Below are 72,089 nucleotides of genomic sequence, written 5' to 3'. Positions count from 1 at the left end.
GTGAACTCAAGGTTCGTGTAGAGAAATATTCGACAAAGGTTGAAGAAGTGGTGGGTTAGCCGCTGGTACACCCTATATATAAACCTCTTCGGCACGAGTTGAATATGTCTGAAGCGAAACCTGGAATTAGGGACTTATAGTTAGCGTGGCAGCTGTGAGACATTGAATTCAAGAATTACCGAGGGTAATATTCGCGGAAGATTGAAGGAGTGGTGGGTTAGCCGCTGGTACACCCTATATATAAACCCCTTCAATCCGAAATGAATATGTCTGATGTAAAGCTTGAGGATGATGCCTTGTAGTGGAAAATAGTGTGTCGTCCTGTGTGTCATTGATCTAATAGGAGTCGAAGGAAACACCCAAGTAAGGTTGAAGGAGTGGTGGGTTAGCCGCTGGTACACCCTATATATAAGCCCCTTCGGCTTGATTTGGGTGGTGCCTGAGACGAATATTAGAAGTGGTGGCGCATAGTGGTCATCATGGGATCATGTAATCTTAATCATCGATGCATCAAGTATACTAAAAAGCTAAATTTCGGGACGAAATTCCCCTAAGTTGGGGAGGATGTAACGCCCTGGAATTTGACTGGTAGACAAAAATCAAGGAATCATCGGAAACTATACACTTTGGGGTTCTGGACGATAAGTTCGGAACCCATATCATTGGAGAAATCTGCTTTTATCATTTGAAATGTTTATTTTATAAAACGACATTTACGCCTGGAAAATATTAATTTTTATGCTTTTGAAAAATAAAATGTTCTTATTTAAAAAAAAAAAAAAAAAAAAAAGATTTTAAATAATTATTCGGAAAATGGTTTATAAAAGTTTTGCTGAAAAAGTTTTAGTTTGTTTAAAAACTTATGAACTCGACTAGTCTTGACCCGTCGGTAGCCTAAACCCGAACCCGAGTCACCCGAGTATTTAAGCGGAAAATCAAGTATTCTTACACCATCTCTTTCATTTCCACCAACACTTCCCACCCAAACACTCCCACTTCTAGAGAGAGAGTAGTGAGAGAAAGTCATCCAATCTAAGATTCGAGTCCACCAATCTGTTTATCGTTGTTGTCGGTAAGATCTTCTTGAAAATCATACGTTTTTACAACCAAAACCCGCCCCGAATCGAGCAAAAACTCCGACTTTTGTGTCAAGTGTGTTCTTGGTCAAAAACCGTCATTTTTGGTGTCAAAATGCAAGCTTTTGTGTTTAAAAGTACTAGGAATCGATACCCCTTTCAATCCCGAGCATTTCCATGTCAAAAACTTCGATTTTGGGTCAAAAATCTGGAAAATCTGGAAAACCCGTGGGTATCTCCGTCGCCCAGCTTGAAGGAGTCGAATCAGACTCATTCGATCGAACCAGTCGATCGAATCAGTCCAGTCGATCGAACCAGTCGATCGAATCAGTTCATTCGATCGAATGTGTCGATCGAACCAGTCCAGTCGACCGAATAGGAAAGCAACCGAATGGTCTCCAACTCATTCGACCGAATGAGCTTCGTATTCGATCGAACGTCTGTCTATTCGATCGAATGAGTGTCTATTCGATCGAATGTGTTTCTATTCGATCGAATGTGTGTCTATTCGATCGAATGTGTTTCGATTCGATCGAATGTGTTCCTATTCGATCGAATCAGGTCAGAACCAAGCTGTTTCGTCTTTAAAACCTAGTTTTTGCTCGAGATCGTGTAAGGCTTACACTCTTAGACTTAAACTGCGTTGTTAACTTATTATGTCCTTGTCTAGACTTAGAGGATCGACGTTTGACAGCACCCGACCGCCCTAGCAACCACACCTAGTCAACAAGGTGAGTTCATAGCCCCCATTTTTCTTTTAAAGCCTTTCAAATCATTGGGGGTGAAAACATGGTAAATGTACACGTTTTGACAAAACACATTTATTCAAACATTACTTATCATAAACACTTGACAAATCTTTTGCAAACAATGAACATTGGGAAAACAAGTAATCATGGCAGGTTACGCGTACCTTAACTTTCTCGGAAGTTGTGTATGCATAATCAAATATTCAGGAGTAAATATGGGAATCACTCAGCGTTTAGGGAACATTGGACGTTTGGAAATCAAAGTCATGTACCCGTTATACTTTATCATGAAAACACATTATTCATTGGTCAGTCTTGTGATCGTGTGAACAGTGGCAATATAGGTCACAATAGTGCATAGGTTTGATCTCCAAGTGGTCGATTGGTAGACAGGCCGTCACTAGATGTGGGATTCTAAAGTGATCGATTTAGAATACACGTGACCTATGGGGTTCTTAAGTGTTCGATTAAGAATCCGAAGGATCTCTTAAGTGTTCGATTAAGGATCCGAAGGATCTCCTAAGTGATCGATTAGGAATCCAAGAGATACTAAAGTACGCTTTAGATTTCTCTCATGGTACCCAAAGTGATCGATTTGGGTTACCATCAAGGAAATCAAGTAGCATAGTGTGGTCTTGTGTGGGGTCGATGTCAGGTCTTGTGTGATCATTATGCATCATTATCATTTTTCATCATGGCATGGTTACATATGATTCTTGGGTATCTTATACATATATCCTTGATACCGTTCCTCCTGCATGCATGGAAACAATAATTGGAATCTTTATACGAAACTCTTGCAGATTCAGTTGAGATGATAAGCATACCAAGCATAGTAGGATAAGTTGTAGGAGTGGTGGGTTAGCCGATGGTACACCCTATATATAAACCCCTACAACTTAGCCTAGTATGCTTGTGTAGGGCTTATCACTACAGTATTAGTTAACCTATGAATTCACTCATCTACTTTTTGTAGTTGACGTTTTATTACATGTTTTCAGGAAATGAAGCAGGAAGTAGCTAATAGCTGATAGAGGCCTTAGAGAGATGAAGGCTAGGCTAGGAGTTGTTTGGAAACTTGATATTTTGTATTAAAACAATTTGTTTCATGTTACCTGGATGATGTAATATTTGACAGTTTGGTTATGTTTATGCATTTAGACTTTTATACTATTGTGCTCAATCAATCACGACCTAGTCGCCACGCCTCGGTTTTCCGCCATTACGACCGGGGTGTGACACTCGCGCAGGGCGCACATAACAAATGCACGCGCTGACTAACATAGCGCGCTCGCGCAGGGCGCACATAACAAATGCACGCGCTGACTAACATGGCGCGCATCATATTTACAATCACCTAATTATTAGGTTGATTACTTAGTTTAAGGGATTGGGAATTTACCGGGTGTCACATTCTCCCCTCGTTAAACGAATTTCGTCCCGAAATTTAGGAGACGTTGCTGGCAGAAGCCATGTTCTGAAAGAGGTGTGGGTATTTCTTGCGCATTTGGTCTTCTCTTTCCCAAGTGAATTCAGGCCCACGCCTCGAGTTCCATTGAACCTTTACTAACTTGATTTTGCTCCTGCGTAACTTCTGTTCTTTCCAATCGGTTACTGCTATAGGTTCTTCTATGAAGTGCAGCTGTTTGTCGATGTGAATCTCTTCCATCGGCAAAATCAACGTTTCGTCAGATAAGCACTTTTTGAGGTTGGACACATGAAACGTATCATGAACTCCACTGAGTTCGGCGGGTAAACGGAGTTTATAAGCAACCGGACCGATCCTTTCCAGGATCTCGAATGGTCCAATGAAGCGCGGATTCAACTTTCCTCGCTTGCCGAAACGGGGGACTCCTTTCCATGGAGAGACTTTCAACAGTACTCTATCCCCTTCTTGAAACTCCAATGGTTTCCTTCGCACATCTGCGTAGCTCTTCTGTCTGTCGCGCGCTGTCTTAAGGCGATCCCTTATCTGAAAAATCTTGTCTGTTGTTTCTTGGATCAATTCTGGACCAGTCATTTGCTTGTCACCCACTTCAGCCCAGCACAGTGGGGATCTACACTTGCGCCCATACAAAGCTTCGAACGGCGCAGCCTTAATGCTTGTGTGATAGCTGTTGTTGTAAGAAAATTCAACCAATGGGAGATGAGCATCCCAGCTACCTTCGAAATCGATTGCGCACGCGCGTAGCATATCTTCCAATGTCTGGATTGTTCGCTCGCTTTGCCCATCCGTTTGAGGATGATATGCCGTACTCATGTCAAGACGAGTACCTAAAGCCCCTTGTAACGATCTCCAAAACCTTGATGTGAACCGACTATCTCTATCAGAAATGATGGACACTGGGACTCCATGTTTTGAAACTACTTCTCGAATATACAGTCGGGCTAACTTTTCCATCTTATCGGTTTCCTTGATTGGCAGGAAGTGCGCTGACTTAGTTAGCCGATCCACAATAACCCATATTGTGTCATAACCCCCAGGTGTCCTTGGCAGTTTGGTGATGAAGTCCATAGAGATTTGTTCCCACTTCCACATGGGAATTTCTGGCTGTTGAAGCAACCCTGATGGTTTCTGGTATTCAGCCTTTACCTTCGAACACGTCAGGCACTTACTGACATACGTCGCGATGGCGCCTTTAAGATTGGGCCACCAATACAGCGTTTTAACATCTTGGTACATCTTGTCTGCGCCAGGATGTACGGAATACCGCGTCTTGTGAGCTTCGTTCAATACCTGCTCGCGCAATCCTCCCTTGAGAGGGACCCATATGCGGTTAGCGAAATATAGATTGCCGTTCTCTTTAAGTTCCAAATTCTTAACCATACCCCCAAGGCATTCGTTTTTAACAAACTCTGGTTTCAAGGCTTCTTGCTGAGCGTCTCGGATGCGGGTAGAGAGATCTGCGTGAATGGTCAACCTTAGAGCCTTGACTCGTAGCGTTTTTATTCGCTCCTTCCTACTTAGCGCGTCTGCTACCACATTCGCCTTTCCAGGGTGGTACTTAATTTCACAATCATAATCGTTCAACAACTCCACCCATCTTCGTTGCCTCATGTTTAAATCCTTTTGATCAAATATATGTTGAAGGCTCTTGTGATCCGTAAAGATTATACACTTTGTACCATAGAGGTAATGGCGCCAAATCTTTAGCGCGAAGACAACCGCTCCAAGTTCTAAATCATGCGTTGTGTAGTTCTTTTCATTGGTCTTGAGTTGGCGTGAGGCATACGCTATGACTTTGTCTCGTTGCATAAGGACACATCCAAGTCCCTGATGTGAAGCGTCGCAGTAAACAACAATGTCATCCATCCCCTCGGGCAAAGATAAAATTGGCGCACTACATAACTTTTGTTTCAACATTTGAAATGCTGTTTCCTGATTTTCGCCCCAAACAAACTTCTTGTCTTTCTGAGTTAGCGCGGTCAGAGGTAGAGCTATTTTGGTGAAGTTCTCAATGAAGCGTCGATAGTAGCCAGCTAGTCCTAGGAATTGCCTCACCTCAGTTGGGGTTTTTGGCGCTTCCCAGTTTTCGATGGCCTTGACTTTGGAAGGATCAACGTGAATTCCTTTCTCGTTTACAACGTGACCGAGAAAGTGAACTTCTCTAAGCCAAAACTCGCACTTGGAGAACTTCGCATACAACTTTTCTTTCCTCAACAATTCCAAAATCAATCTCAGGTGTTGCTCATGCTCGGCCTTGGTCCGTGAGTAAATCAGAATATCATCTATAAACACAATCACAAATTTGTCCAAGTATGGTTTGCACACACGGTTCATCAGATCCATGAACACAGCCGGCGCATTAGTTAGCCCGAAAGGCATCACTAAGAACTCATAATGGCCGTATCTAGTTCGGAAGGCTGTTTTCGGCACATCTTCCTCATGGACCCTAAGTTGGTGGTATCCTGACCGTAGATCTATCTTCGAATAATAACTGGATCCCTGCAACTGGTCAAATAAGTCGTCAATCCTCGGTAAGGGGTACCGATTCTTGACTGTCAGCTTGTTCAGTTCCCTGTAGTCAATACACATTCTGAACGAACCATCCTTCTTCTTAACAAACAGTACTGGAGCTCCCCAAGGTGAAAAGCTTGGGCGTATGAAACCCTTATCCAATAGTTCCTGTAACTGATTGGATAGCTCTTGCATCTCAGATGGAGCTAGTCGATAAGGCGCTCGAGCTACTGGCGCAGCTCCTGGGACTAAATCAATACGAAACTCGACTTGTCGCGGCGGCGGTAATCCGGGCAAATCTTCAGGAAAAACTTCTGGAAATTCGCGCACTACTGGTAAGTCTTCAATTCTTCGCTCATCTCCTTTCTTCTCTACGACATGCGCCAGGAAGGCGTAGCACCCTTTCCTTAGGCACTTTCGCGCCTTTAGGCACGAAATCAGTTTCGTCGCAACTCCCCTTCTTTCCCCTTGAATTACCAAGGTTTCTCCGTTCAACAGTGGGATCCGAACCTGCTTCTCATGGCAAATAACTTCCGCGCGGTTCTCAACTAACCAATCCATACCTACCACAATGTCAAAACTTCCCAAATCTATTGGCAACAAGTTAATATTGAACCCGTGACCTCCCATGACTATAACACATTGTTCAGTTCTTTCGTTCGCGCATAACTGCCTACCATTGGCTAGTTCTATAGTATAAGGCGTGTCTAGTCTACTGGTTGCTAGGCCTAGGGAGTCTTTAAACTCAGCGGATATAAAACTTAGGTCAGCGCCAGTATCAAATAAGACAGATGCAAACTGTCCGTTAAGCAAAAACGTACCGGTTACCACATTCGGCTCTTCTTTAGCTTCGCCTGCGCCGATCACAAAAGCTCTCCCGCGAGCTTGGTTCCCCTTTTGCGGGCAATCCCGACTAAAATGCCCTGGCTTCCCGCATGCGTAGCAGTTGTCGCTTGCTCCAGCGTCTCTGACACGGCAATTCATCGTCTTGTGCCCTGGTCTGCCACATTTGGCACATTCGATTCTTGCGCATTCACCCTCGTGATGATACTTGCATTTGTTGCACCATGGGCGAGGCCCGCTGTATCCTTTTCGTGGTGGCTCCGCGGCCTGAATCGCGTAAACCCTTGCGCTTTCCTGCTTCTTGAACGGTGGCTGCTTGGAGTCGGACCCTCGGTGGTGAGAGTTCCATTTCCTCTTGGGATCAGAGGTTCGCTGCTCGATTCCGCGCGTAGTTAACATACCCGCACGGATCGTATCCCTTGTAAGGGTAATGGCCCGCGCTACCGCCTCATCAAAGGTTGGAGGCGCTGCGGCGTTGAGCGGAACCCTAACAACAGGAGGTAACCCAAAAATATACCTCTCGATCTTCTTTTCCTCCGTGTTTGCCATGTCTGGCACCAACTGGCAAAGTTCGTTGAACCGGTTGTTGTAGGCGTCGATATCCGTTCCTACCATGGTGTGGTTCCAGAATTCCTGTTGTAGACTCTGGATTTCTGCGCGAGAGCAGAACTTCCTCATCATCATCTCCTTCAGTTCCTCCCAGGTCTTGTGGAGAGCAACTTCTCGCCCCAATGTTTTCGTTTGAAGCTTCCACCAAGACGAAGCTGCCTCTTGGAACATGCAGGTCGCGTAAAGGACCTTCTGGTTCTCACTACATCCGCTAATGGAGAGAACTGTCTCCATCTTGTCAATCCAGTTGTAGAGCCCAATGGCCCCTTCGGTTCCCTTGAACGGCCAAGGCTTACAGGCCATGAATGTCTTATAGGAGCATCCTTTGTCCAAGGCTCCTGATTCGGGTTCTGGGGTCTCATTCTGACGACCCTGACTTGATTCGGCCTTGCTGGCCTCATGTGTCGCAATCGCTTGCGCGATTATTTCCGCGAGTTCCTCGGGTGTCATGGTAATTCCCTTGGCTTTAGTTGGAGGCATTCTCGCTTTAAAAGAGTGAAAATATTAGACTTAGCGCATGTACTCAGAGCACATAATGTTATCATTATTTACTAGACAGTGTGACCCGTGTTCCTAAGTGTGTATAGTTTCTTTTGAAAATATTTTCTTTGAAAAATATTTCATGCGATTCCCCAACGGTTATAGTCTAGGTTAAAACTTCTTTTCCTAGTTCGCTATAACCAGTGCTCTGATACCAATCTGTCACACCCGGCCCTGAGCGGCGGAAACAGCCGGGCGCGCGCGAGTGGGAATTGATACTTAAGCACGGGCCATTGCAAACATTCAAAGTAAGATTTTCATTGCGCATGAAAAGTTTAATACAAATACATTACATTGTTTAAAAATTACATAAAAACATCCAAGTATAAAAATTGTTGAAGATTTCCACGCCATATCCCCATGCGCGGCGGGAACAACCACGCGCATCGAAGGGATAGAACTAAAATCTTCCAAAAAGCTAGTTTAGATGTTTAGCGTGAGGTGCTCTAAGTGTGACTCCATGCGCTACCTAGTTATCTCCTGAAAGACACGTAAAAACATTTGAATCAGTATAAACTGAGTGAGTTCACAAGTCTTAGTAACTTGATAAATCGTATTGCATCAATAATCTTGATACAAATCATTCTGAAACATAATTCTGATAGCATCATTAAAACACATGCTTGGTAAAACATAGTTATATCAACATATTCTGATAAAATCGTTCCGCGGGTTACGCACGAACATTTCTGGGAACTGTGCTCGTCTATGCAAAGTGGCGCTGCCACTACGAGCTAAAATAAGTAATACCGTCCCGCGGGTTACGCGCGAACGTTTCAGGAACATGTGCTCGTCCATGCAAAGTGGCGCTGCCACTACGAGCTAAAATAATAATTCCGTCCCGCGGGTTACGCGCGGACGTTGTGCCGGAAAACAAGGCGCTCGTCCATGCAAAGAGGCGCGACCCCTACGAGCGGGCTCAAACCCATAGTACTGCCCCATGACCATACTAGGCACTCGTCCATGCAAAGAGGTGCGACCCCTACGAGTGGGTGGATCAAACCAGCAGTCCCTACCCTTAGAGTTCCAATGGTAAAGTGATCACTTACTCGAGTTCTAGCGCACATACATCGAAAACCTTAGATAACCGTTTGCATTACTCATCATGAAACATAACTTAAACACATAATCGCTTGCATAGCTTGTAAGTATACCATGATAAAACATTATTTAAGTACGTGTCCCTCGCCCCGAAAACAGTTTAAAAATAGTGAAAACAGTGAAAATAGGGGCTGTGAGACTCACCTGTGGTTCTTGTTAAGGGATTAATCGAGATTCGGGTTTTCTTGGTGTTGGCCTCGGAATCGAAGGTCTAGAATACGATTAAATAACAAGTATATATATTAAGATCAAGAAATAGGAGAATATAAGGGTTGGATAGTAGGTCTCAAGGTTATATTCTCGGCTTACCTAGTAACAGGATCGGAGCTGGAAACAACGGATGCTTGGGAGAGGATTAGTGCAAGTTTGTAGTTCTTTGAAGTGTGTTTTGGGTGATAATTTAGGTTACAAATTTATAGGCAAACTCAAGGGAACACAATCCCTTGCTTTAGGGGATTGAAATCTTTTCATATCTAGGTGTAATGATGATAAAGTATGGAAATTATTATTGTTTATTGTTTACTTAAAAGTGGAGGAGTGGACAAAAGATCTTGATTTGATTTGGACAGGACATGCAGGTCTGGGGTTGGTGAGAATAGGGTGGCTGACAGTTGACTTTTCATGTTACAGTGTGCTTTTTTTTCAGGTACTTTTATCAGTGTACAGTAAAAAGTGGAAAATCTCTGAAACACGCTACTGTTTCCTTTTGGGCGGGAGTAATCTCCTTATGTCTGGAGAATAGACTAAGTGTTCTGTGCGCATCACTTTGTGCGCATAGCTTTCTGCGTGAAGGACATTTCTTTGCTGCGGGTAGGTGCGTAACCTTCTCGCAGTTGGGGATATTGAGTTTCATTTGTAGATTCTCCAGGTGGTCTTGGTATTTCAACATAGTGATCAGTCATGTTGAAGTCAATTCCATCTTGGAGCTTCAGACAAACTAGCTCTCAATGTTCCCGCCATGCGGGGAGGTTAGTTCCCTTCCGCACGCGCATAAACGATGTAGGATGCACCCGCCTTAGCATCATGCGGGATGGTCAACCCATAGACAACATAACATAAAGCCAAAACATTCACGCATGGCGCATATAACATATGCTCACGCTGGTTCTTAACATGGTGCGCTCGCGCAGGGCGCACATAACAAATGCACGCGCTGACTAACATGGCGCGCTCGCGCAGGGCGCACATAACAAATGCACGCGCTGACTAACATGGCGCGCTCGCGCAGGGCGCACATAACAAATGCACGCGCTGACTAACATGGCGCGCATCATATTTACAATCACCTAATTATTAGGTTGATTACTTAGTTTAAGGGATTGGGAATTTACCGGGTGTCACACCAGCAATAGAAGAGCAAGAAGTTGGGGAGATAACAAGTGACAAACAAATTGTACTTTGGGATCCATTATCCTCAAAAAGCCAAGGAACCTGGATCCTCCCAATCAAGAAGTACATTCAAACTGGAGAGATCCCAGCTACGGAGAATACGAAATCCTTCAAACTCAAGGTATCATAATATATTTTATTAGATGATATGCTATACAAAAAATCTCTTGCATGTCCATACTTAAGGTGCATAGAGGATCCTGAAATCCAAGAAGTACTTAAAGACTTTCACGAAGGAGATTGCGGCAGCCACACAGGGGGAAGAGCATTATTCTCCAGGATACTTAGGACTGGGTACTTCTGGCCGATGATGAAGAAGGATGCAATGGAATATTCGAAAAAGTGTGATGCTTGCCAAAGGCATGCAAATATCCTTCACCAGCCAGCAGAACCAATGTAACCTATATCCTCTTCATGGCCTTTCATGAAGTGGGGAATGGACATTGTTGGTAAGCTACCAAAGGCACTAGGTGGAAAGGTCTTTATGCTTGCCATGACGGACTACTTCTATAAATGGATTGAGGCAGAAGCATTCGTACAAGTCCGAGAAAGGGAAGTTACATCTTTTATTAAAAGGAATATTAAAACTAGATTTGGTATTCCTTCTGAAATTATTTGTGATAATGGTTCCCAATTCATTGGGAAAAGAACAACTAACTTTTGTGACAGCTGGGGCATAAAGATGATTACCTCAACTCCAGTGCATCCTCAAGCTAATGGTCAAGTGGAGTCTAGCAACAAAATCATCATCAACAATTTAAAGAAGAAGTTAGGAACCAAGAAGGGTAAATGGGCTGAAGAACTGCCATATGTTCTTTGGGCCGATAGGACAACACCCAAGAATGCAACGGGCCAGACACCCTTCTCACTGGTGTTTGGATTAGAAGCAGTTATTCTACATAAATGGTGGCTCCCACAGCTAGGACAACAATCCGTGATCCTGAGGCCAATTTAGAAACCTGCTTGAAGACTTGGATACTGTTGAAGAACTCAGAGACCTGGCAAAGATCAGAATGGCAGCTTATCAACAAAGGGTAGATGGGACATACAACAAGAACATCAGGATTAGAAGATTTCAAAAGGGAGATTTAGTTTTGAGGAAGGCCTTTCAAAACACCACCAATCCGGCTGATGGGAAGTTATAACCCAAATGGGAAGGTCCTTATCTGATCGAGTCGGAGGCAGGAAATGGGGCATATCATTTGCTCACTATGGAAGGCAACAGGTTACCAAGAGCATGGAATGCTATCCACCTCAAAAAATACTTTTTCTGATCAGGATCAAGTATCCTCTAAGGATCAAGTATTCTTAAAGGATCAAGGATCCCCAAACTTGGTAATATCTATCTAATCACTTATCCTTTTAAATTTCTTATTACTTATGTAAGAATAACGTATTCTTAACATTTTTGTTTTTTCCAAGTTTAAGTATCAATGCAGGATATTAATAAGATGTGTAATAGTCAAGAGGTTGGCCACCTCTCCTTTACATTAAAGGTACTAAGCTATTTCCCTTGGCCTAGCCCACGATTGGGTATGACCCCCGATGGTCATATCCCCTAAGGTTTAAAGGTTTTCACCTTTCTTATAAATTAGAGTTTCTACACTCTCGCCTGGAGCGCACGCTATCCAACGTATAGTCCGGGGAAGCGGGACCAGTACACGCTTAGTGGCTGACAATTTCGTTGCTTTCGGCTATATGGAGGATCCTACGATTTATGGTAGATGTACCATACCACCTGTTTATAACGTTTTCACGTTATCTTACGTTTGGGCTAAATCCCGGTTTGGGTAAGTCCCCAGTTAACATCCGTATTTGGGCTTGTCCCCAGTTTCACGGGCTCGTCCCCAGTTCACGGGCTTGTCCACAGATTACACGGGCTTGTCCCCAGTTGCACGGGCTTGTCCCCAGTTAAACGGGTTTAACCCCAAGTAATATTATAAGTTCTTTGCAACAGATGTTCTAAGTAAAATAACAAGAGTCAAGACTTATGGATTCAAAATCCTTAGCTTATTCCAACAAGGATCACTGAAGGTTCAATACTCACGGTAACATAGGTCTACTTAGACCTTGTGGTATGTCTTCTACTTTTAAATTTATATTGATTTAACTAGGGTCCTTATATATCCTTTAATTTAAGGATTTAACATCTTTGAATTATCTCTTAAGGATATTCTATCCTGAAATTTTTAATTATTTTTCTAAGTATATTATATCCAAAAATTTCTACAATCGCTTTTCCTGGGGATATCTTATCCTAAATTTTTTTTAGAATTATTTCTTAAAATCCTCAATCAAACTAAGATTATACCCAATAAGCTTTCAAAATAATAATTAACAAGCAAATAGTCAAAAGATTTATATTATTAAACATAAGCCACTTGGACTTATCCAAAATCCTTAACCCGGATTTCACCATTCAAAAGATGGACCATCCACCCGGGTTAAGTAAAGGTTACTAATTGTTCATGAGTGCAGGAAAATAAAGAACATGGGCAACAAAGGTTTCATCCCCACAAACAGAGGATCCATCCACCTTTGCTACCCCCGCAAATTGTCTTATGGATCAAGGATCCTTTACCCTAGTTACTACTGTTTATTACAAACCATAGTCATTGTTTATAAAAACATCATAAAACAAAATAAAGAAAACGGGATTGGGCCTAGTCTTCTGTATCCTTTATCGCCCGTTTACACTGCTGCTTCACCCTTCGCGGTCGCTTCTTTTCCTTCTTCAGCCTCCTCTACTTCCTTCATCCCACTCACACCTGCTCCGCTCGCATCACCCATCTCGCCTTTTTCTTCATCTTCGCCTCCACCCAAGTCAGACAAAGCTTGCTTCCATTGCTTAACGTCCCACGAGGATTTGTCAAGGATGGGTCATTTGCCTCAGTCACCAGCTTGATCCTAGCTTGGAGGACCGATTTGGCTGCCAAAATCTTTGCTTCGTTAGTAGCCCGATTGATCTCATCTTGCATTTGGACCGCGAGTGTGGATGCATGATCCTCCGCCTGTTTCTTCTCCTTGGTCAATTTGGAAAGAGCCTTATCTTTAGCAGCAGCCATAGACCTCATCCCAGCAAGGGTCTCCTCATATTCTCCAACTATCCTCTCATGGTGGCCTCGAGTAGAATTCACGGCCTGTATAAGAAAATAAGACTAGATCAGAAGAATCCTTAAACTATCGACGAAGGTTAAAAGAATAAAGGATCCTTACGGCGGTCAGCATCTCGAGTAACTGTTTCTCAGTGTCAAAGGGGTTCTCTGGATCAGAGCTCTTCTTCCTCTTAGCTCCTGACTTGGCTCGTGTTGTGACTGGTCGAGGCTCAGATATCGGAGTGGACTTGGGGGTCTCTTTCTTTGTGAACATGCAGTCGATATCTTCGAGTGAGAACTTGGATGCAGATTTCCCTGACTTCTGAGCACCTGTAAACCAGGATCCACATATAAGTTTGCAATTATATTTTTATAATTATTGAAATTAGTTGTAAAAATACTTAATTGACATGTTGAGTCTGAATATGACTCCTGAAAAGCTTCAACAAACCTAGCTTGAAATGTTATTACTATAGGATCTAGTGATAAGAATCTCTTAATCCTCTCTTCGACTCCAGGCAGATCGGATAGCAAATCAAAGTTTTCAACTACACAAGCAATGACAAATATTAATGAAATAATCGAGTATACTACCTTGGTTACCTAAGGATCCTAGATCCTACCCTTTTGGATCCACTTTTTGGGAAGGTCGGGTCCACCCGGAATGGAATCCCTTTTTACAAAGAAAAATTGATTCTTCCAGAGTGTGTCGTTCTGAGTAACCTTGGAGATGGGAATCACTTGATGAGGTTCCGATTTGAAAACAAAACGTTTGGAACCATGGGTAACTAGGTTGTACAGGTATGCTAACTCCGCTAAGCCGAACTCGACACCCTCCTCTTCGATTATCCTCTCTATGGTATGAAGAACTCTCCATAACATCGGCATGGTCTGGACGTAACTGATTCCCGTCAAGGTGAAGAATCTTTGGGTGAAATCAGGGAAGGGATACTTGAAACCTATTAGAAATGGTTGGGCCGGAAAACAAACCCAGTTGGTGGATGTGCAATCGCTGCGGGTTATGGAGTTGAAGGGTCGAAAAACAGTGTTGGCCAGGAAAAGTGAACGGATGTTATCAATCTCCGGGTCCGTAAACTTACAGATATCGGAGGACGGGGCTACGAGGATACCTTGCGAGTAGAGTTCGTTGGGGTCGGAATGCTCAGAAGAGGAAGAAGATACAGAAATAGAAGACATGATTGAAAGAAAAGAGAGAGAAGGATACCTGAATTACGGCTGAATATGTGGTTATAATAGGGGTTATGATCATCGCATATATAGGCGACGTATAATTATGGTTTATTGATAATAACTCCCTGACACACGTCTAATCATCTTCTTTTTTGCAGGGATTTGAAATTCAAAATGACAGCTGTGTTACACAATCACCCGCCATTTTGGGGGCAATTGTTAGGGCATGAATTTTATGCTGAGGATCCATTATCCTTGACTATCTTGTGGATAGATTATCCTTAAGATATGTTTCAAGTTATGAAGGATCAAGGATCCTCGGTATTACTTATTTACTAATGATTGCGCTTGAATGGTGATGTGTTAGCCAGGTATAACGACTTTATGACTCAGTCTACCGAATGTTTCGCTACAAGGCACCCGCGGCACGTGATCAAGACTGAAGACTAAGCTAGTAGGAGAAGTGGCAGATTAATAGGACTTCTTGTTGAGTCACCAATGGCGGAGTACTAAGAATAGAATATGTTATTCTTGAAGACGTGCTCGGATCAATTATCACTCTGAAGAATTCTCTAGCTAGGTCTGGATCCAAGATCCTTAGTCAACATTGCTATTAATGAATGATTATCATATGAAGACTGATGTTTAATAACAGCAACGGCTCCAAGACTTAGTCTACCACTTATTTCATCACTGAGATTCTATAAGCACGTGGTCAAAGAGCACGATGGAGAAGAGTAGAAGACTAGCGGGTTTATAGGACGTATTTGTTAATTAGTTATTATTTCTTTTCTTTATATACTGAGTTGTGATCAACATTAGACACACGTACGCACTCACTAGTTGACAACTACAAAGTTTAGCTCACAAGTTCTCTGTAATCTCACACACACTTAGTTTTATTGTAATCGTTGATCAACAACTCCACCCATTGTAACCCTTTTGTGATTAATAAATTGGTGATCGATGAGTTGTCATCACCCGGGGTTTTTTCCTTTAATCTGAACAAGACTAAGGGGTTTTTCCTCGCAACAAATCGCCGTGTTCATCTCTATTTCGTTCATATATTCATTGTATTCAATTTAGCACTAAACCTCACATAACAGATTTGGATACATTATCCTTAGCTGATCTTTATCCAAAACAGTTATGAGACAAAGAGTAAGGCTAACTGATACCCATATAATAAAAATGATTTGTCATATTTTATAAATGAACTAAAAATTAAGCATTATTAATGTACACATTTTTTTAACAATCGTGAAGTTATGATTAATTACTGCTTTCAACCTGATAATATTCCAAGTGATTATACTATGTAACTTGATTAGTATCCGTGTTACACATGGTAGAACTTATTTTAAATCATAATATATATGTAACATCATTTAACTTTAATTAAATACAAATGTTGTACTTGTAAACAAATAATAATTTTACATGAATTATAAAATATTATAACTTATTGAATCATATATAAAAACATACAAAGAATAACAAAGATAATAAAAGTTAAATTATTTTATAACTTTTATCATTAGTACAATAATAAGCAAACAAAGGAAATTAGTCTCCAAATCAATAAAACAATTTTACAATGTCGATTCAACAAAACTATCATCTCAATGTTGATTCAAAAGATGAACTCTCTGTAAGACATTTATTACACGTCAATGTTAAAATGTGTTAAAAGATAAACAATATTTAAGACATTTCTTTTTATAAGTATAATATAATATTATGTTTATATAAACAACCATAATATATCATGTTACACACAGGTTGAAATTTGATATGTAACAAAGTGTATATAAACAACCATAATATATCATAAAATTTACAAACAAAAAGATATCATATATCTCTATACCGGAGATATAGAAAATAACATTGTCTACATATAAAGTTACTAATTAAACAAACTTAAGTTTATAACAAAAGTCATGAAAATATTGGATATTAACAGTCTTATACCAACATGATCTTCATAATTTCCGTCCTCCAACAAACCAATATAGAAAAAAGAATAGTATCCGTGTTACACACGGGTTGACATTAGATAAGTAAGAAAGTATATATAAACAACCATAAGATATCATAAAATTTACAACCAAAAAAGATATCATATATCTATATATTGGAGATATAGAGAATAACATTGTTTACATAAGCAGTTACTAATTTCACAAACCTAATTTTATAACAAAAGTCATGAAAATATTAGATATTAACAGTTTTATACCAACATGATTATAGTTATTGATATTAACAATTTTATACCATCAAGATCTTCTACAATGTCGATTCAACAAAACTTTTATCCCAATGTTGATTCAAAAGATGAACTATATCTAAGACATTAATTGCACATCAATAACTATAATGTTTATTACTATAAGATAGTACCCATGTTTATTTGCACATCAATTTAAAACATTTATTACAAACCATGTTTGAATTAAATATTATCATTTTGAAAAACATTTAGCACTAACTTCATTTTCTAAATCCAAATGTGCCCTTTCTTTTATAACATTTGCAAGCTTCAAGTGATCCAAATCTCTTAAAAGAAACAGATCTTTGGATTCCAATATTGATTTAGGATAGTACCCGTTTTACACGCGGTGGAACATATTTAAAAACATAATATATATGTAACATCATATAAATTTAATGAAACGCAAATGTTGTATTTATAAATAAATTATACTTTTACATGAATTATAAGAGATCATAACCTATTTGAATCAAATACAAAAACATTCAAAGACTAACAAAGATAAATGAAAAGTTAAAATATTTTATAACTTATATCATTAGTACAATAATAAGCAAACAAACGAAATTAGTCTCCAAATCAATAAAACAATTCTACAATGTCGATTCAAAAAAACTTTTATCTCAATGTTGAGTCAAAAGATGAACTTTATCTAAGACATCTATTAAACATCAATAACTGTAATATTTATTACTCTAAGATAGTACCCGTGTTTATTTGCATATCAATTTAAATATTTATTACAAAACATGTTTGAATTAAATATTACCATCTTGAAAAACATTTATCACTAACTTCATTTTTCAAATCCAAATGTGTCCTTTCTTTTATAACATTAGCAAGCTTCAAGTGATCCAAATCTCTTAAAAGAAACATATAATTGGATTTCAATATTGATTTAGGATAGTACCCGTGTTATACACGGTGGAACATACTTAAAAACATAATATATATTCAACATAATAAATTTAATGAAATGCAAATGTTGTCCTAATAAATAAATGATATTTTTACATGAATTATAAAACATTATAACTTATTTGAATCAAATACAAAACATACAAAAACTATCAAAGACTATCTAAGACATTTATTACACATCAATAACAGTAATATTTATTATTCTAAGATAGCACCCGTGTTTATTTGTACATCAATCTAAAACATTTATTACAAACCATGTTTGAATTAAATATTACCATCTTGAAAAATTTATAGTTAGTAACCTACCATCTTGAAAAAGAAAATTAACAAACCATGTTTGAATTAAAAGGTCTAAATTTTAATTTTAAAATGTCATATTTTGACTTCAAAATGTCAACTAATATATATGCATTTTTTTAAAAATCCAAAATGTGTCCACTATCTTTTATTTTCCTTGAAGCAAAGTTAATACAACTAATACGGTCTAATATTTGATTTCGATCAAAACATAATTAAATTCCAATTTGTTTTTATTGATAAATACACAATTATATGTATAAACATGCATAAATTATGCTTCACTTAAAGACCATTAATAATTTACGGTTACTATTTTCAGCATTATTAGTAACTCTTAATAATATAATAATGGATTGTAAGAGAATATTAACTTGTACCAAAAATATACAAGATTAACTTATTTACTTGATGGTCAAAAATATTCAAATCAACTTTAATATTAACTTAAATATTTTTGAATACCAAATTAACTTAAATATTTTTGAATTGCTTATCATAATATAAGTAGAAACATTTAGAACTATATTTGAATTTGTTACGTTTGTTGTATTTAAAAAATTATACTTGCCTGATATTATTTTTATAACAAAAAGAATATGGTCAAAATAGTAAATGAGGAAAGTTTTGGGACCCGTTTAAAAATTTAGAAACAAAATTGAAATTGTAAAGTAAATTTTTAATAATTTCTAAATTTAACATAATATGTGAAAATAAATTAAATATTGATAAATAAAAGGAAAAGTCAAAATAAGCATAAACATTATTTATAAATTCAAATTTAAATTAGTCAAATAATTAGTATAGACATTAATTTGGAAGTCAAATTCATTGATATGGTCAAAATAGTTCTATTTATGTGTAAATGTTATTGTATAATTAACATTGATATGGTCAAAATAGTAAATGAGGAAACAAATGAACTTAATTTGTAAAATTGGTCTATTAATTTAATAATTAAGGAAAAAATTGTGTATGAAATTTAAAGGGAAAGTCAAAATAAGCATAAATATTATTTATAAATTCAAATTTAAATTAGTCAAACAATTAGTATAGACATTAATTTGGAAGTCAAATTCATTGATATGGTCAAAATAGTTCTATTTATGTGTAAATGTTATTGTATAATTAACATTGGTATGGTTAAAATAGTAAATGAGGAAACAAATGAACTTAATTTGTAAAATCGGTCTATTAATTTAATAATTAAGGAAACAAATTGTGTATGAAATTTGAATGGAATAAGTTGTATTAAGCAACAAAATTAATAAATAGTTACTTGAGAAAGTCAATGTATATAAAATGGGAATTCCGTTATGACAATAAAGTGTATTTTAATTTGTTACGTTTGTTGTATTTAAAAAAATGATATTTGCCTTAACTATTGCTATTATTTTTTTTAACAAAAATAATATGGTCAAACAGTTGATAAATAAAAGGGAAAGTCAAAATAAGCTTAAACATTAATTATAAATTCAAATTTAAATTAATTAAACAATTAGTATGGACATTAATTAGGAAGACAAATTGAAATTTAAATTATAAAATAGGAAAGTCAATGTGTATAATCATGGGAATTCTGTTATGACCATAAAGTAGGAAAATCAAAGAAATAATTGGAATTAATGGAATAGTTAATTGTGTAATTTATTAAGGAGCCGGAAAACAAAATATGCTCCCAGGTTATAAAGTCTTGATCAATCGGGAAAGAATAATCTATACATGATTATTGACATAGGACATATAATGTACATATTATATTGAAATATTGAAATACACGATTATTCTAAAAAAAATCTATACATGATAAAATAATAATAAAAAATGTTATGAAGTCTTGATCAATCGTGAAAGCCTGCATCTATGAGTCGGACAATAACCTGAAATAATAAAATCGAAAATTAATATTTGATATTATATTTTTTGAATTATAGTTTATAACCGGAAAAACGATATTGTGACAATGACAATCAGATGTAGGATTTTTGTGTAAAATTGAAGAACTGAAGATCTGTTACTCTTGGCATTGACCTGAAATCAGAAGTATAATATTATTTTTTATTTTATTAAATATTTGATTTTTAATTTGTAACCGGAAAAATTGTTTGTCTTACCGGAAAAAAAAAACAAATATGGTTTTTAACCATGCAATCTCAGATTTTGATACCGTCGATGGATGAATATAATTTTGATATAGAACATAACAACATGTCAAACAAAAAAACAAGAAAAATTAAAAAATACAAAAAAATTTAAAACAATCATTGTTATAAGTATAACATATAACCGGAAAAATCTACCGTCAATACTCACCAGAAAAAACGTAAACACGCCGAAAAATTGTAGACATCGCCTTTCTTTAGTTAAAACCTAAATATACTTCAACACTAAAATTAAAATCTATACATATTATAAACTCATGATCAATCCGGGAATTAGATTATATGAGTCGGACATTTACCTGAAATAATAAAAACGAATATTAATATTGATATTATGGATTATTTTAATAATAACTAATAACCGGGAAAAAATTAATGGTGTTACCGGAAACAGGAAAATTAAAGGAGTCACCGGAAAATAGATTGTATAAGCTGTGACACTCACCTAAAGTTATAAAGTAGAATATTAATGTTGATATTATGCAACCATTGTTATAGGTTAAACAAATATCAGGAAAACCTAATCGAAAAAACTTACCGGAAAAACGAAAAAATGGAATATAAGATTTTGATTAACAAACTAAAAAGAAAACTTGAGCAAATAAATCGGGTAGATAACCTGAAATAATCAAAAGCAACGATTGTTAAAGGTGTAACACATAGCCGGAAAAACTCAACGGAAAATCTTACCGGAAATACTTACCGGAAAAATTAAAACGTCCACATATAACCTTCATCGCCGTTTATGATTTACAACCTAAACTGATTTTAATAAAATCAGTTAACAATGAGAATAAAGATAAAAAGGTTAGAGGAAACAATAACCGGAAAAAAAATTAATGTTGCCGGAAATAGATAGATCAAGATCGGAAGTTTATTATAACATATATACTTACTGGAAAATTAATACAAATTCACATCCATATTCGTCGGAATATATGAATAGGAGAAAGGAGATCCGACTAAAATATAAAAAGAGAGAAAAAGTTTATTAGGGGTAAAAATATTAAGAAATGTTATGGTTTAAATATAGGTTAGTGGATGAGTTGGAATGCTTAAGAAATGTAATGGGTGACATGGCAATGATGTGGCATCCTATGTGGTCACCCTAGAATGGTCATATAGAGCTAAGGTACCAAAAAGACCCAAATACCCTTAAGTATCACCCGCGGGTCATAAAGGAGCCTCTCACATATCACCCGCGGGATATATGGATCACCCGCATATCACGGAAGAGGAAGAACGTCCTCATACCACGCGCGGAAGCATCCTGGCACCCTCAGAAGTTATCCGCAGGACTAGACATCTGTCCGCCAGAATGATCAGAAGGCAATGCCAACAGGACAGCTGTCAATAACTAACTATACTCCGGAAGAACGTCCACGATTGTTACATGAGGAGTACGTGACTTGCTCACCAATGAAAGAAGGACACCTAGCCAGTTTGTTATAACCGTGCACATGGCCAGGGTGCAATTCATCCTATCATTAGGGGATGCGTGTCCAGGTTGTTATACCCATGCACATGGGACCTATAACTCAACCAACCATAAGAGGACACGCGTCCAGGCAGTTATCAAGATCTTCTAGAAGAGGACAGCTGGCCCAATCACCTTCTTACCTCCTTCGGCTATAAATACCTTGTCAACCTGCATGAGGTATTCATTCACATTCACTCACTAGTATTCTTACTCACTTGTACTCTAACTTCAGTACTTTCTCCTTTACGAACGTTACTGATTCTCACGCGGGAGGGTGGTTACAGGAAGACCCCCCACCTTGTCCTTCCTGTAACGAGACTCACGGTGCCTGTTTTGCAGGTTCCAGTCATTGGACTTTGGGAAGTTGTGCTCATACTGTGTTAGTAGTTATTGTATTTTACCCTGTGGACTCATTGGATTCGTGTTTCTTCATTGGCGCCATCCGTTTTGGTGTTAGAACTGCACAATTTTTTCTTCGTTGGTTTTTCAGTTCGTTTAAGGTATGAGTAAACTTCCTGAGGGGCCGACGGGAACTCATGTACAAACACCACGTGTCGATAATATTGAAGCACCTGAAGGTATTGCTTCTAGTATTTTTGCACGTGGCTTAGCTTCGGGTTCACGTGCCACCGGTACAACGCCGGAAGGACGTACCCTTGAGCGTGTTGTTGCACCAACCGAACCAACTCCCACCGATTTGGGACGTGTTACGGCTCCGTAGGGTTCCAATTTGGCAGGTCAGGGACGAATTACGAGAGAGACTCGCCGTACTAGATCAGTTCTGGATCTAGAAGATGATTCCGGAGATTCTGAACTAGCGAGATCTCATCGTCATGAGTCCAGATCTAGAGGACTGTTGTCTCCGGATGAATGGCTCCGCGTGCAACAAGAAAGTTTGGTGGCTGAATACGAACGCAGGGTACGTAATGAACGTTATCATGCCCGTACTTTGACTTATGAAGAGTCTCCTAGGAGATCTCTCTCTCCTCCCCCAACGGTGAGAGGAAGTCAAATTCGCTACAGCCAACAGACTAATCAAGAATACATTGAACCACGAAGGCTACGCCCTCATCCTCGCATAGATATGCAGATGCCTTCCTATTTGGACGAATATGATAGTTATGACTCAACCTATCGCCCGGAAGATAGATTCTATACGAGTAACAGCAGGATGAGTTCAAGGGCAAGAATCATTCGTCCGCCATACTGAATACCACAGCGATGCTGAGGAAGATTTCACTAAGCCATACCGTCCGGCAGCCTTTGCCGAGAAGTCAAAATTTATAGCTAGCATTGCGACAGCAACCTTTCATGTCAATGCTAAGATACCTACAACGGTAGGTAGATACAATGGCATGACTGATCCAAGTGATCATTTGCAGAACTTCATGGCGGTAGGTGGAGTAAGCGGATGGATGCTCCCTTATTGGTGTCATATGTTCGCATTGACACTAACAGGGGCAGCGAGGGAATGGTTCAAAAAACTCACTGATGGTCAAATCTCCAGTTGGGATGATCTGGTGAAGAAGTTCTCACAACAGTTCAGCTAACAGAAGAAGCATACGCGTGACCAATCGGAAATTCTGGATGTTATCCGCCGGGATAATGAGTCCATAAAAGATTTCATCACCAGGTTCAATGACGAAAGCCTGAACATTGGCGGGATAAGCAAAGACATGCTCCGCGGTGCTTTTTGCAAAAACGTCAAGTGTGAAGAATTGATCCGCACACTCACTAGCCGGGATGGAATGCTGAAGGAATGGGATGATCTTATGACTACAGCCAAGTTTTTTGCCAATACTGAAAAAACATTGGGGAACAACAGTTCAAGACAAAAATTCAAAGTTGAATTTCAAACTCCACGACCCAATAAACAGGCAAAGGGGCCAATATGGTTCAGACTTTAGCCAAATACAGGGGCATCAAAACCATTTGATGCAAGATCTCTAATCGGTAACAAGAACAATGCAGGACCAGCAAGTTGAGGTCCTAACAGATGGACTCCTCTTTCAAAAACTCCGGCCGAGATTCTCACCACTAAGAATGTAAATTTTCGAAAGCCACAACCGCTCACAAGGAGATCGTTCCTTGACAATAAAAAGCATTGTTCGTTCCATAATGACATCGGCCATAATACGAACGAATGCAATGCTTTAAAAAGCGAAATTGAAGGGGCTGTGAAGTCCGGAAAACTTGTACACCTGGTGAAAGATGGAAAGTTTGGGACTGGTAAAGCTCCCGCGCGGGACAATCAGGGCCCATCTAAAAAACAAGTCAAGGACTTGAACGTCCATATGATCCAGGGCGGAAATAAGGCGGGAGGAAAGAGAAGAGAATATGATGAAGAGGAGTGGAAAAATGAATCAGTAATTTTTCCACGAGTGAAGGGCGGGCCCAATAACAAGAACCCCCTGATCATCACTGCCCTCTTTGGTCATTATCGTTCTCAATATGTGTTCTTTGACACTAGGAGTACATCGGATATCATGTATGAACAGTGCTTTGAACAACATGATGACGAGGACAACGAAAGATTGAAACCCATCCATGCTCCCATTTCGGTGTTTGGAGGAGAAGTAATGCATCCGCGAGGGGTGATTTCTTTCCCAGTCACCCTAAGCGATGGAACTTATTCAAGGACCGAGGAAGTCGAATTCCTAGTTCTACCTGCAACATCGAAACATGACATTATCTTTGGACGAGAAGCTACTGGTGACTTCAATGCTCATCCGTCAACTACTCACGGTGCGGTAGGAGTTCCAACACCCACCAGTGTGGCAATAATTCATATCAATCTACATTGCTTTGCTACTGAGAGTTCAAAACCCAGCAAGATTCCAAAACAAGCTCAACGAACTGAGCCTGAAAAGTAGGTTTTGAACAAGAAGTTTCCTGATCAAACTGTTACGATTGGACCCGCTATCTCCGAGATAGTAAGGACTTTTCTGAAACAGTTGTTGTCGAAAAATATAGATGTCTTCGCATGGCAACCCACGGACATGTCTGGTGTCCCGCGGAGCATTGTGGAACACAAACTGAGACCGATTGTTCAAAAACAGTGTAAGATGGGTCCAGAACAAACAAAAGCAATGAATGAGCAAGTTCAGGACCTCTTACAGGTCGGAATTATCCGTCCAATTCAGTATCAAACCTGGGTTGCCAATCTGGTTATCGTTCCCAAAAGCAACGGACATGGCGGATGTGCATAGATTTCAAGGATCTTAACAAGGCGTGTCCCAAGGATTGCTATCCTTTGCCCGAAATAGACCTCAAAGTGGATGTTGTGGCACCATTCAAATTCAAATGCTTCTTAGATGCCTACAAAGGCTATCATCAGATCCGCATGGCTGCGGGCGATGAAGATAAAACAGCATTTCGCACCGATCAAGGCACTTTTTGCTACAAAATGATGCCTTTCGGATTAAAAAATGCGGGTGCCACATATCAACGGTTGATGGACATAGCATTTAAAGGAAAAATTGGTCGAAATTTAGAAGTTTATATGGACGACCTGGTGATCAAAAGTGTTGAGGAAGACCAGATGTTGAGGGATATCGAAGAAACATTCGAAACCTTAAGGAGCATCAACATGAAGCTGAATCCAGCTAAATGTTCGTTCGGGATGGAGGAAGGAAAATTCCTCGGAGTAATTGTCACGGGTGCGGGCTTCAAAGCTAATCTGGATAAAGTCCAACTTGTAGCCCGCATGCCTTCTCCTTCCTCCCTCAAGGAAGTTCAGACACTCAATGGTGGATTGGTTGCTTTGAATCATTTTTTGGCGAATCATGCAGCCAAGTCTTATCCTTTTGTAACAACACTAAGAAATTGCCTCAAGAAAGCACAATTCAGATGGACCGCCGAAGCTGAACAAGATTTCTTGGAGGTCAAAAAATGTTTGATGGAATTGCCTACGTTGACAGCAACTTATGCGGGAGAACCTTTAACGATGTACTTGTCAGCATCAGACATTGCTATCGGGGCTGTCCTTCTGACTGATAGAAAAAATGTTCAAACACCGGTCTATTATGTCAACTGAACACTGTCAGACCCGGAGACGAGATATTCCATGCTGGAAAAACTTGTCCTAGCATTGGTCTATGCACCACGACGCCTCCACAGATACTTTCAAGGGCATCCCATTAACGTTTTAACTGGATATAAGCTCAAAAATGTCCTCAGCAAACCAGAATTGTCTGGGCAATTAGCCAAATGGGCCATCGAACTAGGTGAACACGCGATAGAGTATAAACCTGGACCAGCAATCAAAGGACAAGTGTTGGCGGACTTCGTCACAGAAGTCCCACACCATAAAGAAAAAGAATGTTTGATTGTGCAGCAACCCCAAGCACCTCCGGAACACGGAAAAGTTTGGTCTCTGTTCATGGACGGAGCTTCAAGCAGTGAGGGATCTGGTGCAGGCCTCAGGCTAGTCAATCCCGAAGGCCATGAGTTTACATACGCCATAAAGTTAGATTTCAAGAGTACTAACAACGAGGCGGAGTATGAAGCTTTCTTGGCAGGCTTACGGATAGCCAACAAGCTTGGGGTTAGATATTTGGAAGCCCGCGTGGATTCCATGTTAATTACGGGACAGATCAACGGAACATATGAAGCAAAGAATGACATCATGGCTTCATATGTATCACAGGCGAAAGACTTAATGCTTCAGTTCTCCTCGTGCAAGGTAATTCACATAAACAGAAGCGAGAATAAGTCAGCAGATGCTCTTAGTAAATTGGCTTCAACGAATTTCGAACATTTTGCCAAAGAAATCCGCATCGAAATATTGGACCGCCCATCTGTTCCGCAACACCAAGTATTAGTGATCCAAACGGGAGTGGAATCCTGGATGACACCCATTATAGCATACTTGTCATCCGGAGCCCTCCCAAAGGGAAAACCAACGGCTCGGAAGATAAAACATAAAGCCTTGAACTACCAGTTACATGACGGTATTCTATACCGACGTTGCTTCCTCGGACCTCTACTCCGATGTGTGGACGCTGAGGACGCGAACTATCTAATTAGAGAAGTTCATGAAGGCATATGTGGTCTTCATGCTGGCCCGCGTATGGTCGTAGCAAAGTTAATAAATGCTGGATATTATTGGCCAGGAATGCATGTGGATGCTGTGCACGAAATCAGAAAGTGTGATTCATGCCAGCGTCATGCTCCGAACACGCTACGACCAAAGAATGAGTTAGTTACAGTCACTTCGGCTTGGCCGTTCCAGAAATGGGCTATCGACATAATGGGACCTTTCCCCGAAGCCCCTGGACGTGTTAAATTTTTGATAGTAGCCATTGACTTTCACAAAGTGGGTGGAAGCTAAACCGGTTGCTTCCATAACAGCAGCAAGTATTAAGAAATTCTTGTGGGAATTCATAATATGCCGGTTTGGTCTTCCTCTGGAACTCGTTAGAGATAACGGAACTCAGTTCGCGGATAATGGGCTACAAGAATGGTTAAAAGAGTTACACATTTCTCAAATCTTCACCTCTGTAGCTCACCCGCAAGCGAATGGTCAGGTTGAAAGAACCAACCGGACGATCAAAAAAGGAATTAAAGCAAGATTAGGGACTAAGCAAACGGGCTGGGTCGATGAATTGCCCCATGTACTATGGGCCTTTCGCACCCAAAAGAATCCCAGTAATTCTGAAACCCCCTTTAGTCTAACCTATGGCACAGAGGCCATGATTCCAGCCGAGATTGGAATTCCATCCGCCCGAGTTTTACTGATTGAAGATAACGATCATGAACTCCGGATGAACCTTGACCTCCTCGAGGAGAGGAGAGAACTAGCATCGATCCGCGAGCACAATTACAAACGCCAGTTGCAAAAGTATTATGACTCGCGGGTCAAAATATGCGAGTTTGACGCGGGAGACTTCGTCTTCAGCAATAATGAAGCCTCCGGGAAAGTTGGCCCCGACTTGGGAAGGACCCTATAAAATTCAGAAAGTTTTATCTAAAGGTGCGTACAAGTTAGAAAAGCTGGACGGGACGGAGATCCCTAGAACTTGGAATGGGGCCCAACTAAAGAAATGTTATATATAGTTTGTTTTTCTTTTGGCCTGCGTGCCCAATTAGACATTCACAACTTATGTAATTTCACTTCTTGTAATTTGGCTTATGCCTCATTTATAGAAATTTTCATTTCAGTCGTTAAAAGACTCGTATTGTTATGTAATCCTTTATTGGCCTACAAAGAAGATCATCCAAACACTTATATTATGAAAAATAAACAAAGTGTACCGGATATAAAAATAAAACTTCTTTATTCATACAAAAGGGACTACAAAGACACGAAGAGTTTAGTTACAAAGAAAAAGAAAAATCTATCTATGGTGCGGCATCAGTATGTCCCGCACCTTCGCCTCGCGCATCTTCTTCATCGTCTTCGTCAAGTTCAAGAAGAGATTTTAGCTGCTAGATGCTGTCTTCCTTATCCGCAAGCTCGGATATCTGCTCCGTCAAGGAAAATTTAAAAGAATCAAAAACCTTTGACTTCTGTTTAAGGACGACAATAGTATCCTGACCAGCCAAAATATACTCCTCAGGGAGTCTGGAAGTTGAACCAAATTGGTAACCTTCCTCAAAACCCAGTTGGCGGCCGGCCTGTCGTCCTTAAACAGCAACACAGTTCCCAAGCTCATCACTTGCCCGAACATCGGCAATGACCTGTTGGAACAATTATGCATAAGTGACTCTACACACTTAGATTATTTATAACAAAAACAAGGTACATACCTTGGGGATCGCTTCTGCCAATAGCCATTTTTAGTCCGCCTTGGCCCGGACAAGCTCCATCTTATAACCGGCGCACTCCAAGGCTTGTTCTCGGTTCTTGGCATTAAGGTCAGCCAAACGCCTGTCCTTGGCTGCTGATTCAGCTCGCAGAGCCTCCACCAGTTTGGCCTGCTCATCCATTGATTTGGCTTGCTCATCCAATTGTTTCTGGAGAGCAATCCTGGCATCCTCGGCAGCAGATCGAGCAACCTTCTCGTCCTCTAGAGCCTGGCGGGCTTCTCGGCCTCGTTTATAGCTTTGAGACCTTCCTCCTTAGCCTCGGCTACAGAGGTCGCCAGCTCGTCCCATTGCTCATTCATCGCCAACCAGTCCCTGGTTATTTCCTGGTTAGTAGAAATAATATTCGCCAGATAATAAGAATTGGAGTTCAATAATTCTTGGCGAATACTATGGAGATGTCGCTCCCTCTCACCAGGAGGAAGATTCTCCCGCAAGTATTCAAAACATAGGTCCACGTCACGGAATGTTGAATCCCGACGTAAGGACCAACGCGGTTGGTGTGGGGTAGGATCTTCCTCCTGAGGAGCTGGAGAGGTCTGAGGAGCATGAGGGAACATGCTCACACCTCCTTGATCTCTAAAATGATGGACATTATAAGAAGGTGACATACTGACATTATCAGTATGGTCAACCTCCTTGTCCTTCAAAGAAGAATCATCCGCTACCTCAATGGGCTCCTTAGCACTATTAAGTGGTAGTGGCGGAAGAAAAGTTGAACCCTTCAAACCTGTAACACCTTCATAAAGGTTATCCAGGTTCACTGAAAAATATTAACAATGAGTTAGAAATATTCTAATTCATAGCAGTTAGCAAATAAAAAGATTTTGCTTACCTAATGAAGGATCGTCCGCGTCGAGTTGGTCCAAACGCGTTTCCAAAGAAGAGGGCTTAGCCTTCTTAGACTTCCTCTTAGGGGCGGCTTTGGCAGGATTAACCTTGCGCTTGCCAGCCACCTTCGAAACATCCGCATCAGCAATCGAACGTTCACCTTCAGTAGTGACATCGTCGGGTTGGGGATAGTCTCCTCCCGCAGCAGTGTCAACATCATCTTGACCCGCTGCTTGGCTAGTAGTGGTTCTCTGGCGGGTAAGACCTGTAGTTGAGTCCACAACTTTGTTAGCATCGGTCGGAAAACTTCCTTCATAGAGTGATGACTCTTCGCTGGAGGAAAAGAGTACAACCACTCCGCTGGAAGTAATATCACTCACAGGTCGGGGTTTTAGAATGCCCTCACCTTTCTGGATGCAATCTTTAACGTATGTCTCACCTTTGGCGTACATCGCCTCGGAAACTATGGGTTCCGGGCGAAACACGGTGGGAAACACAAAGTTAGAACGGGTGCGCTAAAGAAAAGGCACATCCCTTTCATCGATGGGGCGGCGTACATCATTCCTCCCTCATGGTTTAACAAAGTGCTGAAGGCGGAACCCTCACCTACACAAGTAATTATAATAGTTAGAAATCTGAGGTATATTAAAACAAGAAAAAAAGTATTCCCAAACTTACTCTTGTCAATCTGCTCGTAGTAGGTTCCAAGGAAGGAAATGGCCATAGATGGCTCATCTTCGCACTCACCATGGCCCCCTCACGGATCGGGCACATGGGAGTTGGAGTGGTAGTTAGGGCTGTAAACCAGGAAAGCCCCTCATGGGCTGAAGCCGGAACCGAGGGCATGGCCTCTTCCGCCTTCCGACGGTTCATCGGGAACGGAATAACTTCTTCCCGGATCCAGAAAAACATAGGCTTCCAGCCATGAAGGCTGCGGATCCATTCCGTGCCTATAACGTTCTTCCCGGTAGAAGCAAAACTGTACCATCCATCGTGGAAGGTCATTTTGTAGAATACGGCAAACATGCCGACAGACGGTTCGAAATTTCGAACTTGGCAACAGAATTCGAAGTGTTGAATTCGTAACATCCCGAAAGGATGGACTTGGGAGATATGAATCCCATAAGTTGTCAAGACCGACTAGACGAAGTTTGTTACCGGAATTCGGAAGTTTCCTGTCGTAAAATGGTCTATATACACAGCCATCTTCTTAGGTAGTGTACTGGTGGCAACAGAACCTTTTGCCGGATGTTCTGGCTCCTATTCAGGGGCCAGACCATAGACATTTACAACGTCATCAAAGTCCTTCTGTTTAAGGCCTACAATAACTTCACTAATGGTGGGAGTACCCTTCTTTTTCTCCGGCCATTCAATAAGAAGAAAAAGAAAAACTCAGAAAGTTTTATGCTTTGAATGTTTGAAAGAAGAAGAGTTTGAAAGCAATAAGAGTTGTATGGAGTCTCAGGCGGTATATTTATACTCATCGCAATTAATGCGATTGATGGCGTGCCAGAGGAGAGAGAAACCGCGGACCGCCAGATGTTTGACACGTCAGGCGGGAGACCCAAGAAACTGTAGACATGTTGTCAAAGGCGTCATACACGTCTTGTCAGTTATCCCCAAAAATTTCTCTCTCCGCCACGTCATATAAGTTATCTGACTTTCAAAATTCAAAAATATCTCCCAAATATATTTTCTTTAAAACAGTTGGATATTTACAAAAGACAAAAATCTCTTTCTCATTAACATTCAAAAGGAAATATTACAAACATGGAAAGAAAAATTACAAGTCAGGAAATACCTAAACCTATCCTAAGGGTTTGAGGTCGTTTCGCCTTTCGAAGCCTTCGGCGATGTATCTTCTGAAGAATCATCTTCAGAGTCATCGCCTAAGTAACTCCTTAGTTGCTGCACGCCATCTTCGGCGATCGCAAACTCCGGAAGCATATCCTGAAGCGGGAAGCGTAGACCATGGTGCTCCTCAACCCGTATCCTCTGCTCCTGTTTAACGTCAAGACAGTGAAGAGGATGATCTTTGAATGAACGATTACTTTGAGCATAATTCATCCCTTCATGAAAGCCTATCACACGACCAAGTGAAGAGGAGGCAGTCATTACATTGGCAAAGCTGTCAGTAAGCTCCTTACTTCCCTTGACGTGGCGGACGACCTGTCAGGGTAAAAATATAAGTCTTTCACGACAAAATTGAGAAGAGAGTAATAAGCATTAAAGTAGGAAAAACTTACAGCATCAACACCCGGGTAAGGAACCATTGACGGTCTTGCTCCGCGCGTTCAGCTCGTGCCCGAAGCGCTTGAGATCCCGCGGCTGTTTTTTCATGAGCTTGCAGGAGGGAATCTAAGCAGCTTGCACCTCAATGGCACTTTTGTCTTTAAGCTCAGTTTGCTCCCTCTGCAGCTTCAGCTCCGCCTCAAGCTCTTGGATTCGAGTACCTTGAAGGGACACTTGATTTTCCAAGGCCGAGTTTACTTCTTGCGCCCGGGCCAAATCATCCTTCTTCTTTTGAGTCTTTGCCCGAGCAGCCTCAAGAAGGGAATTTTGCTTTTCACAAGCTTCCTTCCATCGGCGAGCAGCTGTAGCATTGCGATCCTGCTCACTTTTGAGGGCATTCTCCGCGTCGGCCTACTTCCATTTAGCAGTATGGGCCGCAACGCGATGCTCCTCAGCCTCCTTCTTTGCAGCCTCAGCGGCTCGACGAGCTTCTCCCACCTTCCTGCCTAGAGTAAGCCACTCACATAAAACCTCTTGGCTACCAGCTAAGGCATTAGCCAGATGATAGGCTACATTCGTATGAAGATCGTGGTGGGAGAGGTCACGTTGATATGCCATCTCAGCAGGTGGCGCACAATGCTGCATAAAACTCATACAAACCCCGGGGTCAGTGAACCGGGATCCGTTAGTAATGTCCCATGGAGGGACAAACAAATCATGCCTATCACCCAAGTTCGCGTCCCCATAATAGCGGGAACCTGAAGGTTCTAGGCGAACTGGGAAAGACGATGATTTTTGTGGAGGAGGACGAGGATGAGTCTCATTACTCCTAAAACCTCCCGCATCCACAGGCGGGTCATCCCTCTGAAAACCTGTACCACCCCCAGCCTGGAAAAGATAGTCAAAACGATTATCATTCCCAGACTGGTTGTTGGGGTCTTCCGCTGAAGTGTCAACTGGAGGAGTCGGCACCCTCTCTTCTATAATAGTCTCAATTGGAGGAGTGGTCGGTTGATCTTCCACATTAATATTACTTGGCGGAGTAGAAGGTTGATCTTCTACTTCCCTTTCCGAAAGAGGAGAAGGTTACCTTTCCATTTGAGGAGTTGGAGTAGGCAACCTCTCAGACACGTTTTCTGGTAAGATCAGTGGATATGCACAAAAGCTACACTTAGCTAACAACCCAAAACAATAAAAACCCCAAAGGTAATACATACCTTCTACCGTGTCAATGCGATCGGCAAGACTGTACTGTGGCTTCTTAGGACGATGGGTTTTTCGTTTCTTCTTTGAAGGTCCCGCCTCAGCATCTGCAGTCTTGGTGCTCGCTTGACCTGCTTGAAAAGCCAAAAAAGCCCTCTTTTTTCTAATTCTGCCAATAAATGGGAGACAGAAGAAGATTCAGGTGTATCGGCATCAGACCCCCTCTACTCTTGAGAGGTGGAAAAATCAGAACCGTCGCCATCATCATCAATCGATAATAAAGTGGTGATCGTCCCATCAGAAATAATAGCAATAAGCGGATGTGGGTTTAGAACATACGCACCTGTCTCAAAGGTGGCGTCCGAGACAGGCTCAGCTCGCACCTTCTTTGGAAAAAGGAAATGAGACTTGGTTTTCTCAAGAATAGGTTGGTCCCCGGCATCCCGAATGCTATGTCGGACGCAACCTCTATCCTCAAAAGAGCATTGAGCATAGAACCTAGACCTGAAAAGATAAGAATTTAATCATAAAAAACTTCAAAGAAGAAGAAAGAACAGTAGGGGTAACCTACGTTCATACAAGTCAACAAAGATGGGCTCCATAAACACTGAGGCCCATAAACGGCTCATGCCTGCCCACACCAGGGCTTCCTCAGGTAGTGCCCGCATCGGCGTTGGTTCCGCCATTAGAGTGCGGAACCAATCACGTCCTTCATGGGCAACTGTAACAACGTCCAGAAGGCGAGAATTAACCGGACGACGAACCATGGCAACAGGTACCACGTCCTCAGAAATCCAAAAGAATTTACAACACCAGTCGGCGGACACCTTCTCAACCTCGTACCCAATACTTCGGTCGGAGAAACCTTGATATGTATACCAACCATCACGGTTGGTAAGTCGGTAAAAGACAGGAAATCTGTCGAAGTGTGGCATTAGATCACATGCTATACATACGAATTCGTAATGTCGAATTCGCATTACAGTACGTGGGTGTAGTTGGGATAAATGAACCCCATAGGCAGTTAATACCTTCATAAAGAATTTCGTCAAGGGAAGACGAAAATTCCCACAGGTAAAATAATCGGCATAAACAACCATTTTACCAGGGGGGAGATAAACTGGCTATAGAGCCCAAAGAGGGAAACTCCGGCTCCCACTCCGGTGGAATGCCATACGTCTCTAACAGTCTCTCGTATTCTGAATAGTCCCATGAGATCTCTATCTCATCAACTTCAGTTTGAACGTTCGACATTACAGATGAATTTGCTAGAAGAATATATGAGAAAATTCAAAGCTCTATCAGAAAGAAAAACAAAGAAGTTAAGTAGAGAATAAAGGCGATAAAACTTCAATCAGAAGATTTCTCTTCCTTTTATACCCATCACAATTAATGCGATGTGATATGAACAGTGGAGAGAGAAATTCATCGCCTAATCACAAATCGCCACGTCACGCGGGAAATTCGAAAAAGAGAAAAGCAGCGCAGTCGGGTACAGTGACAGCCGACATAAACGTCCCATCATCTGTTCACGCGCCTGCGAGTGGTCAACTTGTTCCTTTTTCATGATTATCTATACCAACAGAAGATATTTTCTACCTAACTTCAAAATCCAAAAACCCCCGAAATACATGAAGTCCAGAATTTCACCTGCATAAAGACTTCACACGGAAGAAACACTGGACTGGGGGGCTTATAGAGGTAGGGTACCAAAAAGACCCAAATACCCTTAAGTATCACCCGCGGGTCATAAAGGAGCTTCTCACATATCACCCGCGGGACATATGGATCACCCGTATATCACGAAAGAGGAAGAACGTCCTCATACCACGTGCGGAAGCATCCTGGCACCCTCAGAAGTCATCCGCAGGACTAGACATCTGTCCGCCAGAATGATCAGAAGGCAATGCCAACAGGACAGCTTTCAATAACTAACTATACTCCGGAAGAACGTCCACGATTGTTACTTGAGGAGTACGTGACTTGCTAACCAATGAAAGAAGGACACCTGGCCAGTTTGTTATAACCGTGCACATGGCCAGGGTGCAATTCGTCCTATCATTAGGGGACGCGTGTCCAGGTTGTTATACCCATGCACATGGGACGTATAACTCAACCTATCATAAGAGGACACACGTCCAGGCAGTCATCAAGATCTTCTAGAAGAGGACAGCTGGCCCAATCACCTTCCTACCTCCTTCGGCTATAAATACCTTGTCAACCTGCATGAGGTATTCATTCACATTCACTCACTGGTATTCTTACTCACTTGTACTCTGACTTCAGTACTTTCTCCTTTACGAACGTCACTGATTCTCACGCCGGAGGGTGGTTACAGGAAGACACCTCACCTTGTCCTTCTTGTAATGAGACTCACGTTGTCTGTTTTGCAGGTTCCAGTTATTGGACTTTGAGAAGTTGTGCTCATACTGTGTTAGTAGTTATTGTATTTTACCCTGTGGACTTATTGGATCCAGGACCCATACTAGGGGATTGGATCCGTATTTTTTCAGGTGACACGTGGAAATTGTTCCTTGCTTTAATAGTATGTATAGATTGTAAATGAAACATTGTTATATATAATTTGTATTTATTTATTATAATGGTTTCTTAACTTTAAAATGTTTGAAACCCAGCCCCGTATAGTACACGGGGTATAACCTAGTATTAAATATTTAGATGACAAAGAGTCTTCCGGAAACGGATCAGCCTCATCAACGTTCGACATACTACTATGTAGGGCTTTTTAACAATCGGCTTGGGTTGAAGCACTAGTAGTTAATTAACTATTCATGTTGTTACAAAAACTATTTAAATTAATAAATTACATTTTAAATATTATATGTAAACAATATACATCAAAAGGGGCATTATGAAAAAAGAACCTATAAACTATAATCATCTTACGTGAATATTCTGTACACTAATAAAAACCAGTTACATCTAAATGTGTCTATAAACCTTTATTTATTTATTGATTACAAACAATTGTTCAGATGACTGACTACCTTCGACTTCGTTGACAAAGATAATGCATGGAAACAGTGACCATGCTCCTAAATGTGTCCTCTACTTTCACAACATGATGGGTACGTTCAGTAAATAGGAGGTTCATTTAGACTCAACACACAACACACGTATAAATATTATATTTTTCGTTTAGTCAAATCAAGCTAAAAATGTTTCTAATGAATAAATAAGAGCAAGAAATTGTAGGCGGTTAGCTGTTCATGATATATTTGTTTGTATGATAAAAACTTGATAGATGAACATGAATATGAACATGTTATTATTCGGTTCAATTAGTTTATAGTCTTGAAAAAGTTACTAACGACTATTATTATTATTATTATTTTGAAGGTCAACGGATCCTCCAAATGGCCGCTACTGACTAAATTCACTAAATCAAGATACACTCACCTTTCGATCTGAGGAAAACCTTTACCGAATGCCAAGGCCCACGAACACTCACCAGAAGACACGACAACGTAGTGAGAGAAAACCCATTCAGTTCAAGGATCCAACAAATGAACACCATATATTCACTAGTCTACCATCATCACTGTTAGCGCCGCCGAAACCAAATACTGCAGACAGGAACCAAGCTTCAGTCACATAAAATACAAAGTCTCTCACTTATCACTAGAGATGAGCAAAATCGGGACCGATACCGATTGGTACCGGTACCGATACCAAAGTTTTAAGTTTCGGGATCGATACGGTACCGGTATTTTCCGATTTTTTACCTCCGCTACCGGTATAATCCCAGTATCGTTCCGATACCGAACCGAATATTTCGATACCGATACCGGTACCAAGAATTAGAGATTTTCGAGATCGAGACTGGTCAATACCGGTCCGTTACCATGCTCATCCCTACTTATCACTTAACCACCAGCTGAATAGCCAATAACAATTGTTACATATAAATACAAATTAAAATAAATATAGAAATAATTGATTGATGTTTAAATTTACCATCCAACGACGCCGCTATTTAAACCCGAGTACTCGTCCACCCAAAATATAGTGAGAGCAAGAGAGAGAGAAACTAAAAAAGATCACTTTAGATTCTGTACGTACCATCATCACCCAATCTTCTTCTTCTTCTTCTTCTTCTTCTTCTTCTTCTAGAGAGAGAAACACACACTCCAATTGTGTGTGAGAGAAACAACCACCATGATAGCTTATTTAGAACAACAACATGACTTCGTTCACGACAACGAAAACACCGACTCCGGCCACCCCTCACTCACTCTCGACGGCACCATCGACTACCACTCCACCCTCATCAAAGACTTCGGCGGCCTCCATTCCACCTCTCCCTTCGCCGTCATCCGCCCCTCCTCCACCCACGACATCTCCTCCGTCATCGCCTTCGCCTCCCAGTCCCCAGCCCTCACCGTCACCGCCAGAGGCAACGGCCACTCCATCAACGGCCAGTCCATCTCACCCAATAACCACGGCCTCCTCATAGACATGAAATCGTTCAACCTAACCACGCTCGACGACGTCGTTTTATTATCTAATAATAATAATAATAATAATAATATCTACACGGTTGACGTTAACGGAGGGGCATTATGGGAAGACGTGTTGAAACGTTGCGTCATGAACTACGGGTTGGCGCCAAGGTCATGGACGGATTACCTGGGGTTAACGGTGGGCGGGACGTTGTCTAACGGCGGTGTGAGTGGACAGACGTTTCGTTACGGACCGCAGACGTCAAATGTAACGGAGCTGGAAGTTGTTACGGGTAACGGTGAGACCGTTGTTTGTTCCGGTCAGGATAATTCGGATCTCTTTTTCGCGGTTCTTGGTGGGCTTGGGCAGTTTGGGATTATTACGAGGGCTCGGGTCGTCGTTCAACCCGCTCCGGATATGGTTAGTGGCTCTTGTACGTTGCCCTTCATTGTTTGTACCCGCATTTTTAAAAAAATTATACGTTTTTTATATTAAATTAAAATATTTTTGCTGAAGGTTATACTATTATTATTATTATTATTATTATTTTGTGTTTTTATGGCCAACGGGTTGTTTTTTATGAGTGTTGGACATTCTTTTTAGTGGGCAATACAATTATTTTTGCTGAATACATTTTTGATAGAGATTTATTTTTTTTATAATGTTTTTTGGCCAACAGAGTTGTTTTATGAAATTAAAATTATTTTTGCTGAATGCTATGGGTTTTTGACGAATTTTATACAATTTTTTATATATTTTTGGCCAACTGAATTAATTGTTTTAATTAAATTTATTTTTGCTGAATTTTATATATTTATGATGAATTTCATACGAAAATTTTAATTTTTTTTACCAACAGAATTATCAAATTAAATTAAGGTATTTTTGATGAATATTTTACAAATTTCTTTTTTGACCAATAGAATTTTTTGTTAAATAAAAATTATTTTTGCTGAATGCTATACATTTTTGATGAATTTCATGCAAATTCTTTTTTTAGGCAACTGATTTGTTAGATTAAATTATTTATGCTAAATGTTATACAAGTTTTACTTTATGTTTTTATGCCAACAGAATTGTTTTAGTAATTACTTTTGCTTAATGTTATACAGTTTCTTTTGGGGAACAGGATTATTTTATTAAATTAATTAATATCTGCTGGAAGACAGTTATACATTTCTGCTGAAAGAGAAACACTTTAATTTTATTTTTTATGGCCAAGGGAATTATTTTATTAAATCAAAATATTTTTTGGCTTAATTTTATACAAATAGGTGAGGTGGATAAGGGTGGTGTACTCCGTGTTCGAAGACTTCACTCGGGACGCGGAGTGGTTAATAAATCGACCCAAAGGCGAGTCGTTTGATTACGTGGAAGGATTCGTGTTTGTGAACAGTGATGACCCGGTAAACGGGTGGCCATCGGTGGTGTTGGAAGCGGATCAGTTACCCTACCCGGGTGTCATGACCCGATCCGATAACCCGGTTATGTATTGCTTAGAAGTCGCTTTACATTACAGCAAGGAAAACTGCTCGTCCACAGTTGATACAGTGAGTCTTTTCCCGCTAAATTTACTTTTCTTGATATAGTGCTCCTGCTTTCTAACTTCACTTTTCGCCATTCCGATGTTACTTTTATATGGCATAATTTGATAATTATTTTCAAAAATAATAATTGTTTCAAAATAACAAATGAGGATAATAATTGGGTTTTTAAAATATACCCGTATGATGATTATATTCTATTGGTCCCAATGTTTTGCCTTTACACATTAATGGATTATTTTTTTTTCTTTTTATGGTTTGGAATTTATGGTGTTAGTAAAAGATCTTGTTCACATCCCTTAAAATATGGAAGTACGTTCTGCTTTATATATTTATATCTCACTGATATATAGTAATTTAATATAAATTTCTATATTTGAAGAGGTATCTTGCAGAAATTGTTATAATAAAGTCCGAGGCTACTTTGATTTTGACCTTTTCATAGGCATTAAATATTACTTTTCTTATTATTAAACCTTCTAAATAAATAGTACTTTTTTATATTCATATGAAATATAATAATAATACTTGAATGTTTTCAGGTTGGTCGTCTAGTGAGAAAAGCAAAACCTTTTAATCACTTAAAAGTAAAAGATTTGACGGTAAAAATAGTAATTGTACTACTCAAATAGATGTCAATTTTTCAAATCATTACAATAATGGTGCACATTATTACAAGTTTTGCATAAACTGTTTTAAGTTATATTTATTTGAACGGACAAGATATAAAACGCCTAATACACTCCAAAAACTCGTATGTAGATTTTAATTTGAATTTTGTAGTGACAACTGTAACGATCAAATGAGTATATATATGATCTATGAAGTGTTTTAATAAAATAGGATTTATGATTTAAGAATATGTGTGAATAGGGTTGACCATATTGACCTAGGTTGGTTGGTCAATTTTAGGATGTTTGACGTTGTAGGGTCAGGCATAAGAGGATGAGGTTAAGGACCCAAGGTGAAAAAAGTCAAAAAAATATTCTGTAAGCTTTACTTGCAGACGTGGCACTTGATGACACAAATTACCATTTTAGTCCCGCACAGTTGTTTTTGTGTAGCCAGAAAACCTTTTTTTTTTGACTGACAATAAGGCAACTACTGTATCTTCCATTGGATTCTCTGACACAAAGGGGCAAAAAGGACCTCAGAGTTTGGTCATATTTACGAGATTGACACCCGTACTGATGTGGTGAGACTGAGAGCATATTGTCTTTGTCCTAAACATTAATGTTCACCGTAGTGCGCTGTCGTTTTGCCAGTCATTGAGATTTTGGTGACGTTTTTGGTCCCCCACTATAAACATAACCCAATCATATATTTTTCATTTTTATTGTCCCCTACTTTCAAATTACCTTTTGGCCATTACCAATCGTCTCCAACCCTTAACATTTAGGGAGTTTTTCGTTGCGTTATAGAGTCTAAGCAAAGTTCACTTACATTAATGGACATGATGCGGTACAAATTAAAAGAAACATTAGATTAGGGTTTGAAATTGAGTTTTAGAAACCTTTTTTGAGAGGTGTTTGTTTGTGTTAAATACGTGGCTAAAATATATATTAGAGGTCTTGTTGTTTTGTTTTGTTAAAATATATATATTTTTCTTTATACCCTTAATTTTCTGTTTTTAATTATGTTCTAGTAAAAATCTTTATACCCTTTATTTCTTCTATTTTTAATAAGTTGGGAGTACTTGCAAATTTATTATGTCATCATTCGGTTTTGAAAAGATTATTGTTTTCCCTTATTTGATTTCTTTTATTTCCTAAAATAGAGGGCAACGAGGTTGCTTGAACGGTTGAGATTTATGAAAGATACATTATTCAAGGTGGACCTGAGCTACATTGAATTCCTACTACGTGTAAAGGAAGCAGAAAGGCAAGCAAAAGCCAATGGCATATGGGACGCCCCACATCCTTGGCTCAACCTCTTTGTATCCAAATCCTCAATATCCGATTTTAATCATTTTGTGTTCAAGAAAATCTTGAAGGATGGGATTGGAGGCCCTATGCTAATCTACCCTATACTGCGAAGCAGGTGAGGAATCCCTTTATTATCCTCTCGATTATATCATATGATCTGTCATTTGATTGAAATCATGTCGTATTATATCTTCTTGTATTGAAAGGCGCTAATAAATTCTGGTGGAATCAACTGGGCCCGCTTTAGGCATTGTGTCCAATTCTTGGACCCGACCTTAACGTTATGTGGAAGGGATAGTTCCATCAAAGTTAACAAAAAAACCATGCGTGTAGCCATGATGGTCACGTGGTGGTCGGGTTCTACCATCTTCCTACGTGGCGGATAGCGACCCCTCGTGGACCCGTCTACTAGTATAAATATAGTTAGGGGCAATGGTAGGTGTCAATATAATATATGGTATAATGTTGACTAGTTTGCTGAACTGCTTAGATAGGGTGGTTAAGATCTTCAAGAAAATGAGGTCATATGTCTATGTACTTGTTCACGCCTCATTATATTTTACCAAAACTTCAACATCCACCAAATTAAAATATCATTTATTTTAATACATCAATCTAAAGTCTAAACTTTACATATCAACAAAACCGTAGACCCGTAGTTGTCTATTGTTATATATTACTTTATCATATATATAGTCTTTCTTTAAGATAATTATTAGTATATATTAGTGACAGATGTCAGGTTGTAAAAAAATGTAATTGAGTTGTAAATGTGTTTACTTTAATCTGGTTGATTGTTTTAGCAAACATGTTAAACATAATACAACCTTTTATTTTTTTATTTTTTTTTTTTTTTGAAATAAAATTTTATTTATTTCTACTGATGAAACATAGATATTACATCAATATAGCAGGTAGGCGGGCAACAAGCTGCGCCGCCACCCCTTTCTGAATTGCAAACCCTAACCTGCTAAAGACATACCCCTGCCCCTTTGGAGTCGACACATTGCTATGCACAACCTGTTGGACCCTGGTTAGAAAACGGATAGCTTCCGGTGCCAAGGAGCCAAATGTATCAAAAGCCAGAGGGACAAAAACATGTTGGTTCTCTTCGCAGGCTTTAGCATGTTTCTCCACCTTCTTCGTTTCAGCCCTTTTTATTGCTTGCCCAGCTACAAACCCATTATCCCTCAAACCAGCTAAGGGAGATACCCCTGTGAGGTCAACACAAGCGTGTTTTCCCCCGGCCCAACCAAAGACGAGCAAATCTGCCGGTCGTAGAGTGGATCTCCCTTCCGTGGGGTCTGTAAGGAAGTTTACGGGGGCTTCCTTTTTAGCTGATATCCCAGCTCGCCTTAAGATACAGTATTTTGGAGGGTGAAAGTGAAAGTGGGACCCAAAATGATAGCTAATGGAGGTTATAATTTGGTGGAGTTGGACCCACGGTAAGGATGTATGCTAGCAATGACGCCAAACCATCTTCAGTTATTTTGGTTGGATGGTTTCAGATTTGCGGCCGTGGATGTGAGTAAAAAAGGGTAGAAGTGTAATTTGGCCCGTAGTGTAATTATCTTTTGATGGAAAGCGAGATTCGCAAGTGATGTAGCTGTCTCTGGCGAATCAGAAACGACAACGCAAACCGGATGGACCCATCTCTTAAAATGACACCATACCCATATGGTTCTATTTCATTTTCTTTCTTCCTGACCAAAATGTCCTCCATTTCTTTTCTTTTCTTTTTTAATATTTTTCTTAAATCTTAAAATTAGAAATTTCTTAATATGTTGATGTGGACTCTATCTTGCCTCATCATTGAGTACATCTCACTGTGGTCCTTCCATTGTGTAAATTGGACCCCCATATTTTGAAGATGAAAATCGATATCGTATTGATTAAGTTTAGATAAACTTTAATATTTTTATATTCGGTTAGGTGGGACGAGCGTACGTCGGTAGTATTACCAGATGGGGATGTCTTTTATATTGTCGCCTTGCTTCGGTTCACCAACCCGTATCAAAGGTCTCCAAGCGTAAGGGATCTGGTGGCACAAAACCATGAAATTGTTCAAGTTTGTGTTAGAAACGGGCTCAATTTCAAGTTGTACTTGCCTCATTACAATACCAAAGAAGGGTGGAAGCAACACTTTGGGGATCGATGGCCTCGGTTTGTAGAGATGAAGTCGAGATATGATCCGCTGGCTATTCTTGCACCGGGACAAAAGATTTTTACAAGAAACAATATTGGTGAATGATCATTGGATTGAAGTCAGTGGTTGTAGGCTTGTACAATTATTTTGTTTCTTACAAAATTTTATATTCCTGTTGTTGAATCATGTTGTTCACTTTAGTTGTATTCAATTGGGATAAGAAGTCATTTCAAGCAACCAATGTAAAGGAATACTTTTTGGCAATCAATTTTGATCCATATCTTTGATTGTTTACATCTTGTCACTTTCATTAAGCTATCATATTTATCTCATAATAAAATAATTAAAATATTTTACCTTATTTTATAAATTACTAACTAAATACTTCATCTAAATTAATAATACTTATAACTTTTACTTTGGTTGCAAAGAGAAATCTCACTCTAACGGATAAATTACCCCTTCTCATCACTAAAGGATAAATAACTCTGTCTCATCTCTAGAAAATGAACGTTAAATCTTACATTTGTTAATCAAATTAATTATTATCAATTAATAAAGTGTAGTTTGGATTATGCTTGTAAATGTTTACTTTTTGTCCTTTATAAAGTTATGTATTTATATTAAAATTGATGAAATAAAATTATATATTTATTATATAATAATTTCCTTTAAATATGATGAGAAACTCAATGATGGCAAATAAAACCAAGTATAACTTTTTTAGCTAACCATGCTATTGGATATCTTTAGCTTAATTATTCAAAAGCGTTGCTCCAGACCGTCCATCTCAAATGATTGTAAAAAATATCCAGTTTGGTGAGGAACATACGTGCCTTTAAGAACTTGATAACACTTATAGATAGTTGATTTAGTAACTAATAATTCACCTAAAGATAAGGAATAAAGCATAAATTAAATAGATATAAAAATTATGGGTGATAACTCTATTTAAACAATATCACATATAATCTGTCTCTAACAGCCATTCAAGCTAAGTATAGCTTGGAGCACATAAAAAGTTACCTTGAAGTAGACAACGGTGGTTTGGAGAAAGTAGAAATAATATATATATATATATATACCTTTGTATTTGACACTTTTGGTTTTCTCGTACCTAAAGCTACGGAGCTATTTAGCCGACTCCAACGGGTCATGCATAGTAATGTTATGACTACAAGATCTATGAATATAGTTTTTACAAGATTGAGTTTTGCAGTTCAAAAAGGACTACGACGTTGCTTAATGCACGTTTGCCTTTATCTTGATGTAAACGCTATATTCGTTTTATGTTTTGAAATATTGCATTTTCAAAGCATAAAATGAATATATTGTTTACATCAGATAAAGGAAAACGGGCAATAAGCTACGATGTAGGCCCTTTTTGTTATTGTATATAAAGAACAAGATGACTTCCAAATGACGTGTTAGATTGTATTATGATTTCTCTTTGATTCTGGGTGAACTGGAAACTCTCTCTTTTCTAACAAAGAAATATAAAAAGCTTAGTAATTTTAGTGTACATAAAAATTAGAATTTAGAATAGAAAGAGAGTTCCTTTTTTTAATCTCATGAACAAGATCTAAGAATCCATTTAGTTTACGGAATAAGATGGGGGCAGGGAGCTCATGCACAAGGAAGAAGCTTAGATAAGATAATGTCGAAAGCTCGACCTGCGATAAAAAGTTTTCGCCTGAAGACAAAAAAGTTGACCCACTTCATTCGCTGGTCGAATCATCCTCGCTTCTCAGGAACAACAAAAACCACCATCTCGCTCTTTCCTTTCTTCGTGCCACCTTTTTTATTTCCAAGGGACGAGGTTGGGTGTATAATAACCTTTTTTTTAGTATGCCCAGGCACAACTTCTACGAAAATTCAGGAAACAATGTTGGAACATCATGGTTAAGGATAAGATAATGGAATTGATAGAGAAATTCATAGACCTACGTGGGATACGAGACTTGATAAAGGGAATAAGGATGATGATAGAGATCATACTGAGAAACAGAAGAATTTCGTACGGGTACCACTTTTATTTGAGCGAAGTGAAAAAAATGCGATCTTTGTTGTCTAATAGAACAAAGACTAATACCTTAATTGAGTTGGTCAAGATCAAATCTGTTTATCAATGGTCAAGATCAAATCTGTTTATAAAAGTGCTCCGATTTCTCAAGATATCTCTTTTCAACTGAGGAACAAAACATGATCATTTCTCTCCATTTTAGTCAAATAGTGAAGGATATTCGATTATTGATAAAAAAGGGCGGATGGGATCCGTATATGTTGTTCATGTCGATCAGAAGGTGCAGAAATAGCTAGAACTGAATGCGGAAATTATGGAAAAACATCTACTAATTTATTTAACCAGAAAATAGATTATGCTCCTGCGGAAGTATTTACTCGTTACGAAATCTCAGGTGTCAAAGTGTGGATTTCATATAGTAAAAAAGAAAGGGGACGTGCTATATTCAAAACGTACGAAATCCAGTAAATAGTGTAACGGCAGATGTAGTAGGGGTTGCAAACCGGACGGTAAATAACTTGGTTTTGGAAGATATGACACTAAAAGTTGTAGAGCTGGTCGTCTTTCTTATCGATCCATTGAAGCAGCGCGTCGAGCTAGATTTGGGCAATTCCATCGTACTATGAGCGGACAATTCCGAATGATTGGTAAGATATGGGTAAGGGTTCTCATAGATTACCCTATTACCGGGAAACCTACACAAGTCAGAATGGGAAGAGGAAAAGGAAATCCTACAGGTTGGATTGCTCACGTGTCCATAGGAAAAATCCCTTTTGAAATGGATGATCTGATTATGTCAAATGCTCGGTGATGTCGTGCGTGCGTGCGTGCGTGAAAATTATAAGAGGTTGGAATGATTTGCTTTTGCACAAGATCGTGTTTTATATTTATAAAAGTGATTTCTACAAAGATTAAACACACACAAAATAGGCAAGTGTACCTATCGTATATGTAGAATAGTATTGGTAAGAACCAAGTATCGATCTGTGGACACAAATGTTTCTAATAATAAATCGTTGTTTTACTTTAATCGGAGGTTTTAATCATTTTGGGGTTAATTTTTCAAACTTTTTATAAAATATAAATACTTATATATATAATATATAGGTGACCAATACAAGAGATTCTAAACAAGTTGTTCTATTATGCGAAGGTTACCATCTAAGATCAAGAATCCACTCCATTCTAACATTGATAATTAACATTCAAACATGTGATAAACTTGCCATAGCAATATATGATAGATAGCTCCTTAAACCTTAAGTGAGCATCTTTGGCACTAAGGATATAACATGCGCATTTTGAAGTCCACCCTTTCCTAATGTCATGCCATCTCAATGATGTCAATTTAAGTTGACAAGTAGTTTCGTAAAGTAGAAAGATTAGGATTGACTTCGATTTCTCAAATACCAATTCTAACAACTTCGGGTGGTTGTAGTTTAGTCACACAACCTCCCCTTGGTTGATTTGTGTAAGTTATGATTACACATTCCGTTAACATATGATTTCTTTAACTAGCATGATATCCTAAGCAAAGCCATTCTCGGATTACCAAGACTTAGAGAAATACATCATAACTTATATCTCATCATTTCTAAGTACAATATAAGGATCCCTGTTTCGATAATGTATCAAAGTATTTCTATCTTTCAAGAACATGAATTGATCATGAACAATTGCCAATAGAATTGACAACCATCAACTTTAAATTTGTGATTTAAGATGGTGAAACATTTCTCATCAAAAGATAATTGTAATATAACCATGTACTTTACTAGACTACATCACATGTTTTATATAATTATCAAGTAGAACAAAGCTTCTTCATAGATTTTATATGGTAAAAAGAGTTTAGCTCATAATGAGCATGATGATAAACATTAAGATGAATGATGATAACAAATACATGATTAAACTTGGAATGATCTAACCAAATGTAGATGAATCTTCCTTCTTAATGATGGTGATGATGGATGATGATGATGGTAGATGGTGATGATCTCCAAGCCTTCAAACTCTTCACTAAATCTTCTATGAGAGTGTTAGTGTGTGTTTTTATAAGAGAAAACCGGATAGAATCCTTTTCAAGGCACACTCTTCAAATGGCACAAGAGCCACTATTTATCGGCTGTCTGGAGAGAAAGGAATGGCCCCGTGCTTTATTAAGCACGGCCACGTGTCTACGTGTACCAGTTGCATGTTGTCAGATCGTACATGATGCTCACCACGGCCCAGTGCTTCCTAAGGCACGACCCCGTGCTTTTTAGTGACATGTGCTAATTCTTTTTGTCGTTTCTGAAAGGTGAGCACGGTCCCGTGCTTAGGTAGGCACGCCCCCGTGTTTTATTATGACATGTGCCAAATTCGTTTTGTCTTTTTCTAGAAGGTGACCACGGCCCCGTGTCCATTGAAGCATGGCCCCGTGTCTAGTTGTCCGCTATTTTGTCTTTTTATAGATTTTGGCTTTTCTGATAGGTAAGCACAACCCCATGCTTTCAGAAGCACGGCCCCGTGCTTCCAGAAGCACAGCCCCATGCTTTCTGAGGCACAGCCCCATGCTTTCTGAAGCACAGCCCCATGTTTTGTTGTTTTCTTGGGTTTTCTTTGGTTTTTCTTCGGTTTTTCATTCATTTCTTCGTTTGAGGCTTGGATTCACCTGAAAATACATTTTAACATGATAAGTAGTTATTTTAACTATATTATACGATAGAAGTTGCAGTTTTTAGAGATTATTTGATGCTAAAAAGATGTATATTTTTATATACATCACTTGGCAAGCCGCTACATTAGCGGCGCATAAACTATGTTCGTCAACCAAGTTTTTTCAGTGGTCATAACGTAATTAGTCAGTGGGGCAAAAGTGGGCCGGGATTTAAAAGAATTAGGCGAAGTGTTTGTTCTTGAACGACGGAAGTGGAAAGACACTATGGGAGAGAGATATACTCCTTTATTTTTGTAATCGTCAAAATTGTACGACGAACCTTCTTGTTCCAGCGTACTACCCTGATATGTTAAGGTTTAACTCTCCAGGCCCGGTTTATAAAGTGATAACAATCTGAATAAATCAAAAAGATAAAAGCTAAGATTCAGGAAAGGAAGCTTTATGGGAGAAAGGATAAAAAGTATGTACTGTGATTTGAAAGTTAATCTTTCTATCTTATTTTTGATATTGAGTGTAGTGAAATCTTGCATAAGAGTATAGCAAGTTACAAATTCTATAGCCGTTCCAACAAAATTTTAGGAATTAAAATTTGTTTAAAATTTGCTCGAAGCGGGTCCTTTCGATTTCTATATCGAAGATATACTTACGAATTTGTTCCAGTTGATTGATTTGCATTAACCCTAGATCATTTCCCCTAAGAAATTAATCAATACTTCTAAGATATACGCGAATCTTCTTTATTTGTAATCCAATAACCAACTCAATGGGTCCGTCAAACTAGCTATATGTCGTGTAAAATCGACCATTTTTACATTGAGCAGTTACATATCCAGGGCCCTGACACTAATAGACGCCTCACAAGTTCCGTAGAGATTACTTCTGAATACGATTTCTTTCAAATTCATTAAAATTCCATGTATTGATTCTTGAATACCCGTTATGGTAGAATATTCGTGTGAGTTTTCTCAGATTTTGCACGCTAACTATGAATATGATGCCTGAAGATGAAGACCTACTTTATATCACCCTTCATTTTGAATTAGCAAAACCAATGTCTCCTTGCATAACATGGATTCCAAACATTCAAGATCTTGATGTGAATAAGTCAAATGACGTTTTCCTAGGTCTCTATATGAACCTTCTCTCAAAGTATTATGAAACTAGAAATATTCTTGTTATTGCTTCGACTCATATTCCCCAAAAAGTGGATCCCGTTCTAATAGCTCCGAATAAATTAAATACGTGCATTAAGATACAAATGCTTCTTCTTCCGCAACAACAAAAACATTTTTTCACTCCTCAAAGAGAGTTTTCTTAAGTGTGTTTTTTCCCTTGGTGTAATGATAACTTATAGCACCTAAGGGGAAACCCTAATTAATAATGTGAGTAAGTCTAAAAGTTAGTTCACATTAGTTATGGGTCTAATTATGCATAATGGATAATTAGTTTAATGGTTGAGGCCACATTATATGGGCTAGTCCAATATTTTTCCATTTGACCGAATAACCATGTATGATTAGTAATACGTTTTAGTTCTTAAACACCCATCAGATTTTACATTAAAAACACATTATAGAGTTACAATCATTAGGGTTGCAAAACTCGGCCAACACTTCTTAGTAATCTGACTTCGGAAGCTTACTGAAGCAATTTTATGTATCGATTTGGGCTCCTCGGATTCAGTCAAAAATGACTAAGTCGGTCAAACATGAAGAGGAATTGGCCTCCTAGATCAATGGAGAGTTTTACTTCTTTATACGAAACTAGATTTTGTGGAATCATATTGAATACTTGACGATACATTCCGTACCTTCGGATCATCCCTATAATATACAAAGACAAACTTCAGATATTTGAGATCTTTCTCTTTGAATAATATCTCAATTCCAGCGACGGTTTCATTAGATATCTTACAACTAGAATCGCTCTTTTTTCCAATCCAGTCCCTCCACCACCGCGAACCCCAGTTAGATTCAGGCATGCTACACCTTTTAGTTATTGGGAGAACCCAAGTACTCTCTTTTGGATTTAGGAAAGAACTCTCGTAGATCTTTTTTCCTTTTAGAAGATACAAGAGCGAAACAATTAACCTATTGATATTGGAAGACCCAACAAATTCTTCCAATGTATCATTTCTGGGTCCAATGAAATTAATAGGTATCGGAAGAATCCCTATCAAATTGAGATTTTTTCTTTCGACCATATTTCGATTGTTAATACGATATATAAGGACCGCTACTCCAAAGAGTATTACACCCTTGATCATGAAATACCGATTGCTTGTTGAACCCTGTGAACAAACCCTAATATTATAATCCCTTGTGTCAGGTAGTGATAAGAGGCATGAGTTATCATCGGAAAATAGGGGGAACTGGGAGGAGTAGCCACTTAAAGGGGGATATGAAAAGGTAAGTCATGTGAAGATCGAAGAGAGATATTAAATCTAGTCTAGTTATTAGGTAAACTCGATTATATAGATCAATTAAGTTACGTGTGTGTAGTGTGTGTATATGGAGAGATTTTGACAGAGTAATTTACGTATATATAGAGTATGGGCTTATTTGCTAATATTCCTAGCAAATGAGCCTATATACGCTTCAAAATCCACCTCATACGCTGACATACCAACGTTAGAGCTATCAAGCTAAACAAATAAGCATACACGCCTACAATTAAGGTTTATGGCTTATTAAAATAGCGAATAGGTCTCATTCACTTAACACACTAAGAGAATGTGCCCTTACATAATTACATAAATTCCTTTATTTTAATATAGACCAAATTAACGATTAAAAAGTACAAGACAGGCAAATAATGCATCAACAAAGATGAAAGGGATAAAATGAATGTATCAAGAGTAGATAACTTGGTGAAGTTGCAGTGGATGGCGTCGAACTAGGGCAACACGTGTTGAGGCGGTTGAAGAAGCATTTCATATATCTTTTCATTTTTCCCTAAAGAGAGGTGGGGGCACAACCCGATTTACAAAACCACCCAAATTTAACCAACTAATAATGACACACTTTTACCTAATTTTATATTAATGTACCCAAATTATAGGGGGTGATGTTAGATAGGTACTCAATTCACTTTCCCACACAAAATAATTGGGTTCTATAACCCATAGCGAGTTCTTGAATTCAATTAAAAGGGGTGGAGGCAGTGTTTACGAAATACCAATGTACCTGCATAGTACTGCCGGAGCCACCCTCACCTCCCTAATGTTGCTTTCTACTTTATATATATTACCCTTTTTGTATTAATTATTAAGATTTAGTTTTACTTGTTCTTTACCTAAAAGCTTTAGATGCAATCGCTCGCTTACCTCAGTAGCTACCGTTGCTGCAAACCTAAGCGGTGCGTTTTTCCTATGTTTGTGAATTGAATCAATCAAGGGTCTTAGGAAAGACAATGACTTAGGATTTTGGGAAACAAATATATACTTTTGGTTTTTATATGATGCAATGTCAAGATTCTTTAGAAAAGAATTGGGGTTTCTATGTTAAACCTATTTGAAATCATATGTTTATTCCCGTTAAGATTATTTAAACTAAATTCTATGTTAACTTTGTTTGTGTACACATGTTAGGTGTACAAATCAATCTATCAATGTGTATTGAATTTTATGTTTATTTCTCTAAAGTGTAATATGATAAGATTATATAGGGTTTTGTAAAAATATGAATTTATACTTTTATGTTTGTGTGCTCCCCATATCAATATTATGCAGAGTTATGTAAAAATCAATCGATATTGAATATCTTATCTTGTCCAGATCACATAATCTAACCAGAGTGAGTGTATTGAATTATGTTTGCATGGTCCAAAAAAGCATACAATTGCTTTCAATGATCTATAGCAAGGCAGACAAAGGTGATAATGCTTCTTACTTTATGTCCTCAGTTTAGCAATCGGATTCCCTTTCATCTTTTGGCCAAAGATGTATATAGAAAGTTGTATGAGATGACATGGGACTATATTAAGGTAATGTATGAATATTTTTAGTTTAAAATTTTGTAAATGTAGCTTCTAAATTTTAACTTTATTGATAAAATATATATTTACAACTCCGAGACATCGAACAAATTCCTTAGGACTGCTATAACTCGCATGATATAGACCAAGAAAAAGATGAAGGTAAACCATAATGAGAAACATACTTGCCCATTAGAATGCATATAACATAGCAACCAGCCCCCTTCAACATCTCTTAAGAATTTACCCAGTCTAGGGCTGAAAAGAGGGGGCTAAATACAGAGACAAGACAACTGAGAATAATGACTTTCTCCGGTAATGAATAGAATCGGCCTGAGAGCTATGAAAGGAGAGAGATCCTATCTACCATTGGTGTTAAAGGAAGAACTGCAGGAGCCAACCCTAGTACGAGAGGACTGGGTTGGGCCAAACTATGGGGTACCGGTTGTTTTGCCAATAGCAGCGCCGTGCAACTAAGTTGATATGGAAGAACTGCCGCACCGCGGGAAATTCTTCTCTATACCAGTTCTCGAGCGAGGCTTTTGAACAGAACTTCGATAGGCGATAGGTGTAAGCACCGCGAGGTGTGAAGCGATCTCGTACTAAATGAAAGAACTTTCACTTTCATAACCAAACTGAAAGAAAGTAAACCTATTCCTGCAATTGTGGTCAGTCTCGCTACCTCTTTAGTTGCCGCTCCCTACTTGCTCATTCACAATGACTACCACAAGAAAGTAACTGAATGTAGGTTCCCTGGACGGATCACACGAGATATCCCGATATACACAGGTGCGGAATCCCTGTGTAGATCGTTACGGACGTAGAACACAATCACACAAACACACGAACACGATACGAACAAACACACGTTATATTAATAACTCAACACGTGATGCTTACAGACTCTCGACCTCACGTCACTTGACTCACTGAATTACACGTAACTTAACCACTTAAAACCAACACTAAAACGATAAACTGTATCCTATATAAATACACGACAACTTCGCCTCAGGCGAAGTTGTCCATAACTTCACTCGTTCAACAAGTTCGCCTAGGCGAACTTGTCAACAACTTCGCTTGGTTAACAAGTTCGCCTAGGCGAACTTGTCAACAACTTCGCTTTAAACAAACAAATACATAAACAATATTACAGACTCGATTACAGACATTATACATATGAACTACTGACATTTATGCACCAACAGACTCCCCTTTGGCAGTAGCTTCATATCTTGATCTTTCAGCTCTTGTCTCGTAATCCTGTATCTTCAAGCGTGCATTCCTTCTCTAACACACACCGTGACTACTCGCTGATATTTCCTTGCTTCGTCCTTCCAAGCAGGAATATAAAATATCTTCATTTCATTCAACACTTGCAGATCAGCTTTCGATAAGTTAACAAGATGCATCGGATCATACACCCTCAGCACTTCTTGTTCGTCTTCGTCTTCCATCACGGCTTCAGCAGTCTGGCAATCAACATACCACCATTTAAGATTCTTCAACACATCTTGAGGCATAGTCTTCATAGGAACCTCCTTGATGCATCGGATCGGTTTGTACTTCATCACCATCCATGGCTTGCCATCTGCTCTCATTCCCCTTTCTGTATCCTCCACGAGCTTTCCCTTCTGTGGCTTTAATAATTCGAACTTCTTCTCTTTTATGCTTTCTTTCCACACGATCTTCCCAATCACTCTTGCCATGTTGTCGTCACTTCTATTTATCAGGCCCAACCTGGCCAAATCCTTCACCTCACATTCCGGCAACGTATTGAGAGATCTCAGGGTTCTTTTGAAGTATTGAATACCATCATAACGCTTCACCACAAACAACTTTATTTGTTCATCATATATCCAACAGATAATTCCCTTATTCGACTCAGCATAGCCTTTGATGTTATAACTCTTCTTGAACATGGCTGGAACAGCAGGCTTCTTGGTCTTAATAAACCAATGAGCACATCCTTCCTTCCACCTAGGCTGCTCCTCCCACTCAGTCTCATCCATCTCAGTACCCATGTCGGCTTTCTCAACATCTGGGATCTCGTGTTCAACGTCTTCTTCTACTATCTCCCCCTCTTCTATCCCATCTTCAATCACAATATGTGCGCCAATCTTCTCAATCTCCTCACACGGCAGCACATCCTCATCAAACAACACATCGTCACTGAACATATCATCGTCAAGTTCCCTCAACGCATCAATCACGTCATCATCCACCAACACCACATCATCACCACCAGAACCACCAGCCGCGTCGGCAGATTCCCCCTCAGCTGAGCTTGAGAAGTTCTTGGCAGCTCACCACCTGCATCTTTCGATGCATTGGGATCATCGTCTCGGTCATTTCTTCTTTTCGTCCTGAGCTCGTCGCCCTTACAGCTCATCTCCCCCTGAGATGCCAAGAACTCCTTCAAGGCATCGATAATTTTCCCATGCTCAACCAGGAGGGATGACTGTAGTTGATTTGCTTCCACTAGGCGTTGAATAGTCTTCGATTGCTCTGCCACGATCCGCTCTAGTGAAGCTATTCTCTCTGAGTCTGACATAGGCTAGGCGAGACATCAGAAGCAGGCGTAACCGCAGGTGGTACCATACCTGATAACCCTGCAGTAGTGACGACCGTTGACTCTACAAATCGTGCAGCTACCACCGACTGAGTAAGCGTTGGAGGTGGTAGAGACACGATCTCCGGAGTCGACGTCTGGATGGTAGTGGTAGATGGAATGCCAGCAGATGATGTAGCCACCACGGGAACATCCGCAGCGCTTGTACTTATAACCTGTACAGAAGAAGGAACGATAGACATACCAGACAGTGAGGCCGGAGCAAAGCGTACCATCCTTGAAGTCTCTCCAGCTCCCATACCAGCACCTGTCCTTTCCCGTCTTGATCTTCTTATCAGCTTATGTATATCTTCTTCCTCTTCTGACTCATCATCATCCTCCGTTCTCTTTCTTTTCCCAAACGTTCTCTCTCGAGACACCATCAACCGTCTCCCCTCATCCATGATCTCATCCAAATCTGAGTCAGATATCGAAGTTGCTGCTCTAGTAACACTCACACCCGAACCCTGTGCAGCAGAGACCTGCACCTCTTCAACTTGATCCATATCAAAATAACCTTGACCTCCAAAAACAGCATCAAGATCTATATCCTCTGCAGCCGACACAACAGGCACAGCAGATGCAGCTTGAGTTGCTCTTGCCTGTCGCGGTTGAGGATCTCTGAACTCGTCCCCACCAGCAGGAACATACTCTGGGTTGATTAAAAACCCAAACAGTGGAGTATGCCTTGGACGACGTTCAGGGTTGTTCCTCGCACTCGAAGTGCGGCATTGAGCAAAGATACGTTTGCCCACAGATTCCACGTATCTTATCGGTCGTCTCTGAGATAGACTCGGAGCCACATGGTTCAATATCATCTGGATGAAACGTGGGTACATAATGAACCGCTCCCGAGCCATCGCCCTCCTCTGTCTGTCAATCTCGTAAAAGACCATCTGACTGAAACTGTAGCGTTTATTGTAAGTCAGGGCAGTCATTGCAGACTGCACGGTCGCACCCATACCATCAGTGCCCGCCTTCCTTCCTAACATGCAAACTATCATGACGTGCATAAGGAAGCGCCACTGATCAAGTAGAAAACCCTTCCGCCTCTGTGTATCGTCTAATGGACCAGAATAGCCCATTCGGAGAAACGCTCCATCACGAAACGGAGCCACAAACTCAGTTGGGTCGTCCCTTGTCTCTTCTCCAAACCGTAATGCCACCCGAATCTGTTCAGAATTGAACTGAACTTGTTGATTGTTCACCGTCGCTCGCATGACCGGGGGCTCAACACGACAGTCGTATTCGACCGTCTGCCAAAAGTCTTCGATATTTGGTAGAGATATCGGCAGAGTGTTCGTGATAGCATGAAAAATCCTCGAGCGTAGGAGGAAAGTTATGATCTCGCGGTAATCGTCCACACCGCTTGCCTCCGGGTCAAGGGTGATGTACATATTGTGACCCGGGAAAAATTGTCTCTGATTGTCACCATCATCTCCTCCTGCACCTCCAGCACCAGCTACTGCAGCCATATCTGCAACAAACGAACCAAGTTAGAACAACATAAAGACATAGCACAAGTTCGCTTTGTTACCATGAGCGAAGTTGTGATAAACTCCGTATAGGCGAAGTTAAAGTTGGGGCGAAATTGGGAACAACTTCGCTTCAGCTTTAAGTTCGTCTAATTAACACTAAGTAAAATTGATCTAGGCGAAGTTAATGTTAACTTCGCCTCATCACAACATCGCCTCAGGCGAATTTAAGTTTCAGGCGAAGTTACGGATAACTTCGCCTCAGGCGAACTTAAGCTTCAGGCGAAGTTACGGATAACTTCGCCTAAACCCTAACTTCGCCTGAATCTGAAACGGCAACAGTAAGGATAATTCAAACTTTAAAATCCGAGATTTTATGATAAGTTTGAAGATTAAGGACTCCGAATAACATGGTTTTAAGGTTATCTAGACGATCAGAATAGTTCTTAACACGTAAAACACAAGTTATGAAACTCGGTTTCAAAAACCGATGTTCCGAGGGTTCGAAACCAGTCGAAACAAACATTTAGAAGCTTGAATGAACATTGATTATGTGATATAATGGCATTTCGAACCTTGAATCGGTGTGAAAACTGGGAATAAATAACACGTAATCGGAATAATTGATAAGTTCGCTGGAAAGATGTCGGATAAGTTCGCTGATTTGAAAAGTGATGAACAGTGTGACTGTTGAACATCCTTATATAGGGTCTGGGTTATACAGGCGAAGTTACGGATAACTTCGCCTAGGCGAAGTTATCCGTAACTTCGCCTGTTTAACAACATCGCCTATATTTACAAAATCAATCCTTATAATTTGAACATTTTTCAATTAACTCTCTAAAACTTCCCTTTAAGAAATAAATGACATGATCAATTCTAAGTAACCAGTTAAAAAATCATAAAACTATCTAAGTACAAAAACTTAAAAAATTTAAAGTATAAGGGATCAAATTTCAGTCTCGATAGGGACTGCTACGTTTTAGAAAAGATCCGAACAGGAATCATACTAAGTATGTGACTGTCACATAGATCCGTGTTTAGCTGTATTATGACATATAGAGACAGGTTGTAAGCAGGTATAACTTAAAGTGGTTTTCATCGTGTCAGTGATACGAGTTAGGTTCGATTATGCCTCAAAATTTAAGTGGGCAACAACTCAGAAATATTGATGCCTCCTATCTCTCCTCAAAGCGTATTTGGCTTTCCCCAAGTCACCCCGAATTGACCTTGACCCATAGTGTCTGATTAAGTTGTAAGTATTCTTGATCTGCTTCCCGTTCTTCTCTCTTACTCAATGATTGTGAAGTCTTGATTTTGTCATCACTAATATGTTTCAATAACACCAAATAAATTTTTTTTTTTTTTTTTTTTTGAATAAACATAGACTTCAAAGTAGAAATTAACTGCAAGTCCCGAATCTGGATCACTGCAGTATCTTGAGACGCTATCTTCACGGGAATCAGAACACACATGGGCTCGTGTATGACTGGGTAATCGCTTTTCTGCCTATCATTCGGGAAGATATATATGAAGACATGCAAAACTCTTAAGGATTTTCCACGTAAAATCAAGTAGATTTAGTTTGTATCACGTCTACTTTTACGCACCATAAAAAGTTACCATGACATACAATGACTGTCCTAAAGCCTTTTAAGCCTAATAACTTCACTAGCTAAGCACACAGAATTAGTATATCTATCATTTTCAAGGTTGGATCAATTTTCTGTTAAACATAGCTAACGAACTTCTTACGAAGTAACAGACTTGAAAAATAATTTCATTTCCCTGTTCTTTCAAAATTTTAACATTAATCGCCCCGACCAAAACAAAGTCTCCAGGTAAACGGCTATCCCGAAGATCCAATGGATCAGCTGGACCGACCACATACTAGTATGTGTCCTTCTAACTAAGCATGATCGACTAATTTTAAGCGAAAGAATGAAAAACTCATCATAAACCGCCCCGGTCACTATCAGTAATCTGGTTAATGGCTATCCTCAAAATCTACAAGTAGAAAATGAGGACCAAAACATATCCGAAGACAAGTCCTTCAAACTAATGTAACCGACATATTTTTAAGCGAATAGTGACGTTTTTTTTTTTTTTTTTTTTTTTTTTAAATATCACAAGAAAAGCATGGTTACTCGGGATTGATCATCCCATTCAGTTCAATAAGGTTTTGAAATCTGGATTTGTCAAACGCTTTAGTATATAAATCAGCGAAATTATCAAGCGTATCCACCTTTTCAAGCATTATCAGTTTCTTCTCAGCACAATCCCGTATGAAATGATGACGTATGTCAATGTGTTTAGTTTTACTATGTTTCACGGGATTGTTAGTTACTGAGATAGCAGCTGTGTTATCAATGAAAATAGGAGTAAGTAAAAAATTCAGACCATAGTCGCGCAACTGTTGTTGTATCCAAAGAACCTGAGAGCAGCAGTTGGATGCTGCCATGTATTCTGCCTCACAGGTTGAAATTGCGACTGAAGTCTGCTTCTTGCATTGCCACGACACCAATCTGCCACCAAGAAACTGACATCCTCCAGTTGTTGACTTCCGACTCTGATTGCACCCTCCATAATCAGAATCTGTGTAAGCGACTAGCTCCAAGTCTCCTCCTCTCGGGTACCACAACCCCAGCTTCGGCTTGCCCTTGAGATACCGCAGTATCCTCTTTGCACCTTTCAAATGAGATTCTTTTGGATTTGCCTGAAAACGTGCACAAAGACAAACATCAAACATTATATCAGGCCTAGATGCAGTTAAGTACATTAAAGAACCTATTATTGCCCGATATTGAGTTGGGTCCACATCTGCATCACCGTCTACTTCAGCACCTAATTTGTGATTGACGCAGATTGGAGTATCATATGGAGAACTGTCCTCCATCTTGAAGCGCTTGAGCACATCATGAACATACTTCGTCTGATGAATGAACATCCCGTCCTTCTTCTGATCAACCTGCAATCCTAGAAAGAAAGTTAGTTCACCCATAGCACTCATTTCAAACCTTTTCTTCATGACGGCTTCAAACTCTTGACACATGGAGACTTTCGACGCAGCAAATATAATGTCATCCACGTAGACTTGTACCAGCAGGAAGTCGCTTCCATCTCTTTTGAAGAATAACGTGCTATCAATTTTCCCTCTTTCAAAACCATTCTTGAGCAAGTAATCCGATAAAGTTGAATACCAGGCACGAGGTGCATGATGTAATCCATACAACGCCTTGCTCAACCTGTACACGTGATCTGGAAAGTCTGGGTCAGGAAAACCCGGAGGTTGCTCAACATACACAACCTCATCAACTTTCCCATTCAAAAACGCACTCTTCACATCTAGCTGAAACACCTTCATCTTTTCATAAGCAGCAAACGCTAAAAACAATCTTATAGCTTCCAACCTGGCGACAGGAGCGAACACTTCGTTATAATCAATCCCCTCTTGTTGATTAAAACCTTTAACGACTAGCCTCGCCTTGTTTCTTATAATAATCCCCTTATCATCTCTCTTGCACTTAAACACCCATTTTGTGCCTATCGCATGCACATTCTTTGGTTTCTCAACCAAAGTCCAAACTTCCATCTTCTCGAATTGAGCCAACTCTTCTTGCATGGCTTCGACCCACGAGCTGTCCTTTAAAGCCATTTGATAATTCTTCGGTTCAATCTGGCTTATAAAGCAGGTGTACAGGCATTCATTGATTATTCCTGTCTCCTTAATGCTTGTATAAACACAGGTGTGTTCATTCAAGCTACTTCTCGTTTGTACACCTGAGGACACATCACCAATCACATTATCCAAAGGGTGATCTTTATGAATTCTCGAGGTCGGAACAGAACCGACATGCAAATTATCTTCCAAATTAGAAGAGATCTCGTCAATGGTTGTTTCTGGCTGAGAGTGAAAAGGATTGATAAATTCTTCTTCAGTTGAGGCAGCAGGGGTACCGATAGTGTCTGATGAGGAAGGTTGACATTTATCAATCAGCTGTCTCTGCAATAGATTTTCTTCCTCATCAAGTATCATCTTCGTCGCAGCTCTTTCTTCTTCTTCAGAAATTTCCAAATCCGGTATGTTAAACGACTTAAAAAGCTTAACATAGTCGAAAAGCTCAGCTGGTCCATTGCTAGGTTTTGGCGGTTGGTAACTTGTGATGTCGGTGTTACACACCACCTCCACCTTGCAGGTCGAAGTATTGAAGACACGTCTGTTGGGAGTACCAACAACATAACCGACTAAGATTCCTACAGCGGCTACTTCGCCAAATTTAGAATTTGTCTTCATGATCGAACAAGGGGACCCGAATGGTTCAAGACCACTCAAGTTGGGCTTCCTTCCATGCATAAGCTCGTAACACGTTTTATCAAGTCTCTTAACGGTTAACACTCTATTCAGAACATAGCAGGCTGTAGCAACTGCTTCAGCCCAGAACATCACAGGAAGCTTCGAATCTGCCAGCATAGTTCTGGCTCCTTCAATTAAAGTTCGGTTCTTCCTTTCAGCCACTCCATTCTGTTGCGGAGTATACGGAGCGCTGTATTGGTGTTCGATTCCTTTCTGAAGACAGAAGATCTCCATCTCAAAATTCTTGAACTCCGTTCCATTGTCACTTCTGATGAACTTCACTGTTTTACCCATGACGTTCTCAACTTTGGTAATCAAATTCTTCACCATTTGAGCCGTCTCATCTTTCGATTTCAGAAAATATACCCACGAATATCGCGAGTAGTCATCAGTGATCACCAAGCAGTAAGAAGTACCTCCTAGACTTTTTACATTCACGGGACCGAAGAGATCCATGTGAAGCAGTTCTAGAGTACTGGCAATAGAGTTGACCTTCTTGGTGAGATGGGATTTCTTGTGTTGCTTTCCCTTCTTGCATGCAATACATTTGTCTTCAAATTTAAAACTTTTCAAGGGAACGCCCATCACAAGTCCATTCCTGACAATGTGGTTCATCTTCCGAAGATGAATGTGCCCATCCTCCTGTGCCATAGTTCGGATTCCGATTCGCTTGCTTTCGTCATTAAACATGATTCTTCCGTGGCCATTTCAGTAGACCTCATATCCATCACATAAGTATTTGTATCACGTGGAGCTTTCATCACTATCCACTCGTCTGGTATCTGAAAACCAGGCTTCAACACGATCGCCTCATTCTTCGTGAAATGAACAGTGTACTCCTTATCACAAATCTGCGACACACTCAGCAGATTGTGCTTCAACTCTTCTACAAAGTTCACATTCTCAAGAGTCATTTTTCCATTGGACACCGTTCCTTTTCCAGTAATTCTGCCTCCACTTTCACCGGCAAAGCTAACTCTCGCTCCCTGAACAGGTTTTAAGTCGTGCAACAAGTATTTGTTACCCGTCATGTGCCGGGAACAGCCGCTATCTACAATCCAAAGACTGTGGGCAGCCCTGTTCAACTGTTCCTGCACAATAAAGCAAAGGATTAGAATCTAGGGACCCAAGACCAATTGGTCTTGGATCTATATATCCCGTACTTCTGCTTTCCAAAGTTAGCATCTAGATAATTCCTGTCAGTCCTATTAGGAAATCTCCTTGGAAATTGAGTGTGAGGCCTTCCAAACCTATGTGTATTGACAGTATTATATCTTGCGGTTTGGTTATTAGCATTGTTAAACTGAGGTTTGTTTCTGTGAAAACCTGAATTAGTTACATTTCGGAACTTTGAAGGGTTTTCATTTTTAGCAGTATTAAAATTACCATTAGGCTTACGCTCAGTTCTAATAGGCCTCACACCTCTGAATTTCGGTGTCAGAGGGCAATCTGCAACAAGATGTCCTAACTTATTACACCTAAAACAACACCTATGCTCCATTTTCTTTTCAAAGGTTGTTTTGGATGTCGAGGCTGTGTTACCGGCCGTTCGTCTCACATAAGGTGGGACGTACGGGTTGAGTGGAGTACTCTTTTTATAAGTTTTATCTTTTTCTCCACCAGTGGGTAACACTACCTTCTCTTTTGTCTTACCCGATTCGGACAACTTATCCGAATCCGATGAGACTGGACTCGTAACAGAAATTTTCACACTTGAAACAGGTGAACTCGTTTCGCCACTACTAACACTTGGTTCTTTACTCGTAACCTTGATTGGAACTGTCTGAGGAACTTCAAAATCAACAGATTTCTGAACACTAGGGTTAAAAGTGTAATTGTGGTTATAAGGTGGTGGAACCTCGTGATAACCAATTCCTCCCCTCTTCGCAGAGGTACCTTGATCACTAACAAGGTGATCAAGAATAGCTGAGGAATTTCTGAACTGCTCAAGTTTTCGGTTCAGTTCCACCACTTTCACCTGGTGGTCAGCAATCTGCTTTTCTCGTTTAGCAATCAGTTTAGTCTTTTCTTCTAAAACCTCATAACTTAGATCAATTACTTCAATTTTTTCAACAATTTTTGTTTTTAAGCTTTTAACGTCTTTTTCACACGCTTTTATTTTAACTTTGTAACTGTTTTCTCTTGCTTTCATAAAGTGATGATCTTCTTTAAGAGTTTTAAATTCAGCATCTAAACGAACATACTGATCAGTTATGGTAGCAAGTTGCTCAGACAAATTCTCACATTTAGTACAAATAGATTTAGAACTTACCTCGGAGAGTTGATCATTGTTATCTGCCATGAAAGCTTTTTCCTTGCCAGTAGCTTTCTCTTCTCCGTTAATCTTCTCACATTCTTCATTCTCAACCTTAGCCATATTTGCGTGCTCACTAGTTTCATTCGAATGCAGGTTCCAGTTGTATTCACCTGCTTCTCTGGACATCATGGCATTGACTTCTTTACTACTCCCAGTGTGCTGTGCAGACCGGCCATGACCACGTTCAACTCGCTCGTTTCTGCACTCTTTGGCAAAGTGCCCGTTTTGTTGACAGTTATAGCACCTTACCTTAGACTTGTCGAACCCTGGCCTGCCACCAACAAACTTTCTCCCCGTCTTTCTCATAAACTTCTTCACTCTCCTCACTATCATGGCCATCTGCCATTGTAAATCCATTTCCTCCAGATCATCAGCATCGATCTGGTCATAGTCTTCATCCAGCATCGCTGGATCAACAACCTTTCCTTGAATATAGTTTTCATATGAAGCAATAAACGAAGCATAGAGGCCAAACTGCTCTTCAGCAGATTTGACGCTCATTGGCATCTTGGAGTAATTATTGCTTGAGGAACTTGAAGATCCACTACTCTTGCTTGCTGTCTGTTGAGTACCACTTGATCCACCCGCAACAAAGCAAACATCCCCATTTGAGTTTACTGACACATGCCCCTCCTGTGAAGAATTGGCACCCGACTCACCCTTCGAGTAGTAGGCGGCAGAATCAGTCTTTGAACTTGTATTGGAGTTTACTTTAGCACCGTACATGCCTGGATCTTGAACCTGATCCATAGATGTTTCTTTTCTTACCATATTAAGCTCAAAAGTTCTGAGCTTGTTGACAGTGGTTTCAAGATCATAAGTAGGGAAGTCCTTGTCTTCCCTCATCATCACAGTATATATCTGCCATTTTGGTAGGAGGGCATCGAGAAGCTTTTCCACAATCTCTTCTTCTCGGTAGGAAATGGAGTAGTTACTCAATTCAGTCATTAGATGATAATATCGAGTGATAATATCATCAAGAGATTCGTTCTTCAAGTATTTAAAGACTGAAAATTGAGTTTTGAGCAACTTTATCTTTGACGCCCGAATACCTACATTCCCTTCAAATCTGTTCTCAAGAGCTTCCCAAAGCTCTCTAGCCGATGTATACTTTCTGAACGTATGGAGGATCTCATGTGGAAGAGCCAATGTGATTGCAGCATGAGCCTTGCTTTCGGCTTCATACATCTTTTTCTCCTCCTCTTCCATTTTACTGTATTTCTTGATTTGGTATCGACCCTCATACTCCATGACTGGTGGAATATATCCATCTTGGATGCATACCCACATTTTCGCATCCTGGTACTTAACGTATTGTATGAACCGATCCTTCCACGCGACAAAATCGGTTCCCTTCAGCAACCTTGGGGCCTTTGTAGCTGACCCCGTTTCAACTTCCATCTTTACAAGCTCCGAAATGTTGATCGACGACATTCTTCTTGAAGACTAAGAAACCCGAAAAATTTTGAGTAGGCGAAGTTAAGAAATTTCCTCTGAACAGTACTGTAGGCGAAGTTAAGGATAACTTCGCTTAAGTAATAACTTCGCTGGATCTTTCTTAAATTCGCGTGACTGGGCGAAGTTGAGAATAACTTCGCTTAGGGTAAGCGAACTTAGAGAGTAGGCGAACTTGAAGAAAACTTCGCTGAGCTAGGCGAACTTGAGGAGAACTTCACTGAGTTAGGCGAAGTTGAGGAGGTAGGCGAAGTTGTAAATAACTTCGCTTCTCCTTATATCTTCGCTGAAACCCTACGTATCCTGACGGCAACTTCGCCTGATGAACAGCAACTTCGCCTGACGAACTTAAACTTTCTGCAGATCTGAAAATCGGATTTTAACGACGTTTTTGACGGTTTAAAGGCTTGAACACACTGGTAGGAGGCTAGAATGAGCAAAAACACCAAAAACTCGTCCCGTGAATAGCCGAAATGGGACGAATTCTACACCCGCGTGAATATCCCGAACCACACAATCGAGCAAAAGCTCTGATACCAATTGTAGGTTCCCTGGATGGATCACACGAGATATCCTGATATACACAGGTGCGGAATCCCTGTGTAGATCGTTACGGACGTAGAACACAATCACACAAACACACGAACACGATACGAACAAACACACGTTATATTAATAACTCAACACGTGATGCTTACAGACTCTCGACCTCACGTCACTTGACTCACTGAATTACACGTAACTTAACCACTTAAAACCAACACTAAAACGATAAACTGTATCCTATATAAATACACGACAACTTCGCCTCAGGCGAAGTTGTCCATAACTTCGCTCGTTCAACAAGTTCGCCTAGGCGAACTTGTCAACAACTTCGCTTGGTTAACAAGTTCGCCTAGGCGAACTTGTCAACAACTTCGCTTTAAACAAACAAATACATAAACAATATTACAGACTCGATTACAGACATTATACATATGAACTACTGACATTTATGCACCAACACTGAATAAGCTGTGCCATAAGGGGTCATTCTCCAAACGGGACACCTTTAGGTTGTTAAAGTAGTTTGGGTGACAGATCGGCCATATGAGTACTCCGAGATATAAACCAGGGCAACAAAGGGGAGCATACGGTGATGCCGCCCGTTTTCATTTCGTGGAAGTCCCTGACAGAGGAAAGGGATGTAGGTGATGGCGCGTTCTGCTCAATATTCTTTGGTTTGGGTACATAGCGATTTGCATAAGCAAAGTCTAATATTTGTTACAAATCTAGATCCCGCATTCTCATATCTAGTCTCTAGCTATCATCTTAGTAATTTAGTCAAATATATATTGTACTTTCTTGGGCCTAACTAAGAAAAGAGAACAAGAGAAGAAAAGCAAAAGAAAATACGACTTTCAGCTAGGCTGCTTCATTTAAGTCTAGGACTTAGGCAAGACATATCAATCGAGTAGTTATAAAGCAGTTTAATCGCACTTAGCGTCTCTCACTTAGCTCTGATCTGGTGTCGTCGCTCACATATACCTAGTGATGATGCGATAGACACCATCATTAAACAAATGATTACAATTATGAAAGCATTTCATCACAAACTTAAACACAATTATATTAATCAAAAGGTCCCTTTAAATATTTTGATTATGTAGAAGATTGGAGTCATTGGAATGATTTTTAAGACTAGAGTTACATCCAAAGAATTTGAGGTAATTTCAAATTAATTATTTTTATTATGATAATTGTTGTATGTAGTACCAAAAACCTATTTTTATATTATGATCGAACAAAGTCAAGTAAACAAGTCTTGTACTCAACATAACGGTGTGCATCCCAGTGTAGGACGTAATGGGTGAAACTTGCTTTAAGATACCTAGAACTAGTTGAATTGCAAGACAACCTTTGCAATATTATGTATATTGTTAGTAGGGTAAAAGTGGATGAAGACACCAACAAATTTTATCTTGCTGATCGTGAATTGGACGAAACCATTCCGAAATTGGTCATTATTTGTATACTAGTTACTTTATTTATTTACTGATGTATTATCTTTTTTATATGTAAATTGGTTTTAAATAATCCCAACTATGTCATATTGGCAAATAAAAGTCTCAACTAACCACTTGGTTGGTGACGGTCCCAAATTAAGGTATATTTGTTTATAGCGGTCCACGACTAACGGATGGTTACTCCGTTTGTCTGATGCTGAGATGGCACGCATTGCCAAAAAAATTCTTATGTGGCATAAAAGTGGTTCCAATACCCACCCTTCTTCTACATCCCCTACCCCGATCATCGACCTCCATCGTCCCCATTCTCATCCCACCTGCACATTATGTTCCTCCTCCGACAACCTTGGTTTCCAATGGAAACATTCTCATATTTGAGAACAAATAAACAACGACCACTACAGCTTGTCTTCGACTGCTGCCGCATCACCACCGCCATCGATAATTTGAAAAATGACCTACCACCATCTTCGTTGTGTTTCTCTTTGACGTTCTGGTCAAAACCCCGGTCCTGACCAACTAGAATGATCCCTTTTTGCATCAATCCGAAAAATAAGGGTTAAATCTAAAACCCATAACATCTAAAAGTTCTTGATATCTGAACCCCAACATTTGTAATGATGGCGTGTTCAGATTCAAGCAATCATCCTTGAATCGACCTAACAAGAACATGATGTCAATCAATCACCCACGAATCGACCAAATCAAAATCAATACGAATATAGGGTTTGGCTATGTCGTGGTTAAAGTGCTAAATCGAAATAGTAACCACCGTTGAAGTCAAAAGATTTCATTCATTTTGTGGCTTAATTTCGTTATCATTGTTTAGATTTCATAAGCATAGTTCGACAATGAAGGTTTGGGGAAGAGGTCGGTGGCAAGAGTGTGTTTTAGGGAATCAAGTAGGTTGGGTGGGAATGGGGTTGGGTAATAGTGGTGATGATAAGATAATAATGAAGGTTTGTAGAATAACCACTCTATACCCTTCACCTCGGTTTTTCGACAAAATTGACCTGAAAATCATGAGCCCTTTCCCTCTTTGGAGTTCAAATCGGTTTCCACTTCGGTTTCATATTTAGAGATAGCGGTGAAGGTAACAGATATTTCGGTCGACGACTTAATTACCAGAGATGATGGGAGAAGGTTGATTGGGCGAAGTGATGGTGATGATGAAGATGAAGTTGCAGGTTGACAATAATTGAGAGATAACTCATTATTAATTATATATTTTTTTTATTTTTTTTATTTTTTTATATTAAAAAGGGTGAGGATTGGGACACACTTTTACTCCACATAAGTAAGTTATTGAGAATAAGGCTTGGCACCTCATCGTTAGACTAGCAGAGTTAACCATCTGTTAGTTAGGTACCGCTAAAAATAAATATACTTTTAGCTGAGGCTGTCACCAGTCATGTGGTTAGTTGTGAATGTTATTTGCTAATATGCCATAATTTGGATTATTTAATACCAATTTTCCTTTACTATGTACACATTATAAATTCTGATGCATCAAGTTTCTCCAAATATGCCACACAGTTTTTAATATACATTTTTTAAAATTATAATTAATTGATATAAAGAATATATTTTTTTTCAACAATTGAACTTTGATGAGGAAACAACCAATGCAGGTGATGTAGTATATGAAGAATATACTAGGATTTTAAATTTGGTAACCAATTTATTTGAATATAACATGAGAAATGGTTAAAGTAAGTTTTTTTTATTTTTATTATTGCCTTGAAATTTCTTTAATTTTTGCATTTTAATTAATTTAATTGTTATTGAATGTAGTGTCTGCAACAAAAATCATATTGGGAATGTAGATACTCTGTGATGATGGCCATGCAGGGGATTTTGTGACATGTATAGATCATCTTTTAAGTAATTTATATCTTTTTTGATTACTTTATTATAATTTATGAACCATGGTATGAGTTTTATGTCATTATCTATTCTAAATGATAAACTCGTATAAAGCCTATTCTCAAAAATCAATTCAGGATTTTTGTGTCTTACATTAAAACTGTTTTATGATTACCTAAAATCAAAGGAAGAAGAATAGGGATTGTAAAGCTGTTGCTTATGTGTTGTTGTAAATTATTTAGGGGTAAATCAATGTGGTTATATTTTTATTATATTTTTTGTGGTTGTATGCTTTAAGTACATAACCGTTGTAACTAATTAGCCCTTTGTATATAGTTCCTTGCTAACTAATGGTTCATTAACCTTGTAAATAATTTTTAACAGTGGCTAATGTGCCATTATAAATATTTAGTAAATTGCGTGGCCATTGTAAAGCCGTTAGAAACACCCATTGTAAATACTTAACAAACACCTGTTAACGGTCCATTGTTAATGCTTAGTAAGCACCGGTTAATGGTCCGTTGTAAATAGTTAGTAAACATCGGTCAGTTGCCCGTTGTTAATACAATAATACATAAATAAACACCGGTTAGTTACCCGTTGTATATACACAATATACACATGTTGATGGTTCGTTGTAAATACTTTTAAACATTGGTGAAATGCCCGTTGTAAATAATTTGTAAACACCGGTTGGTGGCTCATTGTAAATTTATAGTAAACACCGTTAACTACCCTTTATAAAACAGTCTCATCTTTTGCAACATAACTTTTAAAACGGTTTTGAGACCTCCATTAAAATGCTAATTAAAGTTTACCAGTGATCTTGCATGTGATTGCGTTTAATGCTAAGGATGTTGCTCTTGTTAATTCCCCTTTACCATTGTATTTACAACTCAAAGCTAATTTGGTTAGGTTCTTAATTAGCCTTTTGATTATTGTAGGCTAGCTGGGAAGTTGGATTACTTAACCGATACTATACGTGATTTAGCTTTTGTTCAATTTCTCAGTCAGTTCATGAGTCATCCAAAGGGTCCTCAATGGGATGCAACGTGACATACTCTTCGTTATGTCAAGGCTATTTGTTTACTCGGATTAGTTTTCAATAATAAGATGAATTTTACTTTAGCAGCTTGTGATTTTGATTTAGCATTCGGATGTATCATATCTTCACTTTACTTTTGTTATGTATATAATGTCAATGCTCCTGAACTTATTTTCTTTTTTAATTTCATGGGAATAAGAAACATCAATTGGTCTCCGTTTACAAGTTATGAGATTGAAAAAACTGTATATCTTTTATAAATTATTCTCATGCCATCCATTTAGTGAGTGCCAAATAAATATATTTACAACAATATCTAGATGCATAATCTTTTTATAGAACCTGGATAATAACTGTCTTATTGCAGTTCATTAACTAAAAACTTATATTTCATGAAAAGTTTCACAGCAAAAGGCTGGCGTCTAACCTTGATGCATGTTCCCTTATTAGGTCTGGTCAAATGTGAGTCAAGGTTGATAGTTTGGTTAATTACAAATTTTTGGGCATCTGATTCTCTCTTTTCATCCATGAAAACTTCAAAAGCTGTGCACACAACTTTTTTGTAAACGAATTTGTTCTCTCCTTTCCCTTTGCCTTTTAATTTTCATCAAGTCCCGATGCTTTATCCATAAGATAAAACAGAGTTTTTTACCAAGTAAGTGTAGTTAGGAAAAATATTTACCAAATAAGGGTACTTTGAAAAATAATTCCCAAAATGGGTGTTTTCCAATTTAATGTTTAAAAACAATTATTGAAAAAAACCCAACCAACACTTCATCTTCTCTAATTATAACCCTAACAATTGATATTAAGAAGTACCACTTGAAATAATAATTAATTAGTTGGCAAAGACTTATTAATTAACACCCAACAAATTGTTTCACATGAAGACATCTGATAATCAAACATTCAAATTAATTAAAACCAAATATGAATATAATCAAATATTTTGTGAATCCCACAACTTGCATTGACGTGGAGGTGAGTAGCCGGAAACCCGGAAGAACACAACCTTGTCGCCACCATGAACCGCCATTGACAGCCGCCTGACGGCCAGAATCGAAATCCATGTTTGCAGTGGTGCGGCGATGAACAGCCGGAAGACACACAAACTTGTCACAGCCGTGAACCGCCATTGACAGCCGCCTGACCGCCGGAATCGAAATAGATGTTTGCAGTGGCACGACGATAAACAGTCGGAAGAACATAAACTTGTCGTTGTCGTGAACCGCCATTGACAGGCGCCTAAACCGCCATAATCGGAATCAAGATTTGTAGTGATGTCGTTGTGAACTGTTCGGAATCGTAATCAACTTTTTTAGGTCAGTTTTGAATTAGGGTGACAAGTGAATTAGGGTTATTGTGGGAGAAGATGAAGTAATGGGGTTTTCTTGAGTTGAGTGTGATTTTTTGAATTGTTTTTAAACATTAAATTGGAAAACACCCATTTTAAGAATTATTTTTCAAAGTACCCTTATTTGGTAAATATTTTTCCTAACTACACTTACTTAGTAAAAAACTCAATAAAACATCATCTAGCAAAGATATGACATAAATTTTACTTTACTGAAACATATTATGATGATTTGTTGAAAACATCGTGTTAATGTATATTTACCACAAAATCATTATCTAAAGAGATATGTGTTTAGGTTACTGAGAATAAAATAAAAGGGGACGGGGTGGAGCGTGGTGGCCGGCCATCTAGCGTGATGGCCTCACAAACACCGGTGCCCCCATCTAGCGTGATGGGGGGGTTTTTACGTTATGGCCATCACACGGTGAGAGGGGAGATTTCGAGAAATTGGACCGTTGAAATGGAGCAGTTGGAGGGAGGGTGTTTTAAATAAATAAAAAAAATATTTTATTTTACTTATATAAATAACTCAAACATAATTTCAAAACAAACTCAAATCCAACTCAAAATCTTCTACTACACACACCATTTTAACATCACACCAATGGAGGGTTCTAAGAAATGTGGCTCGGGTTCAAAGAAAACTCAAACCCGACCAAAGGTTTGATAAAATCTAGGTGAACCGATGAGATTTTGGTTACAAGACGAACCCGACACGCGAGATATGCGACAAGTGAGGTTGGGAAGGGCCGCATGTTTTTTTTGTCGGTTTTTTAATTTAGTTGTCTTTATAACGTTTATTTAATCTTGTTTTATTTTGTATTTAATGTAATCTTGTTTTATTTTTATTTATTTTAGTATTTATTAAAAAAAAGCAAAAATCTTATCACACCACACCACCACTCTTACTAAATTCCATCACTTGTGATGGAATTAGGTGGGATGACGTGGCACACCACCATTGGGTGTGGTGGGCGAAGAAAATGAAACCACCCGCTCCCCCTAAGGTGAAAAAATACTAACTGTTGAAAAAGAAAATAACAATAAAAAAGTAAGTTAATGCTTGTGCTAGTTATGAAAGACTAAAATCCCAATTAATTTAAAATGAGAATGATAAAGAAAGTATCGGAGTATATTTTAATAAAGTAAAATAAGTTAGGATACATGTCACTTTAAGATTCATTTTTAGCCAAAATTTCTCTTTCAAATTATTTTTCTGTTTTTAATGAAAACTTTTTTTATGTCATTGTAATCAAAACATATCAATCCATCGTTTAATTAGATAATATCTAATTACCTAAATTATAGAGATTAAAAATATGCATGTATTTATTTCATTATAATAAAAACATTTTTTTCTTTAATAAAGCCATGTCTACCTTATTTTTATTAAGGGTAAAGTTAAAATACTAAGGGAGAAAAAATGAGAAGTGTGAAAAGAATTTGTGACCACACATAAAAACCCCTTAAAAATATATAAAAAAATAACTAAAAAATCATAACTCAAAATATAAATAAAAACAAAAAAACTTAAAAAACTAAAATGTTTCCGCCATCAATCCCGTTAAAAAATACAAAACAATAAAAAAATTGACGAAAAGACACAATGACGAAAACAAACAAAAGACACAATTATTAATAAAAAAACATACAATAGATCGTAAAATATAACACAATGACGAACAAAATATAGCACAATGTTGAGTAATATAACACAATATAAATAAAAAAGACAAAATGTCAAGGAAAAAGTCGTTGTGTCTTTTTGTTTATCATTGTGTTTTTTTATATAAGAACGAGAACGACGATGAAAACATTTTTCTGTTTTTACTTTTTTCGTTTTTATATTAAATTTTGAGTTATGATTTTTTTATTTATTTTTTAAAATTTATTTGAGGGGTTTTTTGTGTGGCTATAAATCCTTTTCATCCTTCTCATTTTTTCCCCTTTGTAAAACAACTTGACCATTTTATTAAATCAACTTATAAAAGATTTTTAGTGTCGGAGATCAATATGCTAAAAGTTAATGAATATGTTTAAGAAGATACAAACAAGAAGAAACTATGAATGAGTATCGATTTTTTTTTCTCATGTATTCA

At 39.0% G+C, this 72,089-nt stretch overlaps 1 protein-coding gene across 1 annotated transcript; it reads left to right on the top strand.

Annotated features, from left to right (window-relative positions):
• The first annotated feature begins 36,941 nt into the window (after positions 1-36,941).
• LOC143623888 (cytokinin dehydrogenase 7-like) lies at positions 36,942-43,134 on the top strand. The gene is made up of 4 exons (XM_077094690.1): positions 36,942-37,649; positions 38,504-38,779; positions 40,551-40,813; positions 42,631-43,134. The coding sequence occupies exons 1-4, from the start codon at positions 36,945-36,947 to the stop codon at positions 42,947-42,949; spliced, it is 1,563 nt and encodes a 520-aa protein (XP_076950805.1). The 5' UTR covers positions 36,942-36,944; the 3' UTR covers positions 42,950-43,134.
• The last annotated feature ends 28,955 nt before the right edge of the window (positions 43,135-72,089 follow it).

Source organism: Bidens hawaiensis, unplaced genomic scaffold (genome assembly GCF_021521415.1).
Source record: "Bidens hawaiensis isolate Kalapana, Puna unplaced genomic scaffold, B.hawaiensis_p1.1 tig00003587_1, whole genome shotgun sequence".
In the NCBI taxonomy this organism is placed as follows: Eukaryota; Viridiplantae; Streptophyta; class Magnoliopsida; order Asterales; family Asteraceae; genus Bidens; species Bidens hawaiensis.
Note: the sequence above shows the minus strand (reverse complement) of the source record. Positions and strands in the feature narration are given on the sequence as shown.

Coding starts and splice junctions, on each gene's coding strand:
- LOC143623888 (XM_077094690.1), top strand. CDS start 36,945: ATGATAGCTTATTTAGAACAACAACATGACTTCGTTCACGACAACGAA. Junction 38,780..40,550: donor GCTCGTCCACAGTTGATACA/GTGAGTCTTTTC, acceptor TTCCTAAAATAG/AGGGCAACGAGGTTGCTTGA. Junction 40,814..42,630: donor TACCCTATACTGCGAAGCAG/GTGAGGAATCCC, acceptor ATATTCGGTTAG/GTGGGACGAGCGTACGTCGG.